The sequence below is a fragment of the Hemitrygon akajei genome, chromosome 3 (assembly GCF_048418815.1).
Source record: "Hemitrygon akajei chromosome 3, sHemAka1.3, whole genome shotgun sequence".
Lineage (NCBI taxonomy): Eukaryota > Metazoa > Chordata > Chondrichthyes > Myliobatiformes > Dasyatidae > Hemitrygon > Hemitrygon akajei.
Window position 1 is genome coordinate 28185973 of NC_133126.1, and position 64286 is coordinate 28250258.

At 45.6% G+C, this 64286-nt stretch overlaps 2 protein-coding genes across 2 annotated transcripts in view; both read right to left on the reverse strand.

The window, feature by feature from the left end:
- Positions 1-11776: 11776 nt before the first annotated feature.
- Positions 11777-60566, reverse strand: hhipl1 (HHIP-like 1). The gene is made up of 9 exons (XM_073039423.1): positions 60241-60566; positions 46762-47408; positions 35103-35246; positions 33566-33894; positions 27696-27822; positions 25229-25374; positions 23004-23085; positions 19196-19278; positions 11777-16216 (listed from the first exon to the last, which is right to left on the reverse strand). The coding sequence occupies exons 1-9, from the start codon at positions 60499-60501 to the stop codon at positions 15987-15989; spliced, it is 2049 nt and encodes a 682-aa protein (XP_072895524.1). The 5' UTR covers positions 60502-60566; the 3' UTR covers positions 11777-15986.
- Positions 60567-64070: 3504 nt separating this feature from the next.
- The window catches only part of LOC140722998 (G-protein coupled receptor 4-like), a 990-nt gene continuing 774 nt past the window's right edge, over positions 64071-64286 (reverse strand). Inside the window, exon 1 of the mRNA XM_073037623.1 lies at positions 64071-64286. This exon is cut by the window's right edge and continues 774 nt beyond it. Within this exon, the coding sequence (XP_072893724.1) occupies positions 64071-64286 (216 nt within the window).

Sequence of the window (64286 nt, forward strand, 5' to 3'; positions counted from 1 at the left end):
AGTAATTTTTAATGTCTTACACTACTGCTACCACAAAGCAACAAATATCAGTGATTCTGAATTCTGAACCTTAGTGCAGTACCAATAACAATACTGACGGCCCAATCGAATCAGAAGGGAGAGAAGAGGCAACTCACAGATCCGCAAGTGAGATTTCCAAAAGAAAAAGAGCTTTCGCGGGCTCTCGCCATTTTCCCAACAGCCCGTTCAAATTGGGAATGACAGAAGAGACAGATCACAAGTCCAAGAGTGAGATTTTAAAAAGGAGCATTCACAGGCTTTCAGCATTTTCCAGTGGCCTAATCAAAAAACTATTCATGGGAAAAGGCAAATAAAAATAAGGTAGGGACCTGTCAGGACGCTGGCACAGGGATCCAGTCTCAGACCCAGTACTGTGCACACAGTGATATTAATTGAGTAACAAATTCCAAGGTGCAAACTAAGTCAGTGTCAAAGTTCAGGCAGAGATCAAAACATCCAGGGAAATCGGGAAACAGGCAGAGTCGATATTCAGAGTACAGATACAAATACATACCAGAAAGGCTCAGGAAAATTCACTGGCACAATCTGGGAACAAGCAGGTGAACCACAGGACTGAAATACACTGAGCAATAAACAGAGAGGCAGATGATAGGTGGAGCACAATGAGACACAGGGGGCAGCAATACAGGTAATAATGAGAAGCAGATGAGACACAGAGTACTCAGCAATACCGGGGCCGGGGTAGAGCAGGAGCGGGGACAGGAGCACATGGGGCATGAAAACAAACAAGAGCACATGGCAATACAAAACCACAGACTGACAACTAGGGGGATAAAGCACAAAAAGACAGTTCAACTGGAGGTACTGACAGGACCTGGGTGACTGTCAGGAGAGGGAAAGACCATGGAGAGCCAGTGCAGAGTACCCCGGGGCCAATCCCCTCAATAATAAGCATATGGCTTGGTATATTGTTGGGGGAATTACTTACCGGGGGAGCTGCAGTGACCGGATCACTGGCACTGAGTCTGGTGCTGTGGGTCAGAAGAGAGGAAAGATGAAGAGGACTGCAGTAGAGATAGGGGGTTCCCTGACACGAGATTCTGTGGACACCTGGATGGTATGTTGCCTCCAAGGTGCCAGGGGCAGAGATGTCTCGGATCGGGTCCATGGCATTCAAAAGGCAGAGGGTGGGCAATCAGAGGTCTTGATTCATATTGGCACCAATGGCATAGGTAGGAAAAAGGAGGCGGTCCTTTTAGAGAATTTAAGGAGCTCTGTAGAAAGCTGAAAAGCAGGAGCTTCAGGGTAGTGATGTCCTGAATGCTGCCCGTGCCATGCGCCATTGAGGGTATGAATAGGATGATTTGGCAGATGAATGCATGGCTGAGGAACTAGGGCAGGGGCAGAGTTCCAGATTTCTGGATCATTGGGATCTCTTCTGGGGAAGGTATGACCTGTACAAAAAGGACAGGTTATATCTGAACCTTGGTGGGACCAATATCCTTGCGGGCAGGTTTGCGAGAGCTATTGCAGATGGTTTTAACTAATTTGGCAGGGGAATGGGAACCGGAGTGATGGGGCAGAGTATGGGGCAGTTGGTATACAAGCAGAGACAGTGAGACTGTCAGGAAGGATAGGCAGAAGATCGAGCAAAATTGTTGTCATTGGGATGAGTTGCAGAGTAACAGGGAGGCAAAATGTTGCATGAACACTATTAGCAAAGAACCAGAATTGATTAGAAGGTAAGGGAACCCTGAGGAGAGGTGATCATAAATTGATAGAATTCACCCTTCACTTTGATAAGGGGCAGCTAAAGTCAGATGTATGAGTTTTACAGTGGAATAAAGGGAATTACAGAGGCATGAGAGAGGAACTAGCCAAAATTGATTGGAAGAGAACATGAACAGGGATGATGTCAGAGCAGCAATGGCTGGAATTTATGGGAGTATTTTGGAAGGTGTAGGATAGATACATCCCAAAGAGGAAGTATTCTGAAAGCAGAATGATGCAACTGTGGTTGACAAGGGAAGTTAAAACCAATATAAAAGCCAAAAAAAGAGAATATAATAGAGCAAAATTTAGTGGGAAGTTCGAGGATTAGGAGGCTTTTAAAAACCAACAGAAGGCAACTAAAAAAGTCATAAGGAAGGAAAAGACGGAATGCAAAGGTAAACTAGCCAAAAATATTGGAAGGGATAGAAAAAGTTTCTTCAGATATCTCAAGAGACAAAGAGAAGTGAGAGTAGATATCATCTGCTGGAAAATGATGTTGGGGCAGTAGTAATGGGGATCAAGGAAATGGTGGACAAAGGGAATAAGTATTTTGCATCAGCCTTCACTGTGAAAGACACTAGCAGTACGTCAGAAGTTCAAGAAAGTCATGGGGCAGAAGTGAGTGAAGTTGCCATTACTAGGAAGAAGGTGCTTGAGAGACTGAAGGGTCTGAAGGTAGAAAAGTCACTTGGACCGGATGGTCTACACCCCAGGGTCCTGACAGAGGTGGCTGAAGACAATGTGGAAACAATAGTAATGATCAACGGATTCTGGCATGTTTCAGAGGACTGGAAAATTGCAAATGTCATTCCACTCATCCAGAAGGGAGAGAGGCTCATGGGGTACTTGGAGGCACATGATAGAATAGGTCAAAGGCAGCTTAGTTTCCTTAAGAAAAAATATTGCCTTATAACTCTGTTGGAATTGGTTGAAGAAACAACAAGCAGTATAGTTAAAGGAAAGTTGGTGGATTGTGTGTACTTGGATTTTCAGAAGGCCTCTGACATGTGACAAGGTGCCACATATGAGCCAATGGTATTACAGGAAAGATACTAGCTGTGAAAGAGCATTGGCTGATTGTCAGGAGCCAAAGATTCGGAATAAAGGGAGCCTTTTCTGGTTGGTTGCTGGTGACTAGTGGTGTTTCGCGGGGGTCTTTGTTGGGACTGCTTCTTTTCATGTTATACGTCAATGATTTGGGTCAAGGAATTGATGGCTTTGTATACAAGTTTGTTGATGATAAATGGAGGGACAAGTAGTATTGAGGAAGCAGAGTTGCCACAGGCCTGTTACCCTTGTCTAGTGGCACGAGAAACGACATGGAAGCTCTGTAGTCCTGGTTGTAGAGAGGACCAGACCTCAATGCACAGCTTGCCCACTGCTACAGACTGCTATTCTGAATGCTTTGCACCTTGGCACCAGAGCAACACTATTTCATTCACTGTATCTATTAATGTTGAATGATAATTAAACTTACAAAATTACAGTTCAGAAATGTGAGGTGCAAAGGGACTTGGGAGTCCTTGAGCAGGATTCCCTAAGGGTTAAATTGCAGGCTGAGCCGGTGGTGAGGGAGGCAAATGTGATGTTAGCCATCATTTCAGTATGACTAGAATGTAATGCTGAGGCTTTATAAAACACTAGCGAGGCCTCACAGAGTATTGTGAACAGTTTTGGGACATTTATCTAAGAAAAGATGTATTGGAGAGAGTTCAAATTAAGTTCGCAAAATATGATCCTGGGATTGAAAGGAGAATTTGATGGCTGATGAGGGGGGATCTCACTGAAACCTATCAAACATTGAAAGGCCTCGAAAGTGTAGATTTGGAGAGGATGATTCCTATGGTGGGGGAGTCTAAGGCCAGAGGACACAGCCTCAGAATAGAGGGACGTCCCTTTAGAATGGAGATGAGGAGGAATTTCTTCGGTGAATCTGTGATGAACCTATGGAATTCATTGCCACAGGCAGCTGTGGAGGCCAAGTCACTGGGTATATTTAAGGCAGAGGTTGATGGGTTCTTGATTAGTCAGGGCATAAAGGGATACGGGGAAAAGGCAGGAGATTGGGGCTGAGAGGAAAACTGGATCAGTCATGATGAAATGGTGGAGCAGACTCGATGGGCTAAATGGCCCAATTCTGCTGCTATATCTCATGGTTTTATGACCACTCTTTCTGTGCCTCTTATTATCTTGTATGTCTCTATCAAGACACCTCTCATCCTCCAAACAGAGAAAAGTCCTAGCTCACTCATCCTTTCCTATTCAGATGTTCTCTCTAATCAGGCAGCATCCTGGTAAATCTCCTCTGTTCTCTCTCTAAAGCTTCCACATCCTTCCTACAAAATGTAATAGATACAGAGAAAGTTCAATGCAGGTAGTTGCAAAGTCATAACAAGTGTGATAACGAGGTAGATTGTGAGGTCAAGATTCTATCATATTGTAAGACTAGAATAGTTTATGCTGGAGGAACTCAGCAGGTCAGGCAGCGTCTATGGAAAAGGGTAAACAGTCGATGTTTCGGACCAAGACTCTTCATCAGGTCCCTCAGCCCAAAATGTCGACTGTATACTCTCTTCCATAGATGCTGCCTGGCCTGCTGAGTTCCTCCAGCATTTTGTGTGTGTTGCTCGGATTTCCAGCATCTGCAGATTTTCTCTCTTTGTAATTTTTGGTGGTTTGCTATGAAACAGCAATGTGGCCAAAATATGCAATAGATGTCCATGATCCTATGTCAAACCAGCAACAGACCAGCCACAATGGAGGTTAGTTACTATAAAAAAGAAATAAATCATTCAGAGTTTGAAATTTGTTCTCTCCCACATTCCCATCACCTCCCGCTGAGATTCCACCGTACACCTACGCTAGGCAAGTAAATTACAGTGACCAGCATGTCATACAGCATGGAAACCGGCTTTTCAGCCCAATTCATCCATGTCAACCAAGATGCCAATCACAACTGGCCCCATATGCCTGTGTTTGGCCAATATCTTTCCCATCCATGTACTGTACCTGTTCAAGTGAGCTTTAAATATTGTAATTTTATCAGCGGCTACTACTTCCTCTGGCAGTACATTCCATATGGAATCCTGGAACAGACTTAATGGCAGAACGGCCTAATTCTGCTCCTATTTCTTTTGGTCTTATGGTCTTATAACCACTACCCTCTGTGTGAATAACTTGCCTCTGAGGTCGCCCTAAACCTTTCCCCTCTCACTTTATGTAGACGATAGAGCACAGAACATAGAACTATACAGAATCAGGTTTATTATCACTTTGTATGTCAAGCAGTTTGTTGTTTTGTGCAAGCAGAACATAAAAACACTATGCTCCAATAAGAAATAAATTAAAAATAAATAGAAAAATCAGCACCCTTGACCCACTATGCCTGTGCCAGCTATGATACCAATCTAAGCTCATCCCTTAGCCTGCACATTGTTCACATGCCCCCATTCCCTGTCTGCTCATGTTTCTTTTAAAAGTTGTTTTCATATCAGCTTCCAACACCATCCTCGGCTGGTGGTTCCAGGCACTTACCTCCCCGTCTAAATAAAATATTGCTCCATATATCTCCTTTAAAATTTACCCTCTCACATTAAAACGATACCCTCTGGTATTTGACATCTTCATCCTGGGGAAAAGACTCTGACTGCCTTCTCGATCCATGCCTCTCATAATTTTATAAACCTCTATCGGATCTCCCCTCACTCCAGAGAAAAGAACCCAGGTTGTCCAACCTCTCCCTTTAGCTCCTGTCCTCCTGTCACCGCAACGTTACTGTGAATCCTTCCTGCACCGTCTCACAGTGCCAGCTTTAGGATCGGGGCTCAACTCCCGCCACTGTCTCTGAGGAGTTTGTACGTTCTCCCTATGACCACATGGGTTTCCTTTGGGTGCTCCGGTCTCTTCCCGTATTCCAATTACATCCCGGTTAAGGTCAGTAAGTTGTGGGCATGCTATGACGACACTGCACACAGTGCTGCACACCTTCAGATTGTCATTGATGCATTTCACTGTATGTTTCGATGTTTCAATGTACTCTCAGCAGATAAAGCTCATCTTTAACTTTATCTTTACAAGGTAACACAATAACAGAATGACAAAGCAAACTGATGAAGGTAGAGCAGTGGATGTGCTGTACGTGGACGCGGTCGTGCATGGCCAGAACGCGCACACTCCCTCCTGAGAGCGGCAGGGTTCAGACCTCGATCTAACAAGTGGCTGCTGTAAAGTATCGTGATGTATATATGACAAATAAAGCTAATCGTTAATCTTCATCACACCTTTCCTCTTTCGTTGTGGCCAGAACTGTACACGGTACTCCAAATGTGACCTAACCAGCGGCTTGTGCAACTGTAAGTTCAACTTTAATTGACCTTCAACCATCCAGCCAGACGAATGTGCTCTCCTCCAGGGCCAGCAGCCACACACACAGCACAAGCCACATATAGTTCATATAATTAGACAACAGAACATCATACAGTCAGTTTAATTGTCTTTTCTTTCTTTTCTTTTTCCAATATTTTTATAAAATTTCATATACACAAATACAGAGTTCATAAGGATACTTATTATAAATCAAAATAAGATAGCACAAAATGCACTATATATAAATCACACTGATACATTCACAGTAGTCCATATTGATGATCAATCAAATAAAATGATTTGAATGATGAAATACACTAAAATGGTTACTTATATTATTTTAAAAATCTACACGCCCTACCAAGACCAAACTGGTTGGAACAAAACAAGAGAAAAAGAAGAGTACTTTACCATATAGTGTTTTATAATAATAGCCCAGATCTATATTTTAATAACAATTCAAAGACTTTTAAAATAGTTCAGAAAGCGTCCCCATAACGTTTGAAAATCTTGGTTAGAATCAGAAATCGAACAATGAATCTTCTCTCGATTTAAACATGACATAACATCACATAACCATTGAGTATGTGTGGGGGGAGGAACCTCCTTCCACTTAAGCAAGATCGCCCTAGTTTAATTGTTGTTCAACCATGCATGAATACATCCGAGTGAAACAGTGTTCTCCAGGGCAACAGGCACACACAACAACACATAGCACATAAGACATACAGTCACACAGAAAAAGTATAATCCAGCCCGAGTCCCCGAGTGACTGGTTGGTCCTGTAAATTGACGGGGTATGGGTGTTGTCAGCACAAACAAGCAGTTCTCAGCGGTCCACAGACAATCCACACTCACAGTGAAGGACAGTGCCGATGGTCCAGGTCCCCGGTCCCTGAGTGTCATTGATGGTGCATGGGATGTTATCCCGGATCTACGTTTTTGCACGAATAAGCATACAGTGTTCCTCATTGTGCGCCAGAGCAGCCGCCAACAAATGTAATCAGGCTCGTCTTCCACTGAACGAACACTAGCGAGCAGCCCCAGTGGGAGGGGCAAGGCCCCAACCTAGCTAGGACTCGCGTCCTCGCCCCTCGGAGGCTGCAACAGGTGATGAGGTCCTACTCCGCACAACAACCGAGGCCACGCAGCTCCCTCGCCATTGGTCTCGCCAGTGACCCGGACTTGCAGTATTCTACATTACAGATGTCCAAGTGGGTCTTGCGATCGCAAAATTAATGTGCAAGGCAATCATCTGGAACACTTGCTTTATCCCGCACCGCCTCTGGTGCAAATGGCAACACAGCGCACCACAAGTCCAGCTCCACTGCTCTCTCTCGAGCAACTCGTTAGTGGGGTAGATCAGTGGTACTTGATGTTCTTAATATCAATAATCTTAAAAATAGGTAAAGGAACAAACAATTACACCTTTGGTTGGACCCAGGGAGACTGTTGCAACCAAGTACGTTGCCGCATTACCAGAATCTTACCGGCAGCTGTAACGTAATGTTCCAACTCCTACACTGAATCTAACTGTGGCACCAATTTCAGAGAAGTGTGAACTTGTGCCCCAAGAGCTCACTACTCTCACTCTCCAGGGACCTGCCAATCACTCTGCAAATGCTGGCTGGGTAAAACTTCCCAAAATTTATCACTTGGCACTTGTCTCAGTTAAATTCCACCAGCCAACTATGCAGAGGAGATTTAGACCAGAAGACCATAAGACATAGGTGCAGAATTAGGCCAGTTGGCCCATCCTTTTTTCCTCTCCTCAGCCCCACTCCCTGACCTTCTCTCTGTAACCTTTGATACTGTGTCCAATCAAGAACCTATCGAGCTCTGACGATCTGGCCTCCACAGCTGCCTGTGGTAACAAATTCCACAAATTCACCACCACCTGGCTAAAGAAATTTCTCTGTATCTCTGTTTTAAATGGATGCCCCCCCCCCCATCCCGAGGCTGTGCCCTCTTGTCCTAGGCTCCCCCACCATGGGAAACGTCCTTTTCACATCTACTCTGCCTAGACTTTTCAACATTCGAAAGGTTTCAATGAGATCCCCCATCATTCTCCTGAATTCCAGTGAGTACAGGCCCTGGACTATCAAATGTCCCTCATATGATAACCTTTTCATTTCCGGAATCATCCTTCTGAACCTCCTCTGAACCCTCACCTATGCCAGCACATCTTTTCTTAGGTGAGGAGCCCAAAACTGTTCACAATACTCGAGGTGAGGCTTCACCAGTTCCACAGAAAGCCTCAGCATCGCATCACAACTCTCGTATTCTAGACCTCTTGAAATGAATGCTAACATGGCATTTGCCTTCCTCACCACCGACTCAACCTGCAAGTTAACCTTTGGGGTGTTCTGCACAAGGACTCCCAAGTCTCTTTGCATCTCAGATTTTTGGATTTTCTTCACATTTAGAAAATAGCCTGCACATTTATTTCTACTACCTAAGTGCATGACCATCCTGGATTGGAGACCATGTCTTATGAGGATAGGTTGAGAAAGCAAGGGCTTTTTTCTTTGGAGCAAAGGAATATTAGAAGTGACTAGATAGAGGTGTACAAGATGATGAGAGGCATACATAGGGCAGAAATGGCAAATGCCAGGGGACGTAGTTTTATGGTGATTGGAGGAAAGTATAGTGGGGGAATGTCAGAAGAAGGTCCTTTTAAAAGAAGTGGTGAGTTATGAGGGGTATAGATAGGATAAATGCAAGCAGGCTTTTTCCACTGAGGTTGGGTGGGACTACAACTAGAGGTCATGGGTGAAGGGTGAAAGGTGAAAAGTTTAAGGGGAACATGAAGGAAAACTTCTTCGCTCAGAGGGTCATGTGAGTGCCAGCACAAGTGGTGCATGTGAGCTCAATTTCAACGTTTAAGAGAAATTTGGATAGGTACGTGGATGGTGGGGATTATGGAGGGCTGTGGTCACAGTGCAGGTCCATGGGAGTAGGCAGAACAACAGTTTGGCACAGACTAGATGAGATGAAGGGCATGTTTATGTGCTATACTCCTCTATGACTTTATGACTCCAAAATTTTCCCCTCAATTTCCTATTAAAACTCTTCCCTTAGACCTGTGTCCTCTAGTTTTTGATTCCCCAATGCTGGGAATAAAGACAGTGTGCATTGAACAGATTAAATGCTGAACAAATATAAGAACAAATTATGTACACTATGCTGAATATTATTTATAACGTTAATTCATTATTATAAAACAATAAATACAATAGAGCAATTATAAAGTGATTATAAAGTGTTGGAGGCTTTAAAGGAATTATTTGCGAGCATCTCCTGTCGACGTTAGCCACAGTAACCACGCTGCTTGTACCTGCCGCAAGATTATTCTGTTCCAAAGTTATGGCTTGAAACATTGACAATTCCTTCCCCCCCCACCCCCCCCCCACAGCCTGACCTGCCGAGTTCCTCTTGGTGCTCCAGATTCCAGCATCTGTTATGTCTTGTATATGTCTGCACTGGGGGAATTCAGAGAGATTCCTGTCTGCACTGGGGGAATTCGGAGAGATTCCTGTCTGCACTGGGGGAATTCAGACAGATTCCTGTCTGCACTGGGGGAATTCGGAGAGATTCCTGTCTGCACTGGGGGAATTCAGACAGATTCTTGTCTGCACTGGGGGAATTCAGAGAGATTCCTGTCTGCACTGGGGGAGTTCAGACAGATTCCTGTCTGCACTGGGGAAATTCAGACAGATTCCTGTCTGCACTGGGGAAATTCAGACAGATTCCTGTCTGCACTGGGGGAATTCAGACAGATTCTTGTCTGCACTGGGGGAATTTAGAGAGATTCCTGTCTGCACTGGGGGAGTTCAGACAGATTCCTGTCTGCACTGGGGGAATTCAGACAGATTCTTGTCTGCACTGGGGGAATTCAGACAGAATCCTGTCTGCACTGGGGGAATTCAGACAGAATCCTGTCTGCACTGGGGGAGTTCAGACAGGTTCCTGTCTGCACTGGGGGAATTCAGACAGATTCCTGTCTGCACTGGGGAAATTCAGACAGATTCCTGTCTGCACTTGGGGAATTCAGAGAGATTCCTGTCTGCACTGGGGGAATTCAGACAGAATCCTGTCTGCACTGGGGGAATTCAGAGAGATTCCTGTCTGCACTGGGGGAATTCAGACAGATTCTTGTCTGCACTTGGGGAATTCAGAGAGATTCCTGTCTGCACTGGGGGAGTTCAGTGAGTCGAGCAGCTTCTGTGGGGGGAAAGGAATTGTCAATGTTTCTTATTGGACCCTGCAGAGGGTCCCTAGCTCTTGTTTCCTTGTCTTCTTGGTTGAAGGAGGAGTCATTTGGAATTGATTCTACTATAATTGGTGTTTGGAATGCCACGAAGGACTCTAGCAAGTTTCTACAGATGTACCATGGAGAGCTTTCTGACTGGTTTGCTATGGAGGTGCCAATGCCTAGGATCGGACAAAGCTGGAGAGAGTTGAAACTCAGCCAGCTCCATCATGGGCACTAACCTCCCCATCACTGAGGACACCTTCAAAACGTGATGCCTCAAGAAGGCAATGTCAATCGTAAAGGACCCACACCATCCAGAATATGCCCCCAGGGAGGGTCTCATTACTACCACCGGGGAGGAGACACAGGTGTCTGAAGACCCACACTCAATGTTTTAGAAAACACTTGTTCCTCTCTTCCAACAGATTTCTGAACCATCCGTGAACACTACCTCACTATTTTGCTCTATTTTGCACTACTTATTTATGTAACTTTTATATTTTGTATTGTAATTTATAATATTGTTATGTATCGAACTGTACTACTGCTGCAAAATAACACACTTCACAATTTAATGTACGTCAATGATACTAAACCTGATTCTGATTCTGATTCTATCAATTGGCATTCTTGACTCAAAATGTCAACAATGTTTACAATCATGAGGGTCGTGGGTAAGGTGCAGGGTAACAGTCATTTCCCCAGGGCAAGGGAGTCCGAATTGGGGGGCATAGATTTAGGGTGAGAGAAGAAAGATTTAAAAGGGACTAGAGGAGCAACTTTTTCACCCAGAGAGTGGTGAGTTTATGGAACGAGCTGCCAGAGGAAGTGGTTGAGGCAGGTACAATAGTATCATTTGAGAAGTACCTGAATAGATATGTACATGGAGGGATTGGGCTTAGAAGGATTTTGGAAGTCCTCGTGCAGGATTCCCTAAAGGTTAACTCAAAAGTGGTAAAGAAGGCAGATGCGATGTTAGCTTTCATTTTGAGAGGACTAGTATATAGACCTCCATTTTGAGGAGTTGAGCAGTGCCCAGCCATTGAGTGGGAGCATGAGAAGAAGGAATGATTTCATTTAGTTCTGAGGCTGAAGTTTAAAAAAGGCAGCACTTCACCGCAGTTTTCGGAGTCGGACTGAATCCATTCAGTGAGCAGGATTCGTTAGCAAAGACGAATAAAAATAAGTCAGGGTCATTGCTGGAGCAGCCATTGTGTGAGCGGCCTGGTGTTGGAGTGGCCTTGGCTACTCAGACTTGGTAAGTTTCTTCTTCTTTATTCTCTATTCCTCACCTGTTGGGGCACAGTTAGTGCAGTGAGTATGACTCCAGTGCCTGTGATTTGTTCTCTGTATGAGATGTGGGAATTCTGGGAGATAACCACATTCACACCGGGGCACCACTCCTCGGGGTACACGTTGAGGAACTGGAGCTGCAGCTCGATGACCTTTGGCTCATAAGGGAGAATGAGAACGGAGCTACAGGGTCAACCCAGGGTTGAGTTGGCTGGTAACTGGGTGACTGTCAGGAGAAGGAAGGGAAATGGACAGCCAGTGCAGAGTACCCCTGTGACCATTCCCCTCAATAATAAGTATGCTATTTTGGATACCGTTGAGGGGAGTGACCCACTGGGGGTGGGGGAATCACAGCCACTGGGTGTCTGGCACTGAGTCTGGTGCTGTGGCTCAGAAGGGAAGAGAAGGGAAGGACAGTAACAGTGACAGGCAATTCCATAGTTTGAGGAATAGGCACGCGATTCTGTGAACACGATAGCGACACCCGGGTGGCATGTTGCCTTCCAGGTGCCAGAGTCAGGGATCCGATCCACAGCATCCTAAAGGGGGAGGGTGAGCAGCCAGAAGTCCGGGTACATATTGGCACCAATGACACTGGTGTACAAGGTCCTGAAGAGAGATTTTAGGGAGCTGGGTAGAAAGCTAAAAAGCAGCACCTCCAGGGAAGTAATCTCTGATTGCTACCTGTAACACACCCCAGTGAGGGTAAGAATAGGATGATTTGGCGGGTGAATGCGTGGCTGAGGAACTGGTGCAGGGGGCAGGGGTTCAGATTTCTGGATCATTGGGATCTCTTCTGGGGAAGATGCGACTGGTACAAAAGGGATGAGTTACATCAGAACCCAAGTGGGACCAATATCCTTCCGGGCAGTGTGGCTAGAGCTGCTCAGGAGGCATAAACTAATTCGACAGGAGGATGGGAACTGGAGTGATAGGGCTGAGGATGGGGTAGTTGGTTTACAAACAGAGGCAGTGTGTGATGAGACTGTTAGCAAGGGGAGGCTGGTGATAGGGCAAAATTGCAGTCAATGGGATGAGTTACAGTGTAAGAGGGGGATAAAATTGAAAAGGGTGGTGAACGTAGGACTGAAGGTGTTATATTTGAATGCGTGCAGTATACGGAATAAGGTAGGTGAACTTGTAGCACTGTTACAGATTGGCATGTATGATGTAGGCATCACGGAATCATGGCTGAAAGAAGCTTACAGCTGGGAGCTCAACGTTCAAAGTTACATATTGTATCGAAGGGACAGGTAGGCAGAGGGGGTGGTGCTGCTCCATTGGTAAAAATGACATCAAATCATTAGAAAGAGGTGACACAGGAGCAGAAAGTGTAGAATCCTTGTGGGATGAGCTAAGAAATTGTAAGAATAAAAATAACCCAATGGGATTTATATATAGACGTTGAACAGTAGCTGGGATGTGGGGTACAAATTATATTGGCAGATAGAAAATGCAGATCAAAAAGGGCCATGTTACAAAAGTCATGAGGGGAGGGGTTTCAATATTCAGGTAGATTGGGAAAATCAAGTTGGTGCTGGATGGGGAATTTGTGGAATAACTATGAGTTGTTTTTTTAGAGCAGCTCATGTTTTAGCCCGATCGGGGATCAGCTATTCTGCATTGGATGTTGTGCAATGAACCAGAATTGATTAGAGAGCTAAGGGTAATCAGATCCCGAGGGTTCAGTGTTCATAGTATGATAGAATTCACTCTGCAATTTCAGAAGGAGAAGGTAAAGTCAGATGTATCAGTATTGCAGTGGAGTAAAGAGAATTACAGAGGCATGAAAGAGGAGTTGGCCAAGTTTTATTGGAAGGGAACACCAGTAGGAAAGACAGCAGAGCAGCAATGGCTGGAGTTTCTGGAAGCAATTTGGAAGCTGCAGGATAGATACGTCCCAAAGTAGAAGTATTCTAGAGGAAGGATGATGCAACCGTGGCTGACGAGGGAAGTCAAAGACAACATAAAGGCATATAATAGAGCAAAAATTATTGGGAAGTTAGAGAATTGAGCAGATTTTAAGAAACAACAGAAGGCAATTAAAAAGATCATAAAGAGGGAAAAGATGGAATACAAAGGTAAACTAGCCAATAATATTAAAGAGGATAGCAAAGATTTCTTCGGATATATAAAGTGTAAAAGAGGGGCAAGAGTAGATATACGACCGGTGGAAAATGTCACTGAAGGAAGAGTAATGGGGAACAAGGAAATGGTGAATGAATTCTTTAAGTAATTTGCATCAGTCTTCACTGTGGAAAACATTAGCAGCATACCAGATGATCGAGAGTGCCAAAAGGCAGAGGTGTGTGAAATTGCCATTAGAAGGGAGAAGATGCTTGGAAAAGTGGAAGGTCTGAAGGTAGATAAGTCACCTGGACCAGATGGTGTACACCCCAGGGTTCTGAAAGTGGTGGCTGTAAAGTTTATGAAGGCAATATAATGATCTTTCAAGAAAAGGAAAATTGCAAATGTCACTCCACTCTTCAAGAAGGGAGAGAGGCAGAAGAAAGGAAATTATAGGCTAGTTAGTCTCATCTCAATGTTTGGGAAGATGTTGGAGTCAATCGTTAATGATGTGGTTTTGGAGTACTTGGAGGCACATGATAAGATAGGCCAAAATGTTCCCTCAAGGTTTTCTTAAAGGAAAAGTTTGCCTGGCAAATATGTTGGAATTCTTTGAAGAAATATCAAGCAGGATAGATAAAGGAGAATTGGCTGATTGACAGAAGGCATAGAGTGGGAATAAAGGGAGCCTTTTCTGGTTGGCTGACGATAACTAGTGATATTTCTCTGTGTTGGGACTGCTTCTTTTTATGTTACCTGTCAATGATTTGGATGACAGAGTTGATAGCTTTTTTGTCAGGTTTGCAGATGATACAGAGACAGCTGGAAGGGCAGGGAGTTTTGAAGAAGCAAAGAGGCCACAGAAGGATATAGACAGATTAGGAGAATGGGTAACAAAGTGACAGATGGAATACAGTGTTGGGAAGTGTATGGTCGTGCACTTTGGTGTAAGAAATGAAAGTATAGACTGTAGAGTATATAAATGGAGAGGAAATTTAAAGACTGAGGTGCAAAGGGATTCCCTAAAGGTTAATTTGCAGGTTGAGTCAGAGGAGAGAAAGGCAAGTGTGATGTTAGCAATCATTTCAAGAAGTCTAGAATATAAAAGCAAGGATGTAATGTTGAGACTTTATAAGGCACTGGTGAGGCCTCACTTGGAGTATTGTGAGCAGTTCTGGGAAAGGATTGAGGAGAGTTCAAAGAAAGTTCATGAAACGATTCCAGGATTGGAAGTCTCTTACAAATGAGGAGTGTTTGATGGCTCTGGGCCTGTACTCACTGGAATTCAGAGGAATGGGGTGCGGGGTGGGGTGGGGAGATCTCATTGAAAGGCCTCAACAGAGTGGAAGTGGAGAAAATGTTTCCTGCGGTGGGCGACCAGAGGACATAGCCTCAGAATAGAGGGATGTCCATTTAGAACAAAGATGAGGAGGAATTTCTTTAACCAGAGGGTGGTGAATCTGTGGAATTTGTTGCCTCGGGCAGCTGTGGAGGCTCAAGTCATTGGGTGTATTTAAGGCAAAGGTTGATAGATTCTTGATTAGTCAGGGCATGAAGGGATATGGGGAGAAGGCAGGAGATTGGGGCTGAGAGGGAAATGGATCAGCCATGACGAAATGATGGAGCAGACTCAATGGGCCGAAAGGTCTAATTCTGCTCCTATAACTTACAGCGTTTTAAAAGCCAGGATGTAATGATGAGGCTTTATAAGGCATTACTCGGACAGCATTCGGAGTATTATTAATAATTTTGGGCCCCTTATCTAAGAAAGGATTTGTTGGCTTTGGAAAGAGTCCAGAAGAGGTTCACAAGAGAGATTCTGGGAATGAAAGGGCTAACATATGAGCAATGTTTGATGGTTCTGGGCTGTACTCACTGGAGTTTAAAAGAATGAGGGTGGATTACACTTAAAACTATAAAATATTGAAAGTCCTAGAGTGGATGTGGAGAGGGTGTTTCCAATAGTGGGGGATTCTAACACTAGAGAGCACAGCTTCAGAATACTTCCCTTTAGAACAGAGATGAGGAGGAAGTTCTTGAGCCAGAGGGTGGTGAATCTGTGGAATTCATTGTCACAGACAGCTGTGGAGGCCAAGTCACTGGGTATAGTTAAAAAGAAAGTTATCAGGTTCTTGATGAGTAAAGGGTGTCAAAGGTCACGGGGAGAGTTTCTCTGGCAGATGTCGCTCAGGATTCCAGCAACTATGGTCTCTGTGTTCTTCCCGCTGGCTCAGCTCCAGGTTCAGCTCTCTCACTCCTGGGAAGCACCAGCTGGTGGGACATGGCGGTGGGCTTCGGCAGACCCCGACAGGGAACTGACTGCAGGCGGTTCGGTGGCGGTGTCCGTTTCAGCCTGCAGCTTCTCCAGTTCCTTCAGGAGTTCCTGGTACCAGCTGAGGCTGCTCTCTGCCTGCATTGCTGGTCTCTGTCCTCCTCTCGGATTGTTCCTGGCCTGCTTTTTCCTGGAGCGGCGGCCGTGCCCTGCCAGACAAAGGAGCATTTCCATTTAAGTTAGTAACCGCTTGGACTCCTGACCTCACAATCTGCCTTGTTTTGATCTTGTACCTTATCATTTACCTGCACTGTACGTCCTCTGTAGCTGTTACACTTTTGTCTGCATTGTTATTGTTTTACCTTATTCTAGCTCAACGTGCAATGATCTGATCTGTATGGAGAGTAGGTCAGGCAAGCTTTTCACTGTAACTTGGTACGTGACGATAATAAACCGATAGCCAACTTGTGAAGAAAACACTGCATAGATACCACAAGCAAATGTAATGTTGTGTTCATTAGAACGTGAGTTGGTAGAGTTGATAGGAGGTGGGATTATGGAAAAATTAGGATATAAGGATGAATATACATAGGGATTTGTGGGATTAGAGAAGTTGGGATAGTTTAATAAGAGTGGGACAGAAGCTGTCCTTGATACCGATGGCAGGTGATTTCAGGTTTCAGCTCAATGGGAGAGGAGAACAGAGAGTGTCCAGGGTGGGTGGGGTCTTTGATTATATTGGATGCTTTACTGAGCCAGTGAGAAATGTAGAGAGAGCATCATAACTAGCTGTCTGATCCCCAGTCAGAAACACACCAACTTACTGAGCACTTGCAACCCAGTGCCACCGTGTTTTCTGTCTGCTGGCACAGTGATGGAGTCAGGGACTCACTCACACAGCACAGAAACAGACCCTCATCCATACTGACCAAAATGCCTGTCTGAACTACTCCAACGAGCCTGTGTTAGCCCATATCCATCTGAACCAGGGGCTCCAACCTGGGGTCACGGACCCCTCGGTTAATGGCAGGGCACCATGGCATTAAAAATTGTAGGGAACCCCTGTCTTTCCTGTCCAAATGTCTCTCACATGATGCACCTGCCTTAACCACTTCCTCTGACAGCTTCTTCCATATTCCCACCAAACTCCAAGTGAAAAAGATGCCATCAGGTTCCTATTAAATCTCTTCCTTTCCAGCTTCAGCCCATGTCATCTTGTCCTTGGCTCCCCAACCCCGGAAACAAGACATCTCTAGTGACACAGGGTTCGATCCTGACTTCGGATGCTGTCCGTGTGGAGTTTGCATGTTCTCCCCGTGACTGCGTGGGTTCCCCCCCACCCCAGCAGCTCTGGTTTCCTCCCACATTCCAAAGACAAGTGGGTTGGTAGGTTTATAGCCACTGTAAATGATCCCTCGTGAGTGGGTGAATGGTAAAATCTGGGTTATAAGGGAGAGTGTGTGGGGAATAAAATAGGGTTGGTATAAATGGGTGGTGGATGGTCAGAACAGATTCAATGGGCTGAAGGGCCGATCGCTCTGCTGTATGACTCTCTGTCTCCCTCTAGTGGTCATCCCATATCTTCCATCATTGGAGGTATTTTGTTTGGAAGTTATTTCCCCCCCTCCCCCAATATCCTGCCCCTCCCCCCACGTCCATCTACCAGCAGATTGGCACACCATGTCTGTGCCCAAAAAGATACCAAATGAAACTAATCCCATAACCCCCCATTCCCTGCATATTCATTTATCTAAAAGCCTCTATTGTGCCTGTTTCCACTACCACTGGCAGCCAATTCTAGATACCCTCCACTCTCTGTGTCAAAACGTTGCCCCTCTTTAAAGAATACAAAGGTTAGTGGAAGAATCCTTTTCAGTGTGGAGAAGATCAGAGGGATCATTGGGTCCACATCTATAGACCCCTCAAAGTTGCAACACAAGTTGATAGGGTTGTTAAGAAGGAAAATGGGCCGTTGGCTTCATTAGTCAAGGGACTGAGTTCAAAGTAAATTTATTATCAAATATATCCTTATATAACCTTGAGATTCATCTTCTTGCAGACAGCCACAAAACAAAGAAACACAATAGAGTTCAATAGATGCAAGTTAATGTTGCAGCTCTATAAAAAATATTATGTTCAGTTCTGGTCACCTTGTTATAGGAAGGAAGGATGAAAACTTCAAAGAGGGTGCAAAGGAGATTTATCAGGATGCTGCCTGAGTTAGAGAGCATGTCTTATGAGAATAGGTCGAGTGAGGTAGTGCGTTTTTCTTTGGAGTGAAGAAAGAGAGGTGATTTGGTAGAGGGGTACTGGACGATAAGAGGCAGAGATAAAGTGGACATCCAGTCAACACACACAAAATGCTGGAGGAACTCAGCAGACCAGGCAGCATCTATGCAAAAGAGCACAGTCGACGTTTTGGGCCGAGACCCTTCATCAGGACTGGCACCTTTTCCCCAGGGCATAAATGGCTAACACAAGAAGCGCAATGTGAAGGCGACTGGAGAAAAGTATAGGGGGGAATGTCGGAGGTAAGTTTTTTTTTACACAGAGTGGTGTGTGTGTGGTATGCATTGCCAGGAGTGGCGGTAGAGAAAGATATACTATATTAGGGACATCTAAGACATCTAAGACTCCTCGATGGGTATTTAGATGAAAGAAAAATGGAGGGCTATGTGGGAGGGGAGAGTTAAGTTGATCTTGCAGTAGATTAAAAGTTTGGTATGGCATTGTTGGCCACGAGGCCTATACTTGCTGTGCTGCTCTATGTCCTATTTTCACTTGGCAGGCCTTTCCAGCATCGACTGCTTCCTGTGTGGACATTTCTCCCACTCATCTGCTTGAAACTTCTCCCCTCCCACCCTAGGTGTCTCACCCCTAGTACTTGGCAGTTCCACGCTGGGGAAAGGATTCTCACCGTCTGCCCTATCTGTGCTTCTCGTAATTTTATACACCTCTCCCCTCAGCCTCTCCGGAGAAAACAGCCCCAGTTTGTCCAGTCTCTCATTCCATCTGATCCGGGCAGCACCCTGGTGAACCTCGTCTGCACCATTTCCCCACATCCGTCCTGTTGTGCTTTGATCCGCTTTCACAAGCAGTTTACCTGAAATCATTGCCATCAGCTGGCCATATTCACTGACGACGTTGTACTTCAGAAGGCAAGATTCTGCTGAGAATAATGTACTTACTTGGCCGCGGTACAAATCTAATGAGACGGCTTTTCACTTTAACCGGCCGGGGCGTGTAGTGACATTTTCCAGGAGACGCTCTCCTAAGGGAGGGGAGAGCAAGGATGAGAAGTTAAATGATTCTTTCCTCCTTGAGCTGCTTGAACCACATCCAAAGCATCATGAGATTCCGTCTGGGTAGCCTCCAGCCTGTTGGCATGAACACTGATTTCTCTAACTTCCGTTAATGCACCCCTCCCCGTCTTACCCCATCCTTTATTTAGCTATTTATTATTTTTTTCCCTTTTTCTCTCTCTGTCCCTCTCACAATCACTCCTTGCCTGTTCTCCATCTCCCTCTGGTGCTTCCCCCTCCCCCTTTCTTTCTCCCGAGGCCTCCCGTCCCATGATCCTTTCCCTTCTCCAGCTCTGTATCCTTTTTCCCAATCACCTTTCCAGCTCTCAGCTTCACCCCACCCCCTCTGGTCTTCTCCTATCATTTCGGATTTCCCCCTCCCTCTCCCACTTTCAAATTTCTTACTATCTCTTTTTTCAGTTAGACCTGACGAAGGGTCTCGGCCCAAAACGTCGATTGTACTTCTCCCTGTAGATGCTGCCTGGCCTGCTGCGTTCCACCAGCATTTTGTGTGTGTTGCACATCCAAAGCATGGTCAGATTCATTGATTTGTTACTTTTACATTTAAAACATACAGTGAAATGCGTCGCTTGTGTTAACAAACAACTCAACCCAAGCACGTGCTGTGGGCAGCCCGTTAAAGTGTCGTCACTCATTCCAGTGCCAACGTATCATCCCCACATCGCTTGGCAGAACAACACAGGGCACAACCAAACAACAAACAACAAAACAACAACAGCAAAACAAGTCCTGTTCCTCCCTTCGTCACACACACACAGGCGGTCCTCCAGCCCTAGGACAGGCCCAGAACTTTGGCCATTGGGCGTCAACTTCAGCTTGACCTTTGGATCCCGGACTAGCCAATGACAGGAACCCCAAACTCCGCACTCAAGGACTGGGACTCTCTACTCACTGACACGTGTGCCCAGGGGGTCACCGACCCTCATGCCTTTTGCCCGCATAGACATGCCATGTGAAGGCAGGAGTGACACACCCTCCTGGGGGAACCCACCGAGCTGAGGAGACTCTCCCCCCAGACTCATGATACCCATCTTGTATGATAAAATGTACTCTTGACCACACCATCTACCTCGTAATGGTCTGGCACCTTACTGTCATCCTGTTCTGCATGTGCTCAGTAACTAACACTTTATTCTGCATTCTTGTACTGTTGTGTTGAAATTGTCCGTATGGATGACATGCAAAATAAAGTTTTTCACTTTGTGAGGAATGTGACAATAGTAAACCAATTTACCAATTATTTAATTTACCGCTGAGTTTTTCCAGTGTTTTCAGTTTGTCTTTTAGATTTTCAGAAAATAAAGTTTTTTTTATTTTCATTTACTAATAACAAAAAGCTACGGAGTTCAAAATTTAGATAAGATCCCTCCTCAGCAGCACGCTTTTAATTCTTTGGCTCGGCCACGCTTGGAGTATTGCATTAGGCTCTGGTTGCCCCATCGCGGGAAGGACGTGAAGTCTTTGGAGACGGCACAGATAACGTTTACAAGGATGCTGCCTGGATTAGAGGAATGAGTTACAAGGAGAGGATTAACAAAAGTGGGTTGTTTTACCTGGAGTGTTAGAGGCTGACGGAGACCTGATAGGGGTTTATAAGATTATGAGAGGCATTGGTAGAGCAGATAGCAACGCACACAACACAACATCTGCAGATTTTCTCTTGTTCGTGATAGCGTAGGCAAGTCTTTTCTTCTCCATGGCAGAAATGTCAAGTATTGGAGGACGTACGTTTAAGTTGAGGGGGGGAATGTTTAAAGGAGGTGTGCGGGGCAAAGTTTTTCACACAGGAAGTAGTGGTTGGCTGGAATGTGTTGCCAAGATGCTGACAGAAGGATGAGAGATGACTTGATAGAGGTAAACACTATGATAAGAGGCTCAGGTAGAGTGGACAGCCAGATTCTGAGTGGAAAAGGCTAATATGAAGGGACCTTACTTTGAGGTGACAATAGAGAGTAGGTGCAGGAGTACCGCCATTCACTGTGATCATGGCTGATCATACACAATCAGTACCCCGTTCCTGCCCTCTCCCCATATCCCTTGACCCCGCTATCTATAAGAGTTCTATCTAACTCTCTCTTGAATGCATCGAGAGACTTGGCCTCCACTGCTTTCTGGGGCAGAGCATTCCACATATCCACCACTCTCTGGGTAAAAAAGTTTTTCCGCACCTCTGTTCTAAATGGCCTACCCCTTATTCTTAAACTGTGGCCTCTAGTTCTGGACTCACCCATCAGCGGGAACATGCCTCCTGCCTCCAGTGTGTCCAATCCCTTAATAATCTTAAATGTTTCAATCAGATCCCCTCTCATCCTTCTAAATTCCAGTGTATACAAGCCCAGTCGCTCCAATCTTTCAACATATGACAGTCCCGCCATTCCGGGAATTAACCTTGTGAACCTACGCTGCACTCCCTCAATAGCAAGAATGTCCTTCCTCAAATTTGGAGACCAAAACTGCACACAATACTCCAGGTGGGGTCTCACCAGGGCCCTGTACAGCTACAGAAGGACCTCTTTACTCCTATACTCAATTCCTCTTGTTATAAAGGCCAGCATGCCATTAGCTTTCTTCACTGCCTGCTGTACCTGCATGCTTGCTTTCATTGACTGATGTACAAGAACACTTAAATCTCATTGTACTTCCCCTTTTCCTAACTTGACTCCATTTAGATAGTAATCTGCCTTCCTGTTCTTGCCACCAAAGTGGATAACCTCACATTTATCCACATTAAACTGAATCTGCCATACATTTGCCCACTCACCCAACCTGTCCAAGTCACCCTGCATTCTCATAACATCCTCCTGACATTTCACACTGGCACCCAGCTTTATGTCATCAGCAAATTTGCTAATGTTACTTTTAATGTTACTGTAGTTTGCTAATGTGACTGGCGGAAAGAATGGGGAGGAATGGCAGAGGTGGGCTTTTTATACAGGGAGAGTGGTGGTGGCTGGAATGGGCTGCTGGGGGATGGGGGAGGAGGAGGGAAGGGACTGGATGGTCGAGGCAGATACGGTCGTGGTAATCAGGAGGTTTTTAGATATACGTACACACGGATATGCAGGGGATGGAGGGATATGGACCCCGTAGAGGCAGACGAGACAGGCGTCATGGTCGGCACAGATTTCATGGGCCAATGGACCAATTCTTCTGTGTTCTAGGTTCTAAGTTTTGAAGGCATGGGGGAGTTTATGGAGGCCGCTCTCCTGAAAAACCACACACAGAATTTAGCTGCGGAGGTTATAAAGTGGTTGGGTGATACAAAGCTGATGCATAACGTGGTGGCACATACGAGCAATGTGGTGGCGTAGCGGTTAGTGTAATGCCAGTCTGCACCAGCGATCAGGGTCCAATTCCCGTCACCGTCTGTAAAGGAGATTGTACGTTCTCCCCACGGCCACATGGGTTTCCTCCTGGTGCTCCGGATTCCTCCCGCATTCCGAAGACACACGGATTAACGTTAGGAAATTGTGAGCGTGCTAAGCTGGTGCTGGAAGCATGGTGACAATTGCAGGCTGCCCCCAGCACATCCTCACTGGTTGTTGACACGAATGGCACATTTCACCGTATGTTTCGAAATTTCGATGTACATACGACAAATAAAGATATACTAATCCAACCTACAGGCAGGAATCTCAATTCCTAGTACAGTTCCTTATTTACTGCGGCTTACCGTGAAGGGTCCACTATCTTGTAAACCACTCCGGTTGGAGACGTGGATGTGGGAATCCGTGTGGATAGGAAGTATAATTCTCCTGGGGACGAGAGTGATTTAGAAGAGACAGGGGTGAGTACCTCCCATCCTCACGATAGTAATTTTACACCTCTGAGCTGTGCTACTGCCACTAAACTGTGGACGTTGTGTCCAGTTCTGGCCACCTCAGTATAGGAAGGATGTGGAAGCTCTAGAGAGGGTGCAGAGGAGATTCACCAGGATGCTGCCAGGATTAGAGAGCGTGTCTTGTGATGATAGATGGAGAGAGCTAGGGCTTTTCTCTTTGGAGGAAAGGAGGGTGAGAGGTAATTGGATAAATAGGTAAGATGATAAGAGGCATTGGTAGCATGGACACGAGAAAATAATTTTAAGGTGACTGGAGGAAAATACAGGGAGTGTCAGAAGTAGTTTTTTTATACACAGATTGGTGGGTGCGTGGAATTCGCCGCCAGGGGTGGTAGTAGAGGCAGATACATCAGAGACATGAGACTCTTATACGGGCACATGGAAGAAAGCAAAATGGAGGGCTATGTGGGAGGGAAGGGTTAGATTGATCTTGGAGCAGGTTAACAGGTCTGCACCACATTGTGGGCTGAAGGGCCTCTGCAATATACTGTACATGTATGTTCTATGTTAAAAGGTTGGCACAAAGGCAAGAAAGTCTGCAGATGCTGGAAATCCAAAGCAACACATCCAAACCGCTGGAGGAACTCAGCAGGTCAGGCAGCATCTATGGAACAAAGTAAACAGTCGGTGTTTCAGGATGTCTCCTCAAGAAGGGTCTCGGCCCGAAACATCAATTCTTTAAAGTGAGAATAAAGGGGGCCTTTTCTGGTTGGCTGCCGGTGACTAGAGGTGTTCCTCAGAGGGTCAGTATTGGGACCAATACTTTTCACATTGTCAGTGATTTAGATAGTGGAATTGATGGCTTTGTGGCAAAGTTTGCAGATGTTTTGAAGATAGGTGGAGGGGTAGGTAGTGCTGAGGAAGCAATGTGATTGCAGACAAATAGGAAGAATGAGCAAAAATGTGGCAGATGGAATACAGTGTTGGGAAATGTAAGATAATTCATTTTGGTAAAAGGAACAATAGTGTGAACTATTATCTAAATGGTGAGAAAATTCAAATATCAGAGGTGCAGATGGACTTGGGAGTCCTCTTGCAAAACTCCCAGAAGATTAATTTACTGGTTGAGTCTGTGGTAAAGAAGGCAAATGCAATGTTGGCATTTATTTCAAGGGGAGTAGAATATAAAAACAAGGAGATAATGCTGAGTATTTATAAGCCACTAGTCAGGCTGCACTTGCAGTATCGTCATCGGGTTTGGACCCCATATCTCAGAAAGGCTGTGTTGTCATTGGAGAGAGTCCAGAGGAGGTTCTTGAGGATGATGCCATGAATGAAGGGGTTAACATGAGAAGCATTTGGCAGCTTTGGGCCTGTACTCACTGGAATTTAGAAGAATGCAGGAGGATCTCATTGAAACCTACTGAATGTTGAAAGGACTGGATAAGGTGGATGTGGAGAGGATTTTTCCTATGTTGGGGTTATCCATAACTAGAGGGCACAGCCTCAAAATTCAGGGACAACCCTTTAGAACAGAGGAAAGGAGGAATATTTTTAGCCAGAGAATAGTAAATCTGTGGAATGCTCTGCCACAGACCACGGTGGAGGCCAAGTCTGTGGGTATATTTGAGACAGAAGTTGATTGTTTCCTGATCTGTCAGGGCATCAAAGGATATGGTGAGCAGGCAGATGTATGGGGTTGAGTGGGATCCGGGATCAGCCATGATAGAATGGCAGAGCAGACTCGATGGGCTGAATGGCCTAATTCGGCTCCTATGTCTTATGGTCTTACTGTTTTCATAGATGCTCCCTGACCTGCTGAGTTCCTTCGGCATTTTGTGGGTGAAGTCAGCACAATATTTGGACAAAAGACTGTGCACTGTGCTGTATTGTTCTAGGTTCTATGTCTATGTTCTCAAACAACAAATTTGGCATCTTGTAAGACAGAGATGAATCTTGACCTTGCCTCTCCAATCTCTGCTAATGACTGAAAAGTTCCACCCCTGGTGAATCTCCCCGCCAGCCTCCCCAGCGCAATCACATCCCAGATCCTTCTAAGCTGATGTTACAAATCTAAAAGATGACCATCAGAGCGGGTAGCGATCTCGGGGAAGTACCTGCTTCATCCTCTGCGAAGGAGATGATGTACCGATGATAGTGATCACGGAGACCAGGGAAAGAGCATGTCTGACCCTTGCCCATGCAGATCTTATTATTGTGCCATGTACCAGTTCTGGTGTGTTCAGTCAACACCATTAGGCGTCTATAACGACAGAGGAAGGTTATGTACTAGGGTAGGAGGAATAAAGGACTAAATGGGGAGAGAATTCAGAACTCAAAGCTTGAAGTTAATTTATTATCGACATACTTAAATGTTACCATATACAGTAAACCCTGCACTATCTTGAGGAAAAATAAAGAAATGCAATATAATCTTTGAAAAATCACACATAAACAAAGATTGACGAGCAACCAGTGTTCAAAACAAGACAAACGGTGTAAATACAAATAAATAATGGCAAGAATAAAGTGAAATATTTAAGGGGAACCTGTTCACTCAGAGGGTGGCGCCAGTGGAACTGTTAGACACAGGATAGGAAGTATAATTCTCCTGGGGACAAGAGGGGCATTTAAGAGATTCTTAGACAAGCACATGGACGAAAGCAGAATGGAGGGCTATGTGGGAGGGAAGGGTTAGATTGATTGTCAATGAAGGACCTAGTTGCATCCATTGCTTCCTGTAGACGTTCCTGTTCTGGGCATTGGTGTCTCTACACTAGGCCACGGTGCAACCACCACACACATCGGTCTGATGAGGTATCTTGGCCCAAAGTATCAGCTGTTTATTCCCTTCTGCAGATGCTGTCCGACTTGCCGAGTTCCTCCAGCACTTTGTGTGTGTTGCTTCATAAGCACTACTCGACTATCAAAGCAGAATCTAGGCATTGGTTAAAGAAAAAGAATAAAGGTGGACTTCATTTGCCACATCTGTATTGAAAGATACGGTGAAATCTGTCACTTGTGTTAACAACCAACACAGTCAGAGGGTATGCTGGGGGCAGCCTGTAAATGTCACCATACCAATATAGCATGCCCACAGCTTATTAACCCTAACCCTAACCGCATGTCTTTGGAGCAAACTGGAGCACCTGAAGGAAAGCCACGTGGTTATGGAGAGAGTATACAATAGTGGCAATTGAACCCTGACCTTGCAATTGCTTGGCAGCCGCCGATCCCTGGGAATCATGGGTTTGCACCTCTGGTGGACTGTGTCCTCTCCAGGGAGCAAGCCTGGGTGGGAAGATTTGAAGTTTCCCCTCCCTACATCACTGATGTGATACAGCTTGGCACTAGTGTCATCGCAGGGGTTGCCAGAGTGAAGCTGTAAACAACAACAAACCGCCTTAGGGACCCCAGCTCCGGATTTGTCCTCAGGGTTTACTCCCGAAGCCTTTCCCATGGGTGGGTATGGCCACAAGGCAGTGGAGGTTTGAAATCAGAGTTTTCCTTCTCCTCGGCAGGCTGCCGTCCAAGGCTGATGAGCCCCTCCTGCCTGAAGCAACTGGTTTTGAGGTGCCAGTGGTTTGCCTTAAGCCCCTTCTCTTGTCAGTAGGAACAGTTCAGCCGGGCCTAGTAGCTAAGCCACACGTGAAGGCCAAGAGTTGGATTTGGTTGTCAGAGGCTGTTAGAGTCGCGTGCCATTTGGAGTACTTTATAGGTAGTGGGAGCTTATCCCCACGACCACGCCAGCTATGACGACCTTTGGGACCTGGTGCTGTAAGGTCAGTGTTACACCAGCTGCTGTGCTACCATGCAGCCCACTCCTTCCCTTCATAATGTTCCTATGTCAAAGAACTGGACTGGTCAAAGAACACTGAGACTGTCTACAAGAAGGGTCAGAGCCGTCTCTACTTCCTGAGGAGACTGAGGTCCTTTAACATCTGCCGGACGATGCTGAGGATGTTCTACGAGTCTGTGGTGGCCAGTGCTATCATGTTTGCTGTTGTGTGCTGGGGCAGCAGGCTGAGGGTAGCAGACACCAACAGAATCAACAAACTCATTCGTAAGGCCAGTGATGTTGTGGGGGTGGAACTGGACTCTCTGACGGTGGTGTCTGAAAAGAGGATGCTGTCCAAGTTGCAGGCCATCTTGGACAATGACTCCCATCCACTCCATAATGTACTGGTTAGACACAAGAGTACATTCAGCCAGAGACTCATTCCACCGAGATGCAACACTGAGCGTCATAGGAAGTCATTCCTGCCTGTGACCATCAAACTTTACAACTCCTCCCTTGGAGTGTCAGACACCCTGAGCCAATAGGCTGGTCCTGGACTTATTTCCACTTGGCATGATTAGCTTATTATTATTTAATTATTTATGGGTTTATATTGCTATATTTCTACACTATTCTTGGTTGGTGCAACTGTAACAAAACCCAATTTCCCTCGGGATCAATAAAGTAGGTCTGTCTGTCTGTCTGTCTGTATGTCTTAGGAAATTATCTGAGCAGTTTAGTATCAATTTCTTTTCTACAACACCCCCCCCCCCACTTTGAAGCTGAGTTAGCTGTCAGATACTTACCCACTCATGAAGTCTCCGAATATGTAGAGTCCGTTTAGATTGGGAGATTCACAGCCTCTGTACACATAGCCCCCAGTGACAGATTTGCCCACACTGTGAGGATAAGCAAAAATAGGAAGGACATCATCTGTGAAGGAGTGACAGGTGGAACGATGGGTTAGGACAGTTCAAACTTCAACTTTCAAAGTAAAGTTATTATCGAAGTAGATATATGTCGCTATATACTACACTGAGATTCATTTCAGTTACTTAGCACAGATTGCGGGCATTCACAATAAATACAAAGAAACACAATGGATTCGATGAAAAACCACACACGCCCAAAGATGGGCAAACAATCAATGTTTAAGAGACAAACAATATTGTGCAAACACAAAAGAAAAACAAAATAATAATAGGTAAAGTAATAACTAATATTGAAAAAAGGAGTTTTTTTCCTTGAAAGGTTGTGGAATCAGTTCAGTGCTGGGTTGAGTGAAGTTATCCCACTCCAGTTCAGGATAATAACTGTCCCTAAACCTGGTGGTGTGGGACCTGAGTCTCCTGTACCTTAGGCACACCGGGGTGCACTGCGACTATCGGGTGCCAAGTTCACTACCATAAATACAGTGACTGTCGAGTTTCTACAGATGTACCATGGAGAGCATTTTGAGTAATGGCATCACTGTCTGGTCAGAAAAATCCACTGAGGGTCATAGACTCAGCTAGTTCCAGCACAGGCACAAACCCCACCCCTCCACCCCTCCACCCCCAACAAGGACATCTTCAAAAAGCAGTGCCTCAAGAAGGTGGTATCCGTCAAGAAAGACTCTCACCATCCAGCTTCTCATTACCACCATCAGAAAGGAGGTACAGGAGCCTGAAGGGGCCACACTCAACAGCAATTAGATAACAGTGACCACAATTCTGTAAACTTTAGCATAGCTATAGACCAGGATAAGTATGCAGGGGAGTATTAAATTGGAGCAGGGCAAATTATGAGAGCATTAGGCGATAACTAGGGAGATTTAATTGGGAACCTCTGTTTTTGGGCAAAACCGTCATGTGGAGGGAGCAACTGCAGAAATTACAGGACCAGTGCTGTGTGTTCCGGTCAGAAGGAACAGTGACAATGGCAAGGGCCGAGAACCCTGGATGGTGAGAGAAGTGATGAAATTAGTCAAGGAAATAAAGTATGTAAAATGTCGTAATGAAAATGACAGAAGTGTAAACAGTGTAGAGTGGAGTATCTGAAATACGGATTTATACCAGCAACAAGCAATCAACCAGTTTGTCTGTTCTTAGAAAAAGCTTTTCAAATGAGGCAATGAATCCGCCCAGGCTTCTTGAACGTTTGAAGAGAATGCACTTGGATAAACCAAACAAGAATGTGGCTTATTTGTGAAAACTTTCAAATACGAAAATCACTTCAAAACACGTTTGCCAGGACTTCAGAACATAACAGTGAAGGGCTGCATGTTTCATACATCTCATTGCTCATTGCTAAATCTAGAAAGCCACATACAATTGGAGAAGACATGATTCTGCCAGCAGTACAGTTTTTGCAGAAGTCACCAGCCCAAAAAGTTAAAGCAATTCTACTCAGCAACAACTCAAAAGGATGAAACGTCTGAGAATGAGGAAGATACATTGTACAACACTTAAGACAACAGAATTTGCTCTGCAGTTGAACGAGTCAACTTTGGTTCTTGGTTATGTTTGATTCGGAGAAAGTGAAAGCATGGCTCAAGAGTTGTTACAGAAACAGGTACGAAGGGTGAGTCAATATTTTGGGTTGAGCAACTTTTCGAAGAGAAGGACATTCTGCTCATGAACTTCTAGCTTGTGCAACAGATGGGCGACCATCAATGACAGGGCGCCACCTTGTGGTTATTACTTGAGAGACAGCTTTGCCATCCACTGTGTAATTCATGGACATCTTGTCCCAAACACCTAAGTGATCAACTGCACAAAATCAATAAATACTGTTATCTAAAATAAAATCAAGACCCATGCTCTGAATTTTCATCTATTTCGAGAGCTTTGTTTTGAGAATGATGAACAGCTGCTTGCTGATGCACACAGAAACCGGGTGACTCTCATAAGGAAACTGCCTGAGACATTTTTATGTGCTTTTTAAAACTGTGACAACATTTTTTTAATACTCAAGTGCATCATTCAGTCATCAGCTGAAGAATATCAGGCATGACATTGCTTACTTGTCAGAATTGTTTGCAAACTTTACTGAAGTCAGTCTTCAATTGCAAGGAAATTATGTAAATTTTATCAGAGCCAAATCAGTCATCACATTTCTGTTCAAGTTAGCCCTATTTAAGTTCAACACTGGCCATCTTGACCTTTCCCAATTTCTGAGCATCTCCGATTTGGAAGAGAAAGAAAGAATACCAGATGGTGATCTTCTGGGCGAGCTGCATAACGACATGTCAGAGAGATTTCAGGATCTTCTCTCGATCCGAATCTCAAAATGGATAATATAGAAAGTCTATTCCTGAACACTTTAATAAGGAATTAACAGGAAGGATAGAGGAAGAACTGACCTTGCTACAAAACAACTGAACTGAAGCCAAGGTTCAAAAAACTTATATCAAGGGTTTTGGTTGCAGTAAGAAATCTCCGAACACTATCCTGCGTCATGGTCGCGATTTCCCTTATTGCCTTTCCAACATCATATTCAGTGGAGCGCGGTTTCAGTGCCGTTTGCCCAGCTTCTTTCAGAGCAAAGAAACAGAGTGTATCTACTGAAAGTGAGGATCTGAGACAGTCAGCCTGACATTGAGAAGCTGATATCACTGTACCAAGCTGGCCCATCTCGTTGACAGCTGAAAAAGCAATGCAGTAGCGAGTAGTTGGACTACTAATGAATGCTCTGAAATTGTTGATGAAATTTGTTTTTAAAACATCCCCTTTAAATACACCCACAGTCACTTTCAGCAATGAATTCCACAGATTCATCGCCCTTTGGCAAAAGAAATTTCTCCTCATTTCTGTTCTGAAGGGGCATCCTTCTATTCTGAGATGATGCCCTCTGGTCCTAGACTCCCCTATGATAGGAAGCATCCTCTCCACATTCACACTATCTAGGTTTCAATAAGATCCCCCCTCATTCTCCTAAACTCTTCATATGTTAGCCCAGAGCCATCAAACATTCCTCATATGTAAATGCTTTCATTCCCAGATTCAGTCTCGTGAACCTTCTCTGAACCCTCTCTATTGCCAGCACATCTTTTGTTCAGATAAAGGACCCAAAACTCTTCACAATAATCCAAGTGCAGTCTGACCAATGCCTTCTAAAGCTTCAGCATCACACCTTTGCCTTTATCAAGTTAAGTCAAATTGCTTTAATTGTCATTTCAACCTCAACTGCTGGTACAGTACACAGTAAAAATGAAACAACATTCCTCTAGGACCACGCTGCCACATGAAACAACACAGAACTACACTAGACTACGTGAAACAACACAGAACTACATTAGACTACGTGAGACAACACAAAACTACACTAGACTACATGAAACAACACAAAACTACACTAGACTATATGAAACAACACAAAACTACACTAGACTATATGAAACAACAAAAACTACATTAGACCAGACCGACACGGGACTACATAAAGTGCACAAAACAGTGCAAGACAGTACAATAATTAATAAACAAGAAAATAGGCACAGTAAAGGGCAAATTACAATATAATAGCAAATGATGTAAATGTAAATGTAAACAATGTTTTAGCAGGAATTGAGAAAGAAATGAGCAAAAATTGCAAAGGAGTGAAGTGTGTGTGTGTGTGTGTGTGTGTGTGTGTGTGTGTGTGTGTGTGTGTGTGTGTGTGTGTGTGTGTGTGTGTGTGTGTGTGTGTGTGTGTGTGTGTGTGCGTGCGTGCGTGCGTGCGTACACCTTGGTGTCAGTCTAGACTCTGGGTATTGAGGAGTCTGATAGCTTGGGGGAAGAAACTGTTACACAGTCTGCTCGTGAGAGCCTGAATGCTTCGGAGCCTTTTCCCAGACGGCAGGAGGGAGAAGAGATTGTATGATGGGTGCATGGGGTCCTTCATAATGCTGTTTCCTTTGCGGATGCAGTGTGTAGTGTAAATGTCCATGATGGCAGGAAGAGAGACCCCGATGATCTTCTCAGCTGACCTCACTATCTGGTGCAGGGTCTTGCGGTCCGGGATGGTGTAATTTCCGAACCAGGCAGTGATGCAGTTGCTCAGGATACTCTCGATACATCCTCTGTAAAATGTGGTGAGGATGTATATTCTAAACATTTCCAAATGAATGTGAACATTGCATTTTCCTTCCTTACCACTGACTCAACCTGCAAATTAAACTTTAGGGAATCCTGCACGAGGACTTCCAAGATCATCTGTATCTCTGATTTCTGAATTTTCCCTCCATTTAGAAAATAGTCCACACCTTTATTTGTTCTACCAAAGTGCATGACCATACACTTCCTACACTATATTCCATCTGCCATTTCCTTGCCCATTCTTCTATCTGTCCAGTCCTTCTGCCGACTCCCTGCTTCCTCAACACTCCCTGTTCCTCCATCTACTTCAACAAACTTGGCCACAAAACCATTGATTCCATCATTCAAATCACTGACATATAACATGAGAACAGGCAGACCCAACACTCACCCCAGAGGAACAAATTTCTTGGTGTTCACCTGGTGGAGAATCTCACCCAGTCCCTCAACACCAGCTCCATAGCAAAGAAAGCCCAGCAGCGTCTCTATTTTCTGCGAAGGCTGAGGAAAGTCCATCTCCCACCCTCCATCCTCACCACATTCTACAGGGGTTGTATTGAGCTGCATCACTGCCTGGTTCATAAATTGCACCATCTTGGATCGCAAGACCCTGCAGCGGATAGTGAGGTCAGCTGAGAAGATCATCGGGGTCTCTCTTCCCGAGATCGCGGACATTTACACTACACACTGCATCTGCAAAGCAAGCAGCATTATGAAGGACCCCACACACCCCTCATACAATCTCTTCTCCCTCCTGCCGTCTGGGAAAAGGCACTGAAGCATTCGGGCTCTCACAACCAGACTATGTAACAGTTTTTACCCCCAAGCTATCAGACTCCTCAATACCTGAAGCCTGGACTGACACCTTACCCTATTGTCCTGTTTATTATTTATTGTAATGCCTGCACTGTTTTGTGCACTTTATGCAGTCCTGGGTAGGTCTGTAGTCTAGTGTAGTTTTTATGTCGATGTTGTTTTTACATAGTTCAGTGCAGTTTTTGTATTGTTTCATGTAGCACTGTGGTCCTGAAAAACGTTGTTTTGTTTTTACTGTGTACTGTACCAGCAGTTATGGTCGAAATGACAATAAAAAGTGACTTGACTTGACTTGATGAGATGAAGAGCCTTTGAAAGTGAGTCCATAGGTTGTGGAAAGATTTTCAATGAAGGGGCAAGTGAAGTTGAGTGAAGCTATGATGTGAGAAGTGGAATATTTAAGGGAATCTGAGGGATAACTTCACTCGGGGAGTGTTGTAAATGTGAAACGAGCTGCCAGAAGTCAGAAGAGTCAAAGTAAGTTTATTACCAAAGTATATATATGTCACCATACCCTGAGATTCATTTTCTTGCAGGCATTCACAGCAGAACAGAGAAATACAAAAGAATCTATGGTAGAGGTCAATTCTAACATTTAAGCGAAGTTTGGATAGCTATATGGATGGAAGGGGTTTGAGAGAATATGGTCCTGTGCGGGTAGATGGGACTGGGCAGAAGATATGGTTGGCATAAACTAGATGGGCCAAAAGGCCTGCTTCTGTATTGTATTACTCTATGACAATGATTCTGGTTTGATAAGGTATTCAGATCTAGAGTTAGATTGATAAAACAATGCTTCTTACTCAGGGAGGAGTTTGCACAGAGTTTCTTATCGTAACAGGAAAAGCCTTCTTTTGCTTTCCAGCCGTAGTTTTTGCCTTTCTCAATGATGTCCACCTCCTCAAACTTGTTCTGCCCGACATCTCCACAGAAGATTCTTCCTTTGCCTTCCCTAGTTACAGGGTCCCCGCGGTCCACGGAACAACGCCACATATTCCGCACCCCGTAGGCATAAACCTCTGGACGCGCTTCGGGGTCCAGCAGAAATGGATTGTCAGGAGGGATTCTATAGAGCGGCCCACGGTCATTGTTGTTGACATCAATGCGAAGCACCTTCCCCAGTAAGGCTGACCTGGAGAGGAGGAGATGACCAAACTGGGTTAGACAGACTCTGGAGAGAATGGAAAGGGAGAGATTAAAGAGAAAGATTAGCTTTATTTGTCACAAGTGCATTGAAGCACACAGAAGCCAGATTATCTGATGCTCTCTGCCTGGGTTGCTGCTGCAAGCGAGTTTTCCATTGCACCTGCGTCTACACACGTATGCATATGGAAATAAACTCATAAAGATAAAGATTGGCTTTATTTGTCACACGTTCATCAAAACATTGAAACACGGTGAAATGCGTCTTTCATGTCAACGACCAACACAGTCTGAGCGTGAGCTGCAGGCAGCCAGCATGCCCACAACTCGCTGACCTTAAACTCCATGAGTCTGGAATGTGGGTGGAAACCAGAGCACCTGGAGGAAACCCACGTGGTCACGGAGAGAACATACAAACTCCTTACAGACAGTGATGGGAATTAAACCGTGGTCACAGGGAGATCATACAAACTCCTTACAGACAGTGATGGGAATTAAACCCCGATCAGGGATCTCTGAAGCTGTAAAATATTCCACTAACTGCTATGTTACTGCGCCATTCTCTACGCCACTGCGCTGCCCTCTACATAACTGTGTTGCCCTCTATGTTACCAGGATGCCCTCTACATAACTGTGCTGTCTTCTATGTTACCAGGATGCCCTCTGCGCTACCATGTGAAAAGTATCTTTGGAAGTTGAATTTCACCCCCATTGATTCATAAATTCATCCTACAAAGGTCAATCAGAAGTCAGGTTTGAAGCGCGAAGTTTGATGGCCCTAGTCTGTGAATCTCTGCAATTTCACTGGGAAAGTTACGGCCCGGTGTCTGTGAGTTCATCAGCCTGTTCGAGTCTGGAAGCTGAAGGTGGCCTGTCCTGGAGCTAGAGGACCGTGTATTTGTGCGGGTGTGTGGTGGGAGGTAGAGGGGTTGTTTCACTGCTGTTGCTTGGTGCGGTCTGTTTTGTTACGTTGTTCTGCCCAGCACTGTGGGCATGCTATGTAGGCACCGGAGTGTGTGGCAGCACATGTGGGATGCCCCCAGCACGTCCTTAGGCGTGTTGATTGTTAACGAAACAACGCATTTCTCCGTATGTTTCAATATACATGTGATAAATAGATCTGAATTTGAATCTGAACCCGATGTTGGGGGTGAAAGCACCCTGGTGAAACCAATGAATGGAAGACAATCACGTTACTTATTTTGCGCATTTCCATATTTTCCGAAAGGGTCCCCAGCCATTCCGCCGTCTCCGGTGAAAATGTAAAGGTAGCGATCATCAGCGAAGAGGAGCTGTCCTCCGTTGTGGTTTGACGCTGGTTCGTCAACTTCCAGAATGATCCTACAGAAATTAAATATTTAAAAATTGCTTTATTTGTCACATGTAAATGACATTATTAATTCATTATTACATTGGATTCAACTGGTAGAATGGAAAACAACAACAGAATGAAGAAAGAATTATTACAGTTATGGAGAAAGTACAGTGCGGCCAGACAACAAGGTGCAAGGTCATAACGAGGTAGATGGTAAGGTCAAGTGATCATTTTATTGTGCTGGGGACCGTTCAATAGTCTGATAACAGCGGGGTAAAAGCCTGGTAGAGCTTTCAGGTTTGCCTGACGGGAGAGGGGAGACGAGAGAATGTCTGGTTTTGTGGGATCTGCAATTAAGCCAGCTTCTTTACTGAGACCATGAGGAATATAGGAAGAGTCCATGGCGGGGAGGCTGGTTTCTGTGATGTGCTGAGCTGTGTCCACAACTCTCTGTAGTGTTTTGTGATCGCAGGCAGAGCAGTTGCTGTGCCAAGCCTTGATGTATCCAAATAAGATGTTTTCTATGGTGCATCGATAAAATCAGTAAGGGTCAAAGGGGACCTGCCGAATTCCTTTAGCCTCCTGAGGAAGCAAAGGTGGCATGGAGTAGAAGGGCTGAAAGGCCTGTTTCTGTGTGTACTCCTTTATGACTTTAGTAAGCTTCCGTAACTATGGCATCTACATCATTGGACCATGACAGGCTATTGATTCAGATTCAGATTTATTTATCTAAACATATAATGAAGTGCATCATTTCATTAACAATCAGCACACCCGCAGGTGTCGCTATATATTCTGGTGCAAACGTAGCAGACCCTCGGGACTGGCAGAACATAACCAGTACTGGGGGATCACCACCAATAGCTTGTCCTGGCCCAACTTTGTAGACGTCATGGCCAAGCTTCCAGGCCTCTCGACCCCCGAACTGCTAATGTAAATGGGGTTGCATACACCAGCCCTCCTTCCTGAAGTTAATGCTTAGCTCTTCAGTTTTGCTGATGTTGGTTGTTGTCATGACACTCCCTGATCCAAACTACACTCCATAGTTAAGGGGTCAACTCTCCAAATGCAAGCTTCAGCTAATCAGCATCATTTACCATTCACCCCTCAACTTGTGGCCCAAAAGACCATAAGACACAGGAGCAGAATTAGGTTATTCAGCCCATCAAGTCTGTTCTGCAATTCTATCATGGATGATTGATTATCCCTCTCAACCCCATTCTCCTGACTTCTCCCCGTAGCTTTCAACACCCTTACTAATTAACAACTTATCAATCTCTGCTTTAAATATACCCAATTATATGGCTTCCACAGCTGTCTGTGGCAATGCATTGTACAGATTCACCACCTCTGGCTAAAGAGATTTCTCCTCATCTCTGTTTTAAAAGGAAGTCCTTCTATTCTGAAGATGTGCTGCATATTTCATAGAGTCTTACAGGAGACATTGATCTTGTGGATAGCCAGAGGCTTTTCCCCAGGGCTGAAATGGTTAGCATGAGAGGGCACAGTTTTAAGGTGCTTGGAAGTAGGTACAGAGGAGATGCCAAGGGTAAGCTTTTTACGCAAAGAGTGCTGAGTGTGTGGAATGGGCTGCCGGCAATGGTGGTGGAGGTGGATATGATAGGGTCTTTTAAGAGACTCTTGGATAGGTACATGGAGCTTAGAAAAATAGAGGGGTATGGGTAACCCTAGGTAATTTCATGTTCAGCACAGCATTGTGGGCCAAAGGGCCTGTACTGCGCTGTAGGTTTTCTATGTCTCTGTGTTTCTAGATACAGCACAAAAACAGACCCTTCTGCCCTTCAAGTTTGTGCTGTCCATCAAGCGTCTGTTGACACTGATCCTATACTAATCCCATTTGACTCACCCCACTTCCCCACCAACTCCCTCCAGGTTCCACCAGTCACCCACACATTCGGAGGGGCAACTCACAGCAGCCAGAAAACCCACGGACCCCCCCGCCACCTCATTGGGACATGGGAAGAGATAAGAACACCTGGCAGAAACCTAGGCATCACAGAGAACTGGCAAACTCCACACGGGCAGCGCCAGATGCTGGGATTCAAGCCAGGTCTCTGCAGTTGGAGGGCCCAGATCTACCAATTGCAACATCGTGTCGTCCTAAAGTGATTGGTTTGCCAGAGAGAGCAGGTTGTAGGGAGTCATTGAACACTACAGCACAGAAACAGGCCTTTGGCCCATCTAGTCTGTGCCAAACTATTATTCTATCGAGTCCCATCTACCTGCACCTGGACTTTAGCGCTCCATATCCCTCCCATCTATGTACTAGTTCAAAATTCCCTAAATGTTACATACACTACTTCCGCTGGCAGCTCATTCCACACTCGCACTATCTTCCAGACGAAGAAGAAGTTTCCCCTCAGGTTCCCCTTTAAATATTTGACATTTCACCCTTAACCTATAACCTCTGGTTCTAGTCTCACCCAACCTCAGTGAAAAAAGCCTGCTTACATTTAAACTCTGGTATGAATTAACGGAGGGGGGTGGATTTTCAGACTGAGTGTCTGAGATTCAGTATCAACTTCAGAACTACCCCCCCCCCATCCTGAGGAAGTATAAAGATATGAAGTGCACCCTAAATACAAAAGGTTCCACAGATGCTGGAAGTGTTAAACAAAACACACAAAGTTCTGGAGGAACTCAGCAGGTCCGGCAAAATCTGTGGAGGGGAATAACCAGTCAACGCTTTGGGCTGAGACCTTTCATCAGGGAAGGGAGGGGGCAGAAGCCGGAAGGAAGGAATGAAGAAGTAAGCCCCTTCCTTTCCAGTCCTGGTGAAGGATCTCAACCTGGAACATTGACTGTTACCGAGTCTTCAATGCGCACAATCATAAGAGGCTACAGAGGGTTGTAAACTCCCCCCCATCGAGGACATCTTCAAAAGATAATGCTCTAAGAAGATTGCATCTATCCTAAAGGACACTCACTATCCCGGACATGCCCTTTTCTCAAAATAATAGGAAGTTTCTTTCCCTCCCCCATCAGTTTCCGAAACAGTCCATGAGCCCATAAACACAATCTCGTTGTTCCTCTTTTGCATGATTTATTTATTAATTTTTGTGATTTATAGTGATTTTTCTGTCTAGCACTATACTGCTGCCTCAGAACAACAAATTCCGTGACATATGTCAGTGACGATAAGCTGATTTTGATTCGGATTCTGAGCTGCTAAGCTCAGCCCAGTACCTCGACTGGGTGAGAAATAAATCGAAGATTGGTGGATTAAGAATGACATGTACAGTAAGTAAGGTGCTCTCCCAAGGTGCCTTTAAGTCCAATAAAACTGTAGTGCATAAAGTAAATTTATTGAAAAATGTGGCTCAGGAGAAATTCAATAAAAGCTGGCATTGCTGGCAATATTCAGATCTCATGGACAAGAGTGAGCACAAGAGATTCTGCAGATGATGGAAATCCAGAGCAACACACATAAAATGCTGGAGGAAGGGTTGCACTTGAATCCGAGGGGGACCAATATTCTTGCAGGCAGATTTACTAGAGCTTTTGGGAGTTGTTTAAACTAATATGGCAGGGGGGTGGAAACCAGAATAACAGAGCTGAGGATGAGCCAGCCGGTTTACAAGTCGATGATGGATGTAGCATGAATGTAAGGGAGGACAAGCCAATGATTAGGTAGAATAAAGGGTTAAATTGTACCACAGAGGCAAAATTCAAAAGGGCGAAGAATGCAGGACTGAAGGTGCTGTATTTACATGTGTGTAAAGAATAAGGTGATCGGACTCGTGGCTCAATTAGAGATTGGTCGGTATGAGGTTGTGGGCATCACTTGAGTCGTGGCTGAAAGAAAGTCATAGTTGGGAGCTTAACATCAAAGGACATACTTTGTATCAAAAGGACTGGCAGGAGGGCATAGGCGGTAGTGTGGTTCTGTTGGTAAGAGATGGAATTACATCTTTAGGAAAAGGTGGCATAGGATCAGAGAATGTTGAATTTTTGTGGGTGGAGTTAAGAAACTGCAAGGTAAAAAGCCATTATGGGAGTCATATGTAGGCCTCCAAATAGTAATTGTCAAGATGTGGATTTGAAATTGCAAAGGGAGCTGGAAAAGGCACGTAATAAGGGTAATGACACAATTATAAGGGGGAATTCAATATGCAAGGGGATTGGGAAATCAGGTTGGTGTCGGATTGCAGGAGAGGGAATTTGTTGAATGCCTACGAGATGGCTTTTTAGAGCAGCTCGTGCTCAAGCCTACTTGGGGAAAGACTACTTAGTTTGAGTGTTATGTAATAACCCAGATCTTATTAGTCAGCTTAACGTAAAAGAACCCTTGGGATGTAGTGATCATAATATGATAGAATTCATACTGCAGTTTGAAAGGGAAAATCATAACTCACATGTATCAGTATCACAATGGAATAAAGGGAATTACAGAAGCATGAGAGAGGAGCTTGCCCAGGTGGATTGGGGAGGATATTGGTAGAGATGACGGCAGAGCAGAGGTGGCTGAAGTTTCTGGGAATACTTCACAAGGTGCAGGATAGTTATGTCCCACAGAGGAGGAAGTTCTCAAATGACAGGGGTGGGTAACCGGGGCTGACAAAGCAAGTTAAGGACTGCATAAAAGCCAAGGAAAGGGCATATAAGGTGGCAGAAGAGAGTGGGAAGTTGGATGATTGGGAAGCTTTTAAAATCCAACAAAAGGCAACTATAAAAGCTATAAGAAGGGAAAAGATGAAATATGAGGGAAGACTAGCCAATAATATAAAGCAGGATACCAAAAGTTTTTTCAGTTATACAAAGAGGTGAGAGTTGATATTGGATGACTGGAAAATGATGCTGGTATGCTATTAATGAGGAACAAAGAAATGGCAGATAAACCTAATGGGTTCTTTGCATCAGTCTTCACTGTGGAAGACACTAGCAGTATGCCAGACGTCTGTGAGTATCAGAGAGCAGGAGTGAGTGCCATTGGTATTAGAAAGGAAAAAAGGGCTAGGCAAACCCAAAGGTCTAAGATGGATAAGTCACCTGGACCAGATGGACTACATCCCAGGGTCCTGAGAGAGAGTATGGAGAGGTTACAAATGCATTGATCATGATCTTTCTAGAATCACTTGATTCTGGCATGGTCCCGGAAGACTGGAAGATTGAAAATGTCACTCCACTCTTTAAGAAGGGAGGGAGGCAAAATAAAGGAAATTATAGGCCAGTTAACCTAACCTCAGTGTTGGAGTCTATTATTAAGGATGAGGTTTCAGGATACTTGGAGACTAATGATAAAATAAGTCAAAGTCAGCATGGTTTCTGTAAAGGGAAATCTGCCTGAAAAAATCTGCTAGAGTTCTTTGAAGTAACAAGCAGGGTGGCTGGACAAAGGAGAGGCAGTGGATGTCATTTACTTGGATTTTCAGAAGGCATTTGATCAGACGCCACACATGAGGCTGGTTAACAAGATAAAATCCTATGGCTTTACAGGGAAGATACTGGCATGGAGAGAGGAATGGCTACCAGGCAGGAGGCAGCGAATAGGAATAAAGGGTGCCTTTTCTGATTGGCTGCCAGGGACTAATAGTGTCCCTCAAGTGTCAGTATTGGGACCGCTACTTTTCACATTGTTTGTCAATGATTCAGATAATGGAATTAATGGCTTTGTGGCAAAGTTTGTGGATGATACGAAGAAGGTGGAGGGGTAGGTAGTGCTGAGGAAAATGTGATTGCAGCAGGACTTAGACAAATTGGAAGAATGGGCAAAAAAGTGGCAGATGGCACAGTATTGGGAAATATATAATAATGCATTTTTGTAAAAGGAACAATAATACAGATTATTATCTAAATTTGGAGAAGGTTCAAACATCAGAGGTGCAAAGGGAGTGAGGAGTCCTCGTGCAAGGCTCCCAGAAGGTTAATTTACAGGTTGAGTCTGTGGTAAAGAAGGCAAATGCAATGTTGGCATTTATTTCAAGGGGAATAGAATATAAAAACAAGGAGATAATGCTGGTGCTTTATAAGACACTAGTCAGGCCGCACTTGTAATATTATCAGTAGTTTTGGGCCCCATATCTCAGAAAGACAATAGACAATAGGTGCAGAAGTAGACCGTTCGGCCCTTCGAGCCTGCACCGCCATTTTGAGATCATGGCTGATCATCTACTATCAATACCCGGTTCCTGCCTTGTCCCCATATCCCTTGATTCTCCTATCCATAAGATACCTATCTAGCTCCTTCTTGAAAGCATCCAGAGAAATGGCCTCCACTGCCTTCTGAGGCAATGCATTCCAGACCCTCACAACTCTCTGGGAGAAGAAGTTTTTCCTTAACTCTGTCCTAAATGACCTACCCCTTATTCTTAAACCATGCCTTCTGGTACTGGACTCTCCCAGCAGCTGGAACATATTTCTTGCCTCTATCTTGTCCAAACCCTTAATGATCTTATATGTTGCAATCAGATCCCCTCTCAATCTCCTTAATTCCAGCGTGTACAAGCCCAGCCTCTCTAACCTCTCTGCGTAAGACAGTCCGGACATCCCAGGAATTAACCTTGTGAATCTACGCTGCACTTCCTCTACAGCCAGGATGTCCTTCCTTAACCCTGGAGACCAAAACTGTACACAATACTCCAGGTGTGGTCTCACCAGGGCCCTGTACAAATGCAAAAGGATTTCCTTGCTCTTGTACTCAATTCCCTTTGTAATAAAGGCCAACATTCCATTAGCCTTCTTCACTGCCTGCTGCAGTTGCTCATTCACCTTCAGTGACTGATGAACAAGGACTCCTAGATCTCTTTGTATTTCTCCCTTACCTAACTCTACACCGTTCAGATAATAATCTGCCTTCCTGTTCTTACTCCCAAAGTGGATAACCTCACACTTATTCACATTAAACGTCATCTGCCAAGTATCTGCCCACTCACCCAGCCTATCCAAGTCACCCTGAATTCTCCTAACATCCTCATCACATGTCACACTGCCACCCAGCTTAGTATCATCAGCAAATTTGCTGATGTTATTTTCTATGCCTTCATCCAAATCGTTGACGTAAATTGTAAACAGCTGTGGTCCCAATACCGAGCCCTGTGGCACCCCACTAGTCACCACCTGCCATTTCGAGAAACACCCATTCACCGCTACCCTTTGCTTTCTATCTGCCAACCAGTTTTCTATCCATGTCAATATCTTCTCCCCAATGCCATGAGCTCTGATTTTATCCACCAATCTCCTATGTGGGACCTTATCAAATGCCTTCTGAAAATCGAGGTACACTACATCCACTGGATCTCCCTTGTCTAACTTCCTGGTTACATCCTCGAAAAACTCCAATAGATTAGTCAAGCATGATCTGCCCTTGGTAAATCCATGCTGGCTCGGTCCAATCCTATCACTGCTATCTAGATATGCCACTATTTCATATTTAATAATGGACTCTAGCATCTTCCCCACTACTGATGTTAGGCTGACAGGATGATAGTTCTCTGTTTTCTCCCTCCCTCCTTTCTTAAAAAGTGGGATAACATTAGCCATTCTCCAATCCTCAGGAATTGATCCTGAATCTAAGGAACATTGGAAAATGATTACTAATGCATCCGCAATTTCCAGGGCCACCTCCTTTAGTACCCTAGGATGCAGACCATCTGGACCTGGGGATTTGTTAGCCTTCAGTCCCATCAGTCTACTCATCACCGTTTCCTTCCTAATGTCAATCTGTTTCATTTCCTCTGTTACCCTATGTCCTTGGCCCATCCATACATCTGGGAGATTGCTTGTGTCTTCCTTAGTGAAGACAGATCTAAAGTACTTATTAAATTCTTCTGCCATTTCTCTGTATCCCATAACAATTTCACCCAATTCATTCTTCAAGGGCCCATCATTTCTTAGTTAGTTAGATAGTTCTTAACTATCTTCTTTCTCTTCACATACCTAAAAAAGCTTTTGCTATCCTCCTTTATATTCCTGGCTAGCTTGCATTCGTACCTCATTTTTTCTCCCCGTATTGCACTTTTTGGTTAAGTTCTGTTGTTCCTTAAAAATTTTCCAATCATCTGTCTTCCCACTCACCTTTTTTAATGCTATGCAATCTCTGACTTCCTTTGTCAACCACTGTGGCCCCTTTCCCCCCTTTGAATCCTTCCTTCTCTGGGGGATGAACTGATTTTGCACTTTGTGCATTATTCCCAAGAATACCTGCCATTGCTGTTCCACTGTCTTTTCTGCTAGGATATCCATCCATTTAACTTTGGCCAGCTCCTCCCTCATGGCTCCATAGTCTCCTTTGTTCAACTGCAACACTGACACTTCCGATCTGCCCTTATCCTTCTCAAATTGCAGATAAAAACTTATCAAATTATGGTCTCTACCTCCTAATGGCTCCTTTACTTCAAGATCGCTTATCAAATCCTGTTCATTACACAACACTAAATCCAGAATAGCCTTGTCCCTGGTCGGCTCTCGTACAAGCTGTTCCAAGAATGCATCCTGTAGGCACTCTACAAACTCCCTATCCTGGGGTCCAGCACCAACCTGATTCTCCCAGTTCACCTGCATGTTGAAATCCCCCATAACTACTGCGACATTACCTTTGCCACATGCCAATGTTAACTCCCTATTCAACTTGCACCCAATATCCATGCTACTGTTTGGTGGCCTGTAGACAACACCCATTAGGGTCTTTTTGCCCTTACTGTTCCTCAGTTCTATCCACACAGACTCTACTTCTCCTGATCCTATGTCCCCCCTTGCAAAGGACTGAATCTCATTCCTCACCAACAGGGCCACCCCATCCCCTCTGCCCACATTTCTGTCCCTACGATAGCACGTATACCCTTGTACATTCATTTCCCAGGTCTGATCTCCCTGCAGCCATGTCTCCGTTATCCCAACAACATCATAGTTACCCATTCGCACCTGAGCTTCAAGCTCATCCGCCTTATTTCTGACACTTTGTGCATTTTTAGCCCATTTCTCCTCTCTCTGTTTAAATCGCTACCTATTGTGCTTAACCCAGCTCCCCAAACTCCCATCGGGCTATACGCCCCTTGAATTTTGTTGTCCTTCTTAAATTTACTTATTCTTTCTGCACATTTAACTCCATGTTCCATCAGACCATCCCTCTGTACATGTGTCCTCCTTATCACTTGTTCCGCCCCACCTTCCTCTACTACACACTTAATATTCCGGAACCGTGTAGTCCCCACCTGTCCTTTATTCTTCATCTCGCTATCCTCTCTCACATTCTGGATCCCTGCCCCCTGCAAATTTAGTTTAACCCCCCCCCCCCCAAGAAGCACTAGCAAACTTTCCTGCAAGAATGTTAATACCACTCCAGTTCAGGTGTAAACCGTCCCATCGGAACAGATCCCACCTTCCCTGGAACAAAGCCCAATTATCTAAAAACCTGAAGCCCTCCCTCCTGCACCATCTTCTCAGCCACGTATTAATCTGTATAATCCTTCTGTTCCTTGCCTCACTCGCACGTGGCGCAGGTAGCAATCCTGAGATTGTCACCCTGGAGGTCCTGCCCTTCAGCTTCGCACCTAACTCCCTGAACTCACTACACAGAGCCCCCTCACTCATCCTATCCACGTCGTTGGTCCCTACATGGACCACAACATTTGGGTTCTTGCCCTCCTTCTCGAGAATAACCTGCACCCGATCTGAGATGTCCCAGACCCCGGCACCAGGGAGGCAACATACCATCCGAGACTCCCGATCTTACCCACAAAATCTCCTATCTTCCCCCCGACTATAGAATCCTCTATCACTACCGCTCTCTTCTCTTCCCTCCTCCCCTTCCTAGTCGCAGGTCCAACCTCAGTGCCAGAGACAGGACCACTGAAACTTGTTCCTGGTAGGTCATCCCCACCAACAGTATCCAAAACGGTATACTTACTGTTGATGGGAATGGCCAAAGGATGGGTTGCCATTGGAGAGAGTCCAGAAGAGGTTCATGAGGATGATTCCGGGAACAAGGGGGTTAATATATGAGGAGTGCTTGGCAGTTTTGGGCCTGTACTCACTGAAATTTAGAAGAATGTGGGGGGAATCTCATTGAGTCCTATCGAATGCTGAAAGGACCAGATAGGGAGGATGTTTCCTACGGAAGGGGTATCTAGAGCTAGCAAGCACAGCCTCAAAATTGAGGGGCGACCCTTTAGAACAGAGGTAAGGAGGAATTTTTTTAGCTCAAGAGTATTAAATCTGTGGAATGCTCTGCTACAGACTGCGGTGGAGGCCAGGTCTGTGGGTACATTTAAGGCAGGAGTTGATCATTTCCTGATCGGTCAGGGCATCAAAGGTTATAGCGAGAAGGCAGGCGCATGGGGTTGGGAGGGATCTGGGATCAGCCATGATGGAATGACAGAGTGGACTTGATGGGCTGAATGGCCTAATTCTGCTCCTGTGGCTTATGGTCTAACTGAACAAGTCAGGCAGCATTCATGGAGAGGAATAAACAGTCAACGTTACAAGACAATTCCACCTATCATCTCCCTGCTTCTCACTTCATTCCTCCTTTCCAACCCCCTTCACCTGGTCTCACCTCGCATCTGCCAGATTGTACTCCTCCCACACCCTCCACCTTCTTATTCTGGCTTTTGTCCCCTTTCTTTTGCAGTCCTGATGAAGGGTCTTGGCCTGGAGAAACGTCAACTCTTTATTCCCCTCCATAGATGCTGCCTGAGCTACTGAGTTCCTCCAGCATTTTGAGTGTATGCCTCATGAACAATAGTCATGTGCAGAGATGTGGACATCGCACAAAAAAGCCTCCTATCCATGGACTATGATAAGAGATATGACTAAGATTAGCTCTATTTGTCACATGAATATCAAGATAGCAAAACATACAGTGAAGTGCACAGTTTGTGTCACAACCAAAACAACCCAAGGATGTGTTAGGGGCAGCCCACAGGTTCTGCCAGGCATCCAGCGCCAACATAACATGCCCACAGCTTATTAACTCTAACCTGTACAGCTTTGGAATGTGGGAGAAAACAGAAACATTCGGAGGAAATGCACATCATCCTGGGCAAACTTACTAACTGCTTACAGTCGGTGATGGGAATTTTCCGATCGCTGTATTATGCCTACCACTACGTTACTATGGCAACTGTACTACTACAGTCTACACTTCTCATTGCCACACTCTAGCAGCCAGCATAATCAAAGGACCTTTCCTATCCCAGACCTTCTCCCTTCTCCCCCCTCCCAGCGGGCAGAAGATACAACAGCCTGAAAGCTCGTACCACCATTGCCTCTATCCCACTTTTATAAGACTTTTAAGTGATCCATAGTACACAAAGATGGCCTCCTGATCTACCTTGTTATGGTCTTACTGCTTGCCTGCACTGCACATTCTCCGCAGCTGTTACACTTTATTCTGCATTCTTTTCTTGTCTAGATCTCTGGTTTCGGATTCACTTTGTTTACCTTGTTCGAGCTCAGTGCACTGTGTAATGAACCGCATGCGAGATCAGCTCCTCACTGTACCTCAGTACATGTGACAACAATAAACCGATACAAAAACCAACAACTGAATAAATCATCAAGGAGGGCACTTGACCCACTCACCGCTCAGAGCGATGATTTAATACGTTCATGTCGTTGGAAGAAATGGTAAACTCGCTAATTCTGATCTTTTCCTCAAAGTGCAGCTCAACAGAGTAGTAGACGTAGACCTTCCCGGTGTATCTGTACTTGGGGTGAAAGGCTAGGCCCAGAAAGCCACGCTCGTCCCCTTCCCAGGGAGAGGTCAATACCGCGTGAGTGATGTTGAGGAACGGTTTCTCCAGCCTGGCCCCGGTGTGGAGGTACACCCAGACTATGCCAATCTGCTCTGCAATGAAGAACCGGTGAGTCCCGTCATTTGCATGCACCATAGCAACGGGATTGCGAAGCCCGTTGGCCACTTCCTGCAGGCAAAGCTGAAGGCAGCCACCAGAGCCTGAGTTCACCACCCCCAGGTTTCTCGTCAGGTTCTTGTTTGTCAGGATGTGGGGGAAGCAGTAATCCAGGTCTTGCAGCTGCAAAGCTTCGCAGAATTTATCCCTGTCCGATACCAGCTCGCGAAGGCTTCCCTCTCCCACCAAGGTGGCCAGGATCGCCCGACACGTATTCCAGAATTCGACGCAGTATTCACCGCAGAGTCCGAGCAGCTGCCTGACGGGCGTCGAAGGATCCTCGGCATCGTACAGATGAGCAGCATATGGAGAGCATTCCTGCAAAGGGAACAGATCGCAGTCAAATAGAGACGAGGCAAGCAAGCACAGACCGCACAGAGCATCATGGAACTGGGCCTTCTGCCCATCACATCTATGCCAACCCTCTGCCCACCTACACCAAACCTATCTGTCCGCATTCAGAACTGGAATTGGAGTTACACAGAAACATAGAAAACCTAAAGCACAATACAGGCCCTTCGGCCCACAAAGCTGTGCCGAACATGTCCCTACCTTAGAAACTACTAGGGTTACCCAAAGCCCTCTATTTTTCTAAGCTCCATGTACCTATCCAAAAGTCTCTGAAAAGACCCTATCGTATCTGCCTCCACCACCATTGCCGGCAGCCCATTCCACGTACTCACCACTCTCTGTGTAAAAAACTTAACTCTGACATCTCCCCTGTAGATGACAAAGCTGAATTTACACAAACTTCTAAGAAAGTAGATAGGCTGCAATAACACACACAAGATGCTGGTGGAACACAGCAGGCCAGGTAGCATCTATAGGGAGAAGCACTGTCGACGTTTCGGGCTGAGACCCTTCGTCAGGACTAACTGAAAGGAAAGATAGTAAGAGATTTGAAAGTAGTGGGGGGAGGGGGAAATGCGAAATGATAGGAGAAGACCGGAGGGGGTGGGATGAAGCTAAGAGCTGGAAAGGTGATTGGCGAAAGTGATACAGAGCTGGAGAAGGGAAAGGATCATGGGACGGGAGGCCTCGGTTGAAAGAAAGGGGGAGGGGAAAGCACCAGAGGGAGATGGAGAACAGGCAAACAAGTACATATGTCAGGGATGGGGTAAGAAGGGGAGGAGGGGCATTAACGGAAGTTAGAGAAGTCAATGTTCATGCCATCAGGTTGGAGGCTACCCAGCTGGTATATAAGGTGTTGTTCCTCCAACCTGAGTTTGGATTCATTTTGACAGTCGAGAAGGCCATGGATAGACATATCAGAATGGGAATGGGACGTGGAATTAAAATGTGTGGCCATTGGGAGATCTTGCTTTTTCTGGCGGACCGAGCATAGGTGTTCCGCGAAACGGTCTCCCAGTCTGCGTCGGGTCTCACCAATATATAAAAGGCCACACCGGGAGCACCGGACACAGTATACCACACCGGCCGACTCACAGGTGAAGTGTCGCCTCACCTGGAAGGACTGTCTGGGGCCCTGAATGGTGGTGAGGGAGGAAGTGTAAGGGCAGGTGTAGCACTTGTTCCACTTGCAAGGATAAGTGCCAGGAGGGAGATCGGTGGGAAGGGATGGGGGGGGGGGGGGGGACAAGTGGACAAGGGAGTTGCTTAGGGAGTGATCCCTGCGAAAAGCAGAAAGGGGGGGGGGAGGGAAAAGTGTGTTTGGTAGTGGGATCCCATTGGAAGTGGTGGAAGTTACGGAGAATTATACGTTGGACCTGGAGGCTGGTGGGGTGGTAGGTAAGGACAAGGGGAACCCTATCCCGAGTGGGGTGGCGGGTGGATGGGGTGAGGGCAGATGTGCGGGAAATGGGAGAGATAGGCTGCAATGTCTTCTTTTGTGCTGGTCCCAGGAAAGATTTTCTGATATGACACCAAGGAATTTAAAGCTTCTGACCACAATCAGAGAAAGTATGAGCAAGGTCAGTTAGTACAGAGAGTCATGGATATGACCCTTCTGCCCATCTAGTCCATGCCAACTCATTCGCCCACCCACACCAATCCCATCTGTCCCCATTAGGAATTGAAACTGGAATTGATTTACAATACATGTTACAATAGAAAGCTTGTTTTTGCATGTCACCTGTACAGATCACTTCATTGTACTGTGCTCTGAAATAACGGTTATTGTATCGCTTTACAGTAATTTGGCTTCAATTGCCGCCCCTGTCTGCAAGGAGTTTGTGCATTTTAAACCGTGACCACATGGATTTCCTGCGAGTGCTCCAGTTTGCACCCACATTCCAAAGACCGCTGGATTAGTAAATTGTGGGCAAGCCCCTCATTACATTCCGTGTGGCTTTGCCGGAGCAGACTCAATGAGATGAGCGGCTTAATTCTACTCGTATGTCTAATGGATATGGATACAGAGCTCCGACTCTTAGCTTGGGACATGCACTAGTCTGTATGACAATAAACTCAACTTTGACCGTGGTGGGGACAGAAGAGGCGGCAGATGCTAGAAACTGGGAGCTCAGTGGTAAGCCTAACACTTTACAGTACCGGGCTGTAAAGCTTGGGCTTCAATTCCCGGCTTCTGCCTGTAAGGAGTTTGTACATTCTTTCCCTGGCCATGTGGGTTTCCTCCGAGTACACCAGTTTCCTCCCAAATTCCAAAGAAAAAGTATAGTTAGGCCTAGTGAGTTGTGGACAGGCTACGTTGGCGCTGGAAACGTGCTGACACTTGTGGGCTGCCCAGAACAAACCTGATTTGGCCCAGACAATTCCATACACTGTATGCTTCAGTGCATGTGACAAGAGAAGCTAAACTCATCGTTTAATAGTTTCCTGGAGGAAGCCCAGTGGGTTGAAAAATATCTGTGGGAGGCAAGAAAGTGCCGACTCTTCCAGTTGAAATTGTGCGTCCAGGACTGAAGTGGTTGAAGAGGCTGTTTCCCCACTCTGTGACAATTTGATCTCACGTGATAACTCTGGGCAGGTTGCATGCTTTGTATAACATTTCATTATCAAATTCCATCCCACTTGCACTGAACCAGCACCTGGTGCAAAAATTTGCCTGTGCTTGTGCGACCGGAGAATTGTCTACAATCGTAACTTGGGTTAGAGAAACTGCTCTTTGTTCTGTACAGAGCAGGAGTAGCAATAGTGATCTTTGACACTTACGCAATCAGGGCTGCACAGTGGCACAGCAGGGAAAGGTTGCTTTGATCCTGAATTCGCAATGATTGCAGTTTGCAGATTCACCCTGTAACGAAGTGGGTCCCCCCACCCCCCCCACTGCCCCCAGGGCTCCGATTTTCTGCCACATCCCACCGGTGTGCAGATTGGCCGCTGTTAGTTGCCCCTGGTCTGTGGGTGGGTGGTAGAATGTGTTGGAGGGATGTGGGGTGTGGGGGAATGGTTAATGTCATCCTCACGGCATTACAGTTGCGGTAACTCGTCTTCCCCTTCCATAAGACATAAGAGCAGAATTAGGCCATTCCGGCCCTCCGAGCCTTCTCCACCATTCCATCATGGCTAAGTTATTATTCCTCTCCACCCTATCCTCCTGCCTTCTTCCTGTAACCTTTGACTCCCTGACTAATCAAGAAACTGTCAACCTCTGCTTCAAGTGTACTCAATGACTAGTCCTCCACAGCCATCCACGGCAGTCAGCTCAACAGATACACCACGCTCTAGCAAAAGAAATCCCTCCTCATCTCTGGTATAAAGGAGCGTTCTTGTATTCCTGCTCCAGGAGTCTTAGACACCCCCACTATAGGAAACATCCTCTTCATGCCCACTTTATATTCGATAGGTTTCAATGGGACCTTCCCCTCGGTCTTCGGAACTCCAGCGAGTACGGGCCCGGAGCCATCAATCGCTCCTCACATGTTAACCCTCTTAATCCCAGGATTATTCTCCTGAACCTCCTCTGGACCCTCTCCAATACCAGCACATCTTTTCTGAGATTAGGGGCCCAAAACTGTTCCTAATACTCAAGTGCAGTCTGACCAATGACTTGTAAAGCCTCAGTGACACCGACATGTCCTCTACAGCCACGATGAGGCCAAGCACTCATCAGAGGACCTCACTTTCTGTCCGGGTAGCATCCAACCTGGTGGCACGAACAACGATTCCTCTAACTTCTGGTTACTATTGCCCTGTTTTTATTGATGTCCCCTCTTCTCCACCTTTGTTTTCCCTCATTCTAGAGACTCTCTAAATCTTTCTGTTCTCCTCCCCCGCCTGTACAACCTGCCTATCATCCCATTCCTTCCTCCCTCTGGTTTCTCTCTCCTTTCCATTTCTCTGATGGTCCACGGTCCTCTCCTATCAGATTCCTTTTCCTTCAGCCCTTTATCTCTGCTACCTGTTACCTCCCAGTTTCTCACTTCCTCGGGTAGACTGCCTGGCAATGTTTAGGGGGACTGTGTTCGTGCTTGGGTAAATATTGTGAAGGAACACGGTGACCTTAGAGGCGTTCCGGGACTGTTGGGCTCCGCTGGGGGTTAGTGCCATCATTGATAGAGATGGAAACATTTTTGTTTAATATGTATTGTCTACTTGTAGTGAAGTTATTGTGTTAGTCACTGTTCTGTATATATAGCACTGAATTTGTAATAAAGATATTTTGTAAAAAATAACAAAAAAAAATGTTTCTCACTTACTCGCCCATCCCCCAACCAATCACCTTCCCCCACACCTGGTCCCACCTATCACCCGCCAGCTTGTAGTCCTTCTCTCCAAACGTTCTTATTCAGGTACAGATAGAGAAGGAAAGAAAGATTAGCTTTATTTATATGTACAGTGAATGTCATGGTCCGGTCCGTGGAATCCTCATTCCAGTTATTTCCTTTTCCTTGTGTTCCGTTGGGTGCCTTGATTAAGCACCTGATCTTCAACTTCAAACCGGAACATATAAGCTCCGGGTTACAGCTACTCATTTGCTGGACCATCACCGGAAGCTGGTCACTGGAAGCCAATCTGGTGTTACACACATCCGGGCTGCCAAGAAATCTGTACCATCACCAGGATGCTTTGGTGCCTGTGGTTGCTTAGCGAATTCAATTGTTTTCGTGTCCAGCTGAGTTGCCGGACATTTTGCCACTGCTCTGAGTAAGGTACGAACTCTGCTGTTTTCGTGCTCGGCTGAGAATTGCTCACCGTAGCTGGCACGGTATGCACGTTCTGAGCCGCTGGGAATAAGGGACCGTCTTCTGAGTCAAGTCGGGTTCCGAGACTGAGTCGAGTCAAGTTCCTGGGGTCGAGTCAAGTTCCTGGGGTCGAGTCAAGTTCCGGGGTCGAGTCAAGTCAAGTTCCGGGGTCATGTTGAGTCAAGTTCCGGGGCCATGTTGAGTCAAGTTCCGGGGCCATGTTGAGTCAAGTTCCGGGGTCGAGTTGAGTCGAGTTCCGGGGCCAAGTCAAGTCAAGTTCTGGGGCCGAGTCGAGTCAAGTTCCGGGGCTGAGTCGAGTCAAGTTCCAGAGTCAAGTCAAGTCAAGTTCCGGGGCTGAGTCGAGTCAAGTTCTGGGGTCAAGTCGAGTCAAGTTCCGGGGTCGAGTTGAGTCAAGTTCCGGGGCTGAGTTGAGTCAAGTTCCGGGGTCGAGTCGAGTCAAGTTCCGGGGGTCAAGTCGAGTCAAGTTCCGGGGGTCAAGTCGAGTCAAGTTCCGGGGGTCGAGTTGAGTCAAGTTCCGGGGCTGAGTCGAGTCAAGTTCCGGGGTCGAGTTGAGTCAAGTTCCGGGGGTCGAATCGAGTCAAGTTCCTGGGGTCGAGTCGAGTCAAGTTCCGGGGTCGAGTCGAGTTGTGTTCCGGGGCTGAGTCGAGTCAAGTTCCAGAGTCAAGTCAAGTCAAGTTCTGGGGCCGAGTCGAGTCAAGTTCCGGGGCCGAGTCGAGTCAAGTTCTGGGGTCCAGTCGAGTCAAGTTCCGGAGTCGAATCGAGTCAAGTTCCTGGGGTCGAGTCGAGTCAAGTTCAAGGGTCGAGTCGAGTCAAGTTCCGGGGCCGAATTGAGTTGAGTTCCGGGGGTCGAGTCGAGTCGAGTTCCGGGGGTCGAGTTGGGAGCCTGCCATCCAGCTGAGTGTTGCAGGTCATTTTGCCGCTACTCCGAGCCTAGATACGAATGAACTGTCATGTGGTTTTGTCTCCTCGTTGCTCAAGTCCTTCCAGCTAAGTAGGTCCAACCATTAGCCGCTGCTCCGAGTTAAGTATTCTGTCTTTCATTGTCCAAGTCCAGTCCAAGTTCCAGGCTCCAAGCTGTGTTCCAGTTCCAGGCTTTGAGTCCCAGCCAAGTTCCAAGTCCAAGTTCCGAGTCTGAGTCCAAGTCAAGATCCAAGTTCCGAGTCTGAGTCCCAGTCCAGGGTTTACCGATTTGTTATCCAACATTTACGTCCATGTTGACATTTTTGTCCTTGCTCCCTGGCCTTCCCAGTAATTCTCAATAAACACTGTTCTGTTGAAACTACCTCTGTTGTCTGTGTCCTGCACTTGGGTCTGCTCTCATCGCCCCCCCCCCCTTGTAACAGAGAAATGCATTGTATGCACCGTTAAATCAGTGAGGTTTGAGGTAGGCAGCAATGCCTTAAGCACCCACAACGTTTTGATCCTGTAAGGTACATGATTGAAGTGTTGGAGAAAACCGAAGTGCCTGGATAAAACTGACACAGTCATGGTGTGTGAACATGCAAATTCCTTACAGAAAGCCACAGGAATTGAACCGCGATCGATGATCGCGAGCTGCTACGCTGTCATGCATGTATTAAGACAAATGTGCATGGGTTCGAAACAAGGGGAAGAGTTTTGAAGGGGACCCGAGGGGTAAGTTTTCACACAGAGAACGGTGGATATCTTGAACGTACTTCTGGAGGAGGTTGTGGAGCCTGACAGAATCTCACGCTGTGCTGGAACATAGCGACACTTACAGGCTGCCCCAGCACATCAGTGGACTGCGTTGGTTGTTGGCACGAACGATGCGTTTCACTGTGTGTTTCAATATATATGTGACAAATAAATCTGTATTTGAATCTCTATTTAAGATGCATTTGAACAGAGAATAACTAGGCTAGGTACATTCGAGTATGGCCCTAATGCAGGCAGCTAGGATTAGTGTAAATAAGCACGATCGTTAGCATGGACCAGATGGGTTGAAGGGCCTGTTTCTGTGCTGTAAAGCCCCAAGAGTGTGCCCCTGCAATGTTTCAGTGCATAATTAATGCAACCTCAGTGACAAACTGCACAGGAGGTTCTGCAGATGCTGGAAATCCAGAGCAACACACACAGAATGCTGCAGGAACTCAGCAGGTCAGGCAGCATCGATGGCAATGAATCAGTAGTCGACATTTTGGGCCGAGACTTTTCATCGGGGCCGGAAAGGAAGGGACCCAGAATATGAAGATAGCAGGAGGGGAAGAAGTAAAGCTAGAAGGTGATAGGTGAAGCCAGGTTGATGAGGTGAGCTGGGGAAGGCTGATTGGTGGAAAAGGTAAAGGGCTGAAGAAGAAGGAATCTGATAGCAGAGAAGAGTGGACCATGGGAGAAAGGGAATGAGGAGGGGCACTGAGGGAGGTGATAGGCAGGTGAGGAGAAGAGAAGAAGGGGGGAAGGGTGGGGAGTTGAAGATGAGGGAACAGGGAGAGATAAAAATTAACAGAAGTTGGAAGAATTGGTGTTCACGTCATCAGGTTGGCGACCACCCAGATGGAATATAGGATATTGGCCCTCCAACCTGAGGATGGCCTCGACGCAGTAGAATAGACCATGGACTGAATGGAAATGGTGATTGGAATTAAAAGGGGAAATCCAGCTTTTTGCAGATGGAGTGAAAGTACTTGACAAAACAGCAACTGTTCACATAGATTTAGGATCAAGGATCACAGATCAACTTTATTCACCATATACAAATATAAATGTATTAGAAATTTGCTGTGGCTTGTTGGTCAGAGCGCAATATGCAACACAAAACAACATTGTCCATTCAGAAATCTAATGGTGGAAGGGAAGAAGCTGTTCCTAAACATTTGTGTGTGCAGAGGAGATTTACCAGGATGCTGCCTGGATTCGAGAGCTTGTTTTGTGAGGATAGAATAAGGATCAGAATCAGAATCAGATTTAATATCACTGGCATACGTCATGAAATGTGTTGTTTTTTGGCAGCAGTACAGTTACAACATAGTAAAAAAACTATAAATTATAGTAAGTTTATATATGCTGTATTTATTTTGCAGGTTGAGTCTGTTTCAAGAGGTCTAGAATACAAAAGTTAGGATGTAACATTGAGATCTTATAAAGCACTGGCGAGGCCTCACTTGGAGTATTGTGGGCAGTTTTGGACCCTTATCTTAGAAAGGTTGTGCTGACACTGGAGAGGGTTCAAAAGAGGTTAACAAAAATTATTCTGGGATTGAACAACTTGTCATATGGAAAGTGCCTGTATTCACTAGAATTCAGAAGGATGAGGAGTGACCTAATTGAAACCTATCGAATGTTGAAAGATGCAAACACGAGGAAATCTGCAGATGCTGGAAATTCAAGCAACACGCACAAAATGCTGGTGGAACGCAGCAGGTCAGGCAGCATCTATAGGGAGAAGTACAGTCGACGTTTCAGGCCGAGACCCTTTGTCAGGGCTAACAGAATGGCAGGCAGTGACCAGTGGGGTACCGCAAGGCTCGGTGCTGGGACCGCAGCTATTTACAATATACATTAATGATTTAGATGAAGGGATTAAAACTAACATTAGCAAATATGCAGATGACACAAAGCTGGGTGGCAGTGTGAAATATGAGGAGGATATTAGGAGAATGCAGGGTGACTTGGACAGGTTGGGTGAGTGGGCAGATGCATGGCAGATGCAGTTTAATGTGAATAAATGTGAGGTTATCCACTTTGGTGGCAAGAACAGGAAGGCAGAATACTATCTGAATAGTGTCAAGTTAGGAAAAGGGGAAGTACAACGAGATCTAGGTGTCCATGTTCATCAGTCACTGAAAGTAAGCATGCGGGTACAGCAGGCAGTGAAGAAAGCTAATGGCATGTTGGCCTTCATAACAAGGGGAGTTGAGTATAGGAGCAAAGAGGTCCTTCTGCAGTTGTACAGGGCCCTGGTGAGACCCCACCTAAAGTATTGTGTTCAGTTTTAGTCTCCAAATTTGAGGAAGGACATGCTTGCTATTGAGGGAGTGCAGTATAGATTGATTCCCGGGATGTCAGGACTGTCATATGTTGAAAGATTGGAGCGACTGGGCTTGTATATACTGGAATTTAGAAGGATGAGAGGGGATCGGATTGAAGCATATAAGATTATTAAGGGATTGGACACGCTAGAGGCAGGAAACATGTTCCCGATGTTGGGAGAGTCCAGAACCAGAGGCCACAGTTTAAGAATAAGGGGGTAGGCCATTTGGAATGGAGTTGAGGAAATACTTTTTCACCCAGAGAATTGTGGATCTGTGGAATGCTCTGCCTCAGGAGCCAGTGGAGGACAATTCTCTGGATGCTTTCAAGAAAGAGTTAGATAGAGCTCTTAAAGATAGCGGAGTCAAGGGATATGGGGAGAAGGCAGGTACGGGGTACTGATTGTGTATGATCAGCCATGATCACATTGAATGGCGGTGCTGGCTAGAAGGGCCGAATGGCCTATTCCTGCACCTATTGTCTATTGTCTATAACTGAAAGAAAAGATCTCTTACTAACTTTCCTTTCAGTTAGTCCTGACGAAAGGTCTTGGCCCGAAACATTGACTGTACTTCTGCCTGGCCTGTTGCGTTCCACCAGCATTTTGTGTGTGTTGAATGTTGAAAGATCTCGATGGAGTTTTTGGAGAGGATGTTTCCTATGATGAGAGAGTCTAAGCCTCAGAACAGAGGGGTGTCCTTTTAGAACGGAGATGAGGAGGAATTTCTTTAGGCAGAGAGTGGTGAATCTGTGGAGGCCAAGTCTTTATGTATATTTAAACCAGAGGTTGATGGATTCTTGATCAGTCAGGGCATGAAGGGATACTGCGGGGGGGGGGGGGGGGAGGAAGGTAGGAGACTGGGGCTGAGAGGACAAATGGATCAGGCATGAAAATAGTGGATCAGACTTGATGGGCCAAATGGCCTAATTCTGCTCCTATATCTTATGGTCCTATGGTCTTATGCATATAATTAAATAAATAGTGCAAAGATAGAGAGAAAAATCCTACGGCAATGTTCATGAATTCATCATCCATTTAGAAATCTGATAGCGAAGGGGAAGAAGTTGTTCCTGAAATGTGTCTCCTTCTTGTTGATAGCAATGAGCAGGGGCCATGTTCTGGCTGATGGGGATCCTTAATGATGGACGGCATCTTTTTGAAGCATCGCCTTTTGAAGGTGTTGTGGATGCATCCCATAATGCACGTGATGGAGCTGGCTGAGTTTACAACTTCCTGCAGCATTTTCTGATCCTGTGCTGTGGTCCCTCCAGAACAGACAGTGATGCGACCAGTTAGAGTCTCTCATACTCCCAATGAATCAGAGCTTCTGTCATGCGTCCTTTGTAATTACATCAATATGTTGGGAGGCAGAAGACTGGCCAATATTCAAGGATTCATCCTCAAGTCTGAATGAACATGCCAGGGTGTCTCCAATTTCATCAAGTCCTGTATGGATGAGATGAGAGCGCGCCTTCAAGGACATACCAGGCATAACCAAACCAAAAGCCATTGATGGATTTATAGTCTCTTGAGGGCTCAATGTCTCTGGCTTTCAAGACCAGTGATCTAGAATTATACAATTAGTCCAGGTATGACCTACAGAAGGCTACTTTAAAGATGAAGAAACAATTTTGATTGAGGTTAGAGGCAATCAGATGCACATTAACTCTTTCAGGGTTTGCAAAGCAAAACCTAATACCGTGAGTGGTTGTGATGCTTCTCTCCCAGATGAGTTTGACACACTTTGAAGGGGAGAATAAAAGCTCACCTGTGGGATTCCCTGCAGCATCTGGTCACCCTATGATCTCTGCCTTGGAGGCCGAGGTCAGAACATCTTTCAAGAGGGTGAACTGTCAGCCTCGATGGTGTACCTGGCAGGGCTCTGAAAATGTGTGCCAACATGTGTGGGAGCGTTGAAGGACATCTTCAATCTCTCACTGCTGCAGTTGGATGTTCTCACCTGCTTCAAAAGGGTGAAATCACACCAGTGCCCAAGAAGAGCTCGGTGAGCTGCTTCAACGACTATCACCCAGTAGCACTCACATCTACAGTGATGAAGTGCTTTGAGAGATTCGTCATGGCTAGAATCAAATCCCGCCTAAGCAAGGAACTGGACCTACTGCAATCTGCCTATCGCCAGAATAGGTCTACACCTGATGCAATCTCATTGGCTCTCCACTCGGCCTTGGATCACCTGGACAATACTAATACCTACATCAGACTGCTGTTTATTGACAACACTCACCGTCCAACACAATCATACCTTCAGTTCCAATCAACAAGCTCCAAGATTTCTGTTACTGGATCCTTGACTTCCTCACCACGAGACCACAGTCTGTGAGGATCGAAGATCAAATCTTCTCCTAGTTGGCAGTCAACACTGACATACCTCAAGGGTGCATGCTTAGCCCACTGTTCTACTCTCTCTACACCATAATTACGTGGATAGGCACAGCTCAAGTGACAACTATAAATTTGCCAACAACAAAATTAACGTTGTCAAGGAGGGGTACAGGAGCAAAATGGGTCAGCTCTTTGAGTGGTGATGGAGCAACAACTTTGTTTTCAATTTCAGTAAGACCAAGGAATTAATTGTGGACTTCAGCCAGGGGAGTCGAGGGAACACACAGCAGTCCTCATCGATGGATCAGTGGTGGAAAGAGTGAGCAGTTTCAAATTCCTGGGTGTCAACATCTAGGTCCTCAGTATTGATGCTGTGGTTTTTAGTGTCTGCCTCTAAAGGGAAGTAGAAGTTCAGCCAGGTGATCAGACTTTCCAAAATGTGGGAATGGGATAGCACAGCAAGCATTCTTGATGGTGGTACATTAGTGGTCAGGTATAATATTTGACTGCTAGATGTTCTACATCAGTTGAGCAAGACTAAGACAGAACTAACATGTTTATGCACTACAATGAGTTAACCATAAAGTATACTCCACCTCCTTGGCCTTTAAAAGACTGAGCTGTTCCGTCTTTGTGGAGAATGATAAAGTTGTTGGGATGCAACACTGCATCTGAAATTGTGGGTGTGAGCCACGTTTCCATAAAGCAGGGGACACAGAAGTCCCTGGTGTCCCTTCAGTACAACAATCTTGCTCTGAGGTCTTCAATTTTATTTTTCATTGTGCATTCCTCAGCAGGGTAGCCAGGAGTGGAAGGTCTGAGGCCTCTGCGTTTCAATCGTACTTGTAGACCGGTGCGGCATTCCTACTTCCGCTTTCTTAAAGGGGAACTGCACTCGCAACTAGAGTCTGCCATCTGAGCTTCATCGAATATGAGTATCGATAAATTTTTTAAAAACGATGTTGCTTACTGAAGTACCCATGGCTGTGACTGTGGATTTCAGCTGTGGTAATCCTGAACAGGAATATTTGATGATTCCCATCGAAGCCACACATAACGAGTTGCCACGTAGTGGCACCACTTTACCGGTTGAAGTCAGATTGAGCAAGCTAGGGTTAGGCTTTCCTCTTTGGGGAGAAGGAGGATGAAAGGCGGCTTACTAGAGGTGTATGAAATTACAAGAGGAGAGATAAAGTGGACAGCCGTCTCCTTACTTCCAGGCAGAAATGTCTAATATGATGGGGCATGATTTTAAGGTGATTGGAGGAAAGTATAGGAGGTATGTTGGGGGTAGATTTTTTTCCAGAGAGAGTGTAGGTGTGTGGTACACGTTTCCAGGGGTGGTGAGAGAGCCAGGTACACTAGGGACATTTAATAGACTTAATAGGCACACGAATGGAACGCAGCGTTATGTGGGAGGGAAAGGGTATATTGATCTTGGTTAAAGGTTAAAGTTTTAGCACAACATCATGGGTTGAAGGGCTTGTTCTATATTGTATACTAATCCCATTTTTCATGCTGAGTGTGAAGGCAATGAGGGCGAGTCTCACAGTGAGTCAGAGTGCAGGCAGCAGAGTTCTGGATGAACCAAAGTTTATGGAGAGAGTAGGAAGTGAGGATAACCAGAAGAACATTGGAAACACTTGTGTCTAAAGACATAGGTTAGTATCGATCTCTCAGAGACACTTACCCCACATAAAACGTCCCGGATCTGTGCAGCGCAGGTGGCGTACAGGGAGTAATCAAACTTGTCCATGATGTGGTAGAAGCGGCTCTGTAATTCTCTGTCTTTGACAGTGTCACAGCAGCCAAAGTCACTATAGAGTGTGCAGAATGCAAGACCCTTTGCTGGCTGGAAGGGGGGCTTGAAATCCAAGCACTGTGGGTGACATCCTACCAGAGGGAACAGAACGGAGATGCAGAATCGCCAGCCCCAGCGATTCCAGGCCATGTTTGCTTGGCTAAAGGAAAAGAACTACTGACAAACTGCAGGGAGGGACGGTAAGAACAATGGATCTGGACGTAACTGGAGCATGCACTTTGCTCTGCTCTTTAGCTTCTCACAGCCGACAGCCTGATATCGTTAGGTTGGGTAATCTTCAAACAGCTTTGTCTGCCAAATTCTACGGCTCAATGCAAACAGGACTTAGCACAACAGGGGGGCGAAAAACTGCTGAATTGATAAGTTTTAAAATATTAATCAAAGTCAAAGGGCTTTGTGGCCAGGTGGCATAGACGTGAGTGTGGTGCTGGGGTTCAATTCTCGCCGCTGCCTGTAAGGAGGTTGTACATTCACCCCGTGACTGTACGGGATTTGTGCCTTGTTGATTAGTTCTGAGGTGTTAAACACTGAGCTGTAATCAATAAACAGCTCCTGACGTAGGCATTGCTGTTGTTCAGGAGATCCAAAGACAAGTGGAGAGCCGGTGAGATTGCATCTGCTATAACCTGCTGTTTTCTTTCGTGTGCCATACTCCGCCAGAGCCTCGGCAACCACTTATTTTTTCAAGTGGTTGTCTTGGAGGAACGATTCTGCAAGTGGTCCCCACGTCCTTCTCATAGTGCAGTGTTTTTTTTACGAGGCCGAGTTGCGAGCTCGACACTCAATCCAGCACGGATGGAAAGCGTGTCCGGGAGCGGCCTGACTGGATTCGAACTCAGGAACCTTCGCTCCGGAGCCCGGCACTGATGTCACTGCGCCACCAGCCGGAGTAACCTGCTGTAGTGGCAGGCAAATTGTAGTAGGGCCAGGTCCTTGCTTAAGCGAGGAGCTAATTCTAGCCATGACTGACTCCTCAGTACATTTCATCATTGTAGGGGTTGGTGGCACCAGCTGATTGTCACTGAGGTGGCTCACTCTGCTCTTCTTGGGCACCAGTATGATTTGCTTGAAATTAAACCTCATCCCTTCCCACCATCCTATGACCCAAATAGCCCTCCCAGCTGAGGCAGATTGTCAGCAATTGCAGCATCTGTGGTAATGAATGGTTGCTATTGCCAAAAGTCTGAGCTAGTAAGACCATAAGATATAGGAGCAGAATTAGGCCATTTGGCCCATCGAGTCTGCTCCACCATTCCATCATGGCTGATTTATTATCCCTCTGAACCCCATTCTCCTGCCTTCTCCCTGTAACCATTGACACCCTGAATAATCAAAAACATATCAACCTCCATTTTAACTAAACTCAATAACTGGGTCTCCAAAGCCGTCTGTGGTAATGAACTACACAGATTCACCACCCTCTGGCTAAAGAAATTCCTCCTCACCTCTGTTCTAAAGGGATGTTCTTGTATTCTATGGCTGTGCCCTCTGGTCCTAGACTCCCCCTCTATAGGAAACATCCCTTCCATCTCCACTCTATATTCAAAAGGTTTCAATGAGGCCCACACTTATTCTTCTAAACTCCAGTGAGTAAAGGCTATTAAATGCTTCGCATATATTAACCCTTTCATTCTTGGACTCATCCCTGTGAACCTCCTTGGGACCCTGTCCAATGCTTTTCTCATCCTTTCTCAGATAAAGGGGCACAAAACTGCTCACAATATTCCAAATGTGGTCTGACCAATGCCTTATTATCCCTCAGCATTACATCCTTGCTTTTATATTCTAGTCCTCTTGAAATAAGTGCTAACCTTGCATTTAACGTCCCTACTACTGATTCAACCTGCAGGTTAACCTCTAGGGACTCCTGCACGGGGACTCCTGCGTCCCTTTGCACCTCTGATTTCTGAATTTTCTCCCCATTTAGAAAACAGCCTGTGCCTTTATTTCTTCTACCACAGAGTATGAGCCTACACTTCCCTACATTGCATTTGATCTGCCTGTCTTTTGTATTCAAAATAGAAAGTCAGTTCAACGAAAACCTTATGGAAATGAGAAAGGTGCTTCTGAGGCACCAGTGCAGAAAGACCCACCCTTGATTTCAGATAAGAGCTTAATTGGATAGTCTAATTGGAAGAGATTAATTGAAATCACTCCCTACTAGACTCCCTTGTCCATTCGTTTTTCCCTCCTGCCACTTATCCTTGCAAGAGGAACAAGTGCTACACCTAGCCCTACTCCTCCTCCCTCACTGCATGCAGCACGTCCTCAGACCAGAGATGAGGGGGTTAGACTATGAGGAGAGATTGAGTCACCTGGATTGTACTTGCTGGATTCAGAAGAATCTTAAAGAAACATATAAAATTCTGAAAGGGATAGATAAGATGGGGGCAGGAAAGTTGTTTCCACTGGTTGGTGAGACTGGAACTAAGGGACATAGCCTCAAGATTCGGGGGAGTAAATTCAGGACGGAGATGAGGAGGAACTGCTTTTCCCCGAGAGTGGTGAATCTGTGGGATTCTCTGCCCAATGAAGCAGTGGAGGCTGCCTTGGTAAATATATTTAAGACAGGGTTGGATAGATTTTTGCATAGTAGGGGAATTAAGGGTTATGGGGGAAAGGCAGGTAAGTGGACATGAGTCCATGGCCAGATCAGCCATGATCTTACTAAATGGCAGAGCAGGTTTGAGGGGCCAGATGGCTGACTCCTGCTCCAGTTTCTTTTGTTCTTATTGTTACGAACCCCGTAACTGGGTCACTTACCAGCAAAGATAGAGAGGTCCGTTGAAGTCTGATGGTACTATTTTTAACAGTATTTATTGATAAAAATACACAAAATAATATCAATGCAAACTTACAGATAATATACGTCGTCAATACTAAATCTAAAAGCGCGGGTATAATAATAATCGATAAGAAATAGCTCTATCGTTGTCTAGGGGATAATGTATTGTCCGATGGAAATATAAAAGTCACTCAGTTCATTCAAGCTGCAGCCTTTGGTTGGAGAGAAAGACGGATTAAAACTTGCCCCATTCCTTTTATGATGTCAATCCTTCGAGAGTCGTTGGGAGTTGATTTCCCCGTTGTTAGTTAAAAACCGTTCTTCCGTGGTAAGGGCCCACCGATTCCGGGGCAAATGGAAACGGACGCACGTGGCCTTCCACCGGCTTTCACTATTACGGGATCGCTAGCGTTTCTTCTGGTGCGTCTAAAGGGGCTGTTCCCCAGACCCTCTTTTATCCTGACTCACAGGGTCTCAGATGTCAATCAAGGTGGGATGGTGCAATCCCTCCATCAACCCCCCCTCGGTTCATTGCCTGGGGCTTCAATGCATCGTATAGGATTCAGTACACAATTCCGTCTCCAAGAGACAATAGCCAGTATCAATGGTTCTGCCTTTCGGAGGCCAGGACACATTCCAAACTCTTTGTGGATTCTGCATGTCTTTCTCTCATTTCCTGGGTCTCCTGACTCGAATCAATAGCGATCCTGCCATTCTCAAAAAGGAGGGGGCCACAGGCGTAACATTATGTTGAAACAAACAACGCATTTCACTCTATGTTTCGATGTTTTGATGTACATGTGACAAATAAAGCTAATCTTTAAAAAAAGTCAAGGCAGCAGTAATGGGCGGAAAATAAGTGTTGACACTTCATGTCGAAAAGCTGGCACTATATTGCTCCGATGGTCTTGCTCTATGAAAGGGAAAGTCCTGGCGACTCTTTGGGGTAACCTTTCTGACATTTCAGCCAACTGCACAGTCTCTGCAGCCTGTTTCTTGCAGCCACGCAGAGCTGAAGAATGTCATACCGGGCTGTGTCATTCAGCCAGCAGTAGAGGATCGGGTCAGCAGCACAGTTCACTCCAGTCAGAGCATAGAAGATTTTATAACAGAGGTAAGCACTCTGGGC

What these genes read in the sequence shown, in the direction of transcription:
- hhipl1 (XM_073039423.1), bottom strand. Translation starts at nt 60,501, where the DNA reads ATGGCCTGGAATCGCTGGGGCTGGCGATTCTGCATCTCCGTTCTGTTC. An exon ending in CTTCGCAGAGGATGAAGCAG is followed by an intron (nt 23,086 to 25,228) that starts GTACTTCCCCGA and finishes TCTCGTCCCCAG; the next exon opens with GAGAATTATACTTCCTATCC. An exon ending in AAGATAGTGGACCCTTCACG is followed by an intron (nt 19,279 to 23,003) that starts GTAAGCCGCAGT and finishes CCCCTCCCTTAG; the next exon opens with GAGAGCGTCTCCTGGAAAAT.